General features: G+C 41.0%; 2 protein-coding genes across 10 annotated transcripts; both read left to right on the top strand.

Annotated features, from left to right (window-relative positions):
* The first annotated feature begins 3,903 nt into the window (after positions 1 to 3,903).
* LOC308406259 (myelin-associated glycoprotein-like) lies at positions 3,904 to 19,745 on the top strand. Of its 7 annotated transcripts, XM_080897164.1 has the most exons (9): positions 3,904 to 5,446; positions 14,863 to 15,219; positions 16,599 to 16,889; positions 18,315 to 18,563; positions 18,646 to 18,906; positions 18,994 to 19,081; positions 19,167 to 19,259; positions 19,393 to 19,462; positions 19,538 to 19,745. In XM_080897164.1, exons 2-9 carry the CDS (start codon positions 15,042 to 15,044, stop codon positions 19,571 to 19,573), a joined length of 1,266 nt encoding a protein of 421 aa, XP_080753290.1. In that variant the 5' UTR covers positions 3,904 to 5,446; positions 14,863 to 15,041; the 3' UTR covers positions 19,574 to 19,745. The 7 variants fall into 7 exon arrangements, 1 of the variants encoding a protein (XP_080753290.1); XR_013973493.1 differs by lacking the exons at positions 14,863 to 15,219; positions 16,599 to 16,889; positions 18,315 to 18,563; ... (3 more) ...; positions 19,393 to 19,462; positions 19,538 to 19,745 and adding exons at positions 5,922 to 5,981; positions 6,914 to 7,059; positions 7,156 to 7,248; positions 7,441 to 12,571 and having other exon boundaries at positions 3,908 to 5,446; XR_013973494.1 differs by lacking the exons at positions 14,863 to 15,219; positions 16,599 to 16,889; positions 18,315 to 18,563; ... (3 more) ...; positions 19,393 to 19,462; positions 19,538 to 19,745 and adding exons at positions 5,922 to 5,981; positions 6,914 to 7,059; positions 7,156 to 7,248; positions 7,441 to 12,571 and having other exon boundaries at positions 3,908 to 5,442.
* Positions 19,746 to 45,430: 25,685 nt separating this feature from the next.
* On the top strand, positions 45,431 to 63,101 carry LOC308405254 (sialic acid-binding Ig-like lectin 14). 3 transcript variants are annotated; one of them, XM_080895759.1, is made up of 10 exons: positions 51,652 to 51,737; positions 53,702 to 53,811; positions 54,008 to 54,370; positions 54,986 to 55,276; positions 59,020 to 59,268; positions 59,768 to 60,028; positions 60,133 to 60,223; positions 62,558 to 62,650; positions 62,756 to 62,819; positions 62,913 to 63,101. In XM_080895759.1, exons 2-10 carry the CDS (start codon positions 53,766 to 53,768, stop codon positions 62,946 to 62,948), a joined length of 1,494 nt encoding a protein of 497 aa, XP_080751885.1. In that variant the 5' UTR covers positions 51,652 to 51,737; positions 53,702 to 53,765; the 3' UTR covers positions 62,949 to 63,101. The 3 variants fall into 3 exon arrangements, with proteins under 3 accessions (XP_080751883.1, XP_080751884.1, XP_080751885.1); XM_080895757.1 differs by lacking the exons at positions 51,652 to 51,737; positions 53,702 to 53,811 and adding an exon at positions 45,431 to 45,555; XM_080895758.1 differs by lacking the exons at positions 51,652 to 51,737; positions 53,702 to 53,811 and adding an exon at positions 45,431 to 45,555 and having other exon boundaries at positions 62,561 to 62,650.
* The last annotated feature ends 8,988 nt before the right edge of the window (positions 63,102 to 72,089 follow it).

The raw sequence follows: 72,089 nt of genomic DNA on the forward strand, positions 1-72,089 counted from the left end.
ACATAGTCCATTTACGTCCACGTTTACTTCTAAGCGATGAATTTTTGTCTCCAGTACTGCAATCTTCTGCAGGAGGCTGTGGTAGTCATCTGTGGAGAGGGAAGGCATCTTGTTGCTAGTTAGCCTAGCGGTTAGCACCTTTCCAGGCTATCCGGTTGTTCAGTGATGATGTGACGAATCCTACTTCCGGGTCTAAAGTAGTCTGCGTTTAATATGGCTTTTGTGTTGTTAACATGTTTAATGTTATGTATTTTCTTCTATTTGATCTCAAAAAGCTCCTAAAACAGTCAGTGATCACTGTTGACCTCCCTCGGCTTTTATTACCGCTAATCATTTATTTAAGCTCAGTTTTTAAAACCTTAGGATGTAACTACAGCCCAGCCCATGCAGCAGTATATGAATGACTAACCTCGTATTGTGGATGGATTATCTCAGTTGTTCTCCTGGCTGAAGTTTGGTCCTTTTACAGCATCCTGCCATGCGATTACATTTGTTCCTGACCACCGAGAACACTCACGTTAACTTTTATCGAGTGGAAAAAAAGTTAGCTTGTTTATATTATGCTAACATAGCTGTGTCGCTAGCGGTCACGTAACACATCATTATATACCAGCTAGCCCAACTTCAGTAACCCTACAAACGTCACTGCTGTTTAGTTTTCTGTCTTCATTTATGCTGGAAGTGATAGCAGAGCTGTACGTTTTAATTTGTTTCCAAAACCCCGCAGTCAGGACATGCTATATTGTATTTAGATAGAAGCTAGCGAGCTAACATCCTGCTAACTTCTAACTCCGTTAAATGTCATAAATTCCGTTTTCATGGATGCCTGGATGTTAAACTCAATTGTTAGACCTGGTAGAGCAGAATGCTGATCATTTTATTAAAGATGAAAGACTTTAGACAGTTTTTCAACTCTCAGTAATGCCATAGTGATCGTTTGATATATGGACCCGCAGCGGAGTTTAGACCCAGACACTGCTAGTGACGTCAGACTGAACAACCGGATTGAGGCTGTTCGGTGCCCAGACGCTGTAATCAGGCTTCAGCTGTGTCTAGGCCACAGACACACGGAGCGCTGAGGATAAGGTAACTATAAAAATGTTGCTGTTTCTGTTAAGAACACTTTAGTCCTAATGATCTATAAGTGTCCAGAAGCTATTGCAGGTAAGCTCATACGGAAAAAAGGGAAAAAATCAGCATAAAAATCAATAAAAGAAGCAAAGCATTTAAGAGCAAAGAGATGAAGCGTCCACACCCACTTGTAGAAAGTCTGACTTTGACACAGACCTTAAACTAAACCCCCAAACCTTCTCTAAACTTTAGCTGCATTAATTAGTTAAGTATTTTCAAATTTGTAAAATGGTAAACATTAAAACTCAGTGGCACTGAACATCACACAGACTTCTTGGTTCAATCAAAATCAAACTGCATGCTGTCATCAGCTTGATAATAACTGGGATTATCTGATTTATAGAGAGCTGTGGCAGCACCACTAAAGCCACATGTAGCTTGGAAAAAAAGGGGAAAGCCAGCACTGCATTAGAGTCACCTAGAAAAAGGCTGAGGAGTGGCCGTGGACCTGCTCAGTCAGCAGTAGACACTGTGCCAATAAAGGGTGTGAAAAGAAAGGCCAGCACCTCGAGAGAGACACCAGCTAAAAAACAGGAGAGAGGCACCAGTATCAGAGAATCACATGAGGAGCACAGAACTAAGCAGCTGCCAGGAACAGAAACATGTAGACAGGCAACCAGGGAAGATGACTGTGAGCCCTCGCCAGGATGCAGCAGTCAATCAGCTCCCATTTACAACAGTGGGAACATGTCCCTCCCATTCAACAGAAACAGAGGTAAACTAAGTAAGATCAGTGGTAGATGACTATACAGGACCGAACTGTATGGTTGTGGATTTAGGATTAAAGGTATCTTAAGTTTGTTTTGTTGCTTTTAGGTTTGCAAATTCTTCATTGAGTTTTAAGCCTTTTTCCAATGTCTTTCACTAATGGTAATTATAGCAACGTCATGCAAACAGCAGTCATTTTCAGAACTCGGTGTGTTAGGTCAGTAAGTGGTGCTAGTATGCAGTCATTTCCTAGTTGTAATGTCAGTCTTCTCCACAGTGGGACACACCAACAGTGTTGTGGAGCTGGGTTTAACTTCCAGCTCTTTAGTAGCTGATGGAAACTTTTTAATCACTCTGATACAAAATACTAAACAATGTATACAATATAATCGCCGCTCAGGTCGTTTGGAGTAGAGGGCCCACTCCTGAAGACCTTCTATGACTCTGTGGTGGCCTCACCCATCTTCTATGGTGTGGTCTGCTGGGGTGGCAGCATCTCTGCCGGGGACAGGAAGAGACTGAACAGGCTGATCTGAAGGGCCAGCTCTGTTCTAGGATGCCCTCTGGACCCAATGGAGGTGGTGAGTGACAGTAGAATGGCGGCTAAGCTGTCATCCCTGTTGGACAACATCTCCCACCCCATGCAAGAGACTCTGACAGCACTGAGCAGCTCCTTCAGTGGGAGACTGCGGCACCCACGGTGTGGGATGGAGAGATTTCGCAGGTCTTTCCTCCCCACTGCTGTCAGACTCCACAACAAAGACTTTTGCAGCTGATCAAACCCTTACACGTGCAATAAGACTGCTACTGTATATGTGCAATTCTTGTACAATTCTTCTTCTGACGAAGTTGTATTTTTGTATTTTCTTACTCAGTTGTATATAGCATTTGTATTTCTATTTTATTCTATTGTATATATTATTCTATTCTATTTTATTCTATTGTATATAGTATTTTATTTTATTGCATTCCAGTGTTTTCTAATTTCTGCTACATAACTTTGCACTTTTGCTGTAACAAAACAAATTTTCCACGAGTGGGACTAATAAAGGTCATCTTATCTTAAACTGTGACTATCACCAGGTAACGTGGGCATGTTTCCTGAATCAGCAGCAGCTGTTAAACAGCTAACAGGCAAGCAGTATGTATGTAGGTAGGTAGGGTAGGGTAGGGTAGGGTAGGGTAGGTCCACCAATGGTGTCATGAGGAAAATGTTGGCTCATTATTTATATAAATACGGAGACATGACACAAGGACGATTTTTTTATTAAAATTATTTCATTGTTGTCTGAAGATAATACTGATGCATTTGTATGAGCTGGACAAGATAGAGACCTTTTTGCTGAAGTATGAGCTCATAAAGGGGAAACAATACCAATTTAAAAAAGACTGGGTCCCTTTTTGTGAAATTGGAGGAAAATTTAAAATAGTTTTGTTGCACACTTGGACAAATGACACTTCCAGGCGTGCATGAGTTCAGAATCGTTCTCTTTACTTGCTCATTTGCAACTGCAAATACAAAACACAAGCACTTCAGTTCAGCGTAGCTGCGCTCTGCAGGCTATCTGTGCAGTAGAACACACAGGACCATTTTACATATAACTACTGAACACGTGTTAACAAAGTACTCATTTACTCAGTCTTTTCCTACCAATGTTCATATTACAATATTCTGCACACTCGTATGCTCCTCCAACTCGTATCGTTGCGCATGGAGACTACCCTCTCGATCCCCTCATTACATCATTTGCGATGTGACATCCCGTTTAACACCAGTTCAGGTACATCATGTAAATCACAAACTTCGACATTAGCGTTGTGTTCCATTAATGACAGTACCTTACTCTAATACATTTCTCATACGTCAACATCATTCTGTTTATCAACACATAACTTGTGCTCACCTGCAAATACAAAACACAAGCACTTCAGTTCAGCGTAGCTGCGTGTCACTACCCGATCCGTACCGGAAACCCGATCGGTACCCCGCATGCGCAAATCTTACGTCACTTCCTCTCTTTGCCAACATTGCGACATTCAATATATTTGAATGATACGGTTAGCGCCCAGTTAGCTCCTAGCATTTCTCAGCTCTGCCTCCTTTTTGACTGCCCGGGACATTTAAACAATGGATAATCCGTATACAAAGAAATCATGCTTTTCTCCTCAACAGAGAGCGTCCCCCGATTGAGCAACAGCGCCGTAAAATAAGAAGAATGGCGCCTAATTACAGAGTTAATAACGCAGACTTTGTAATATCTCACGTGTAGATTCATCAGCCAGATTAAGCGTTTACTGACAATTGACAGTGATAGCGCACATCATCATCACTATTCCAACAATCCTCTCCTCACAGACAAGCATCAACACACTCGACTATCGCTAAATCAGATTTAACACACGTTTGTAATGACGATAATTCAGTTTATAATAGGGTTTATTCGCTCGGTCAGCAGGTGGCGGTATCCTCGTACACTGGGGAGTAAACTGCCATTAAACGAACAGAAGAAGAAGAAAACATCTGCACATGCGCGGTACGGATCGGGTAGACCCGATTTGTACGGTCAGACTTTACACATGCGCGAGGGGAGAGAAAGATGGCGGAATAAGCGGTTGTACAATCTGCGGGTCTGATTAAGAAACGGAAGTAGAACGCAAGCGAAACCCCCTGGAAGTTACTTTGACAGACCTTCAGGCAGACACAAAGATAAACTTAGAGCGATAAAAATGGCTAACCCCAAGCTAACAGGTAGCCTCTCCGACCATGATTACAACCTTGCTGCTATGCAAGAAGCATGTGAGGATGAAGATATAGAAGAGATGGAACTTCAGAAAGAGATCGGAAGACCCATAGGTGACCACACTCCGTTACCAAGTCCCAATCCCAAAAAAATGAAAAGCAAAATAACTGAGAAGCAGGTGAGCATCGAGAATGTATATGAAGTTTTACTTGGCTTCACAAAGAGATGCGAGGAAAGGTTTGATTCGCTTGAAAAGAAGTTGGAAGCCTTCGAACAACGCATTGACGTAAATACACAGGCGACCCAAAAAAACAGAGAGGAAATTGACAAGCTGACGACGAAGGTGGAGTCGCTGATGAAGGAAAACAAAGAATTAAAGGAGAGCTGTCGGGAGAGTGCACGTTACCGCAGAAGATGGGACCTCAGAATTTTGGGTCTGACAGAGAAGGACAACGAGAATACACGTGAAACAGTGATCGGCATTCTAACAAGAGTGGTTCCTGTATCAGTGGAAAAACTGCAGCTCATGGTTGATACAGTACACCGACTGGGGAAGAAAGACAATGCAGTGAGCAACAAGGTGCCAAGACCAATCATCATACAGTTCAGCATGAGGACGGCAAGGGATGAAGTATGGAGGAAATCCAAAGAGGCCAGGGTCTGCAAAGAACTGAACATAAAATTTAAAGAAGACTTCTCCAAAGAAGACCGTGAAGCTCGGATCAAGCTGTGGCCCAAGGTGCAGGAAGCGCGAAACAACGGCAAAAGAGCATTCCTAAAGGAGGGTTATGCAATAATAGACGGTAAAAGGATCGATCTGTGAGATGCACTTGAAGAAGTCACTACAAGTTAACCAAAAAATGTGGGTATGTATATGTGTATATATATATTTATATATACATATCTGTTAAAAATACACAAATAAAAAATAGGAGAGGGTCAAAAAGCAAAGTCGTAGTTAAATGTGAGCTATACAGAGCTAAAATTGCCGCATATAGAAAGGGGTAGTACTGTGATAGGGTCGGAGTACACTCTAAAAAGTAATTCATCAGGCCTTTTACCACCACTTGATTAAATCCATGGCTGCAACATAAAAATTCTAATTTATTGATTAAGATAGACCTTCTAAGTTGCAAACTTTATTTTTTTGGGTTGTGTTGAAATAATAATGTTGGTAATTACATTAAATTAATTTTATATGTAATTTGAAATTAAATCCCAATGTTAGTGGGTTTAAAATAAAATTCAAGTTGTAATTACTTAAAGAAATTGAATAGATAACTTATTTTTTTTCCACTGTAACTTCTGATTTCAAATTCCCTCCCCTACCGACTTAACTAGCCCGGCAAATTCACACATGTTGGGTTGCATGGTGCAAGCTTTTGTAAAAGACATTTCAAGGTAAGTAACATTTCATTTACAAATAACAGTTCTACCAAAGCAAAGCATTTGTGCTAGTCACCTGTAGTGGATTTGTGTATGATGTGATGCTCATACAGATAAGGAAATACTTTGCACTACCACATGTAGCTAATGCTAGCCATTCTAAACTTTAGCACAGCAGAGGATAAGACTTATAAAGTTTCATTTGACAAAAGTCTTCAACTAGAGAGTGCAACTGTGGCTAGGAAAAGTGTGGTTAAAGTTTTGCTACACAGTGCAATCTAATTTCGATCTTAGGCTGATTTTGTTTTTCTTTTTACCAAAATTAGAAGCCTTAAACTGTGAATAGTTTTGTCAGAGGGATAAGGCTTCTTTTTTCCATCTGGCTCACCTATCTTATGTCTTTATAAAACTTGCATGACCTATACGTAATATTACATTGTAAATGATTTTGGTTAGTATTGTGATACAGCTTAAATTGTTCTTGATCTTAAGAGCTGTAGCTATCTTTGTTTTGTTTTTTGGGTTTTTTTTTTTAAAATCAGATTGTGTGAAATATTGTTAATGTCATTCCAATAGCATTATTCTGGCATAGGCTATGTGAATCTACTTAATATTAAGACTTTATGTAAGCAGTTAGTATAGTGTGATAATCTAGGGTCATTAGTGCTTTGTTAAGTTGGGACACATTTTTTACAAAATGGGCTGGGAGTGAACAATGTGTAAATTCGAAACCTCTGCAAAAACAGGGTTGCTAAAACATTAGAGATTACACCACGGTTATGGTGGGGAAGTCTCCCTTGTCTTCACCAAGATTGTTTTTGTTCCCTCAAAACTTGGGGTAGCCTTAGATCACTTCTATCCTCTTTAAATAATGTATTAGAGCATTCATTAATGCAGTATAGCTAATAGTCTGCAAGGTTTAATTCTTCTGTTTGTGTGGTCTACAGATAAAGGAGGAGTTCAAGAGAATAACCACTGTAAGCCTTGAATGGCTACACTTGATAATTGCACCCCAAAACTGATGGATGTCATTTTATCAAGGGGAGGAGCTAAAGGAGTGAGAATCAGGCAGATCAAGGACATGCTTCTTGAGGTGGGACAACTATTTAGACTTTGGGTAGCTTTGAAATGCACTTTGTTGTCAGTCACCCATGTATTTTATACTCATACTTTATTTTTTCTTAAATAGCACAATACAATTGAAACACGCAGAGAAGTAGCCATCTGCTGCCTTATCACTTTCCTTGGAGAGAAGGACGAGGACCTTTTCATGGAGTTTGGTGTAAGTTATTCAGCATTGTGTGTGTGTGTGTGTGTGTGTGTGTGTGTGTGTGTGTGTGTGTGTGTGTGTGTGTGTGTGTGTGTGTGTGTGTGTGTGTGTGTTCCATTGATCATCTGAATTCATTAAGGTTCAGTAAGTATAAAAGTCTAATCTATAATTCACTAACCTATTTTTTAAAATTTGCTTTACAAGGACACCGAAGAACTTAAGGCAGGTGATGAAAACTGCCATCATCAGTGACCGGTACACCCCTGGATCTAACCATAAGACTGCAACCATTGTGGTGGAGGAAACAAAAATCATGGAGGGCCAGAATTTCCCAAGGTGCTGTGTTTTGCTCATGGGCATAATATATGCTCTCAATCTGAGCTAATGCAAGGATCTGAAATATACTTTTGAAGTTGTTCAGAAGCTGTTCCTTGACCTTGATGGAACCATCATTATGTTAAAGATGTTGACTCTGTTTCAAAAATTGTTAACTGTTTTGAATCCCGTATGTGTAAAATTGATCTTAAAGGTGTTTGCTGCATTGTGTAATAGAAAGATGCAAGATCTTGTAAAGTTTGGTAGGCATTGAAAGTTAACATTTACTGAACACTTGCATGGAAGTATTACTGCAACAAAATATTTTCTAAGTAGATTTTTTACCAATTGAACACATTTGTTTCTGTGGTGTTAAATACATAAAGGCATATTCTATAACATGGCTGTGATGGTATAAATCTAAATTTCTGGTTTATTTTCACTTTTTAAATACAAAGTGTTGAAATGCCTACAGTTAAAAAATAAAAAAGTTATTTGATAAAAAAAAAATGTTGAATGAATTCCTTTCTTAAAAGCTATTACAATAAAAAAAAGAGACAGCTAAAATGATGATAATAATGATGAAAATCAGCAACTTAATATTTTAAATAATGAACTTTAAAAAATTGTTTTTGTAATTGCTGTAATTAATTACATAACACTTAAAAATCATTTCAAATAATGTGGAAAAAGTAATTGGAGGAACATAATTTTTATGAGTAAACAACTTAAAAATATGTTTTTAAGCTACCAAATATTACGTAAATGGTAATTAAAATCACCTTTGATTATGGAGGATAATTTAATTCCCGTAACTCAATATAGTTTGTTGGTTCAATCTAATTTCAACATAAGTTATCATAACTCAAAAAGAGTAATGGAAACTGTTGCGTTAATTTTTTTTGTTGAGCTTAAACAATAGTTTTTAGAGTGTACTGTTATGATTACATAGGTAGGACACTAGGCTTATTCCCGCTTCAAGCACTTTTTTTTCTTCTAGTAAGTGCCAAGGAAGCCGTTACTGTTCTTGTTTTGTATTTTGTTCTTGCGTTTTTTGTTTTTGTTTTTTCTTTATCTTATAGATGGCTGTTCTATTAAGTTCCTTAAATGTGCGAGGCTTAAAAAACAATGTCAAACGTAAGGCCATGTTTTTATTCTGCAAGGAAATTAAGGCAAACATTTTGTTTTTACAAGAAACACATTCTGGTAAGGAAGAGGAAACATTTTGGAAACATCAATGGGGAGATAGTATTCTTTATTCACATGGTACTACTCACTCAGCAGGAGTAATGATCTTATTCAACAAATTTGCAGGGAGAGTTATTGATCATAAAAGCGATGGAATGGGGCATTGGATCATGGTGTTGGTAGAAGTCTGTGAACAGAAAATTATTCTTATTAACGTGTATGGATACAATAACAGGTCTCTAAATAGAAATATGATGTCTAACTTAAGTAAATTAATTGCAAAGTGGAGTACTACATATGGTTCTACCCAGGTAATAACTGGAGGCGATTTTAACCTGGCTCCTAACTCATGGCTTGACAGACAACCACAAAGAGGAAATCAACCAGAACACGATAGCATTATTTGTGACTTTTGTACGACAACCAATATGATCGATTATTGGAGGATGACAAACCCAAATACGAAGAAATATACTTGGTTTAGTCCATCAAATAAAAACGTATGTTCAAGATTAGATTATTGGCTTGTCTCCCAAACAGTATCATAATATGTAACGAAATGTGAGACCCAGTCAACCCCACTTACTGATCATTGTCTGATAAGTCTCTTATTATCTCTACGTAAACAACAAAGATCTGACAACATATGGAAATTTAACAATAGTTTATTACAAAACGAAGACTTCTGTAAACAAGTTAAAGAACTTAAATCAGAAATTAACAATATGAGCATGACTAATGTCAGTAAATGGGAATGGTTTAAATATAGTGTGAAACAATTAGCTATAGAAACGGGAAAGAAAGTGTCTGCCCTACGCGTATGTGAACAGAATAATCTAACTGAACAAATTCATTTATTATGTGGTAAATCCTGTATGACTGCGGAAGAGTCAGAACGCTTACAATCTTTACAAAATAAGCTAGATGAGGTGTACTTGATTAAAGCTAAAGGAGCATATGTAAGGTCTAGAGCCAAGTGGATTGAGCATGGAGAAAAAAATTCATTTTATTTCTATAGTCTAGAGAAGCGTAGACAAACAAAGAAAAAAATAACTAAATTGAGTAAGGATGGTACTATAATTGAGGAACCAAACAAAATAAGTGAGGAAATTAACATGTTCTATAGTAATCTGTATAAATCAAGAACTGAAAAAGAAAATGCAGATATCTTTTTTGATATGATTAAAGATCAGGTAAAAAAATTGGAAGAGGATGATAAAACATGGTTAGAAGAAGATCTGAAAATATCCGAATTAGATACAGCTCTAAAACAAATGAAAAATGGAAAATCGCCTGGAATTGATGGTCTAACGATTGAATTTTATAAAACCTTTTGGCAAGACATTAAAGATTTGTTATTTAATGGCTTTTTGGATTGTTTAAAAAATGAAGAACTATCCCCAACAATGAAAACAGGATTAATAACCTTATTACCCAAACCAAACAAAGATTTACAAATGCTAGACAATTGGAGACCCATAACACTTTTATGTAACGACTATAAATTATTAGCCTTAGTATATGCAAATAGGCTTAAAAGCGTCTTAACCAAATTGATTGATGAGTGCCAATCAGCATTTATTAAAGGAAGGCAGATTCATAATAACATAAGATTAATATTAGATATGATTGACTATCGATCCTTTATTAATTCAGAAAGTTTAATACTATTTATTGACTTTTTTAAAGCATTTGATTCAATAGACCATAATTTTTTATTTAGATCTTTAGAACTTTTTGGATTTGGAAACAAATTTTGCAAAGTGATCAAACTGTTCTACAAGCAAATTTATAGTTATGTTTCGCTCAATCCAGGCATAACATCTAGGATAGACATATTCTGTGGAATTCGACAGGGTTGCCCAATTTCTCCAAAATTATTTATTCTTTGCACTCAATTAATGGCTTACCTCATTGTGAACCATTCAGACATCGAAGGAATAAACATTTTTGATATTGAACTGAAAATAAGTCAGTTTGCAGATGACAGTAATATTTTTAAAGGATAAATCAATACTCGAGAAAGCATTGAATGTCATTTCAATTTTTTCTAAAGCTTCAGGCTTGTGTCTGAACCTGAAGAAGTGTGAACTTTTGCCACTTTATGATTGTATGGAAAATAGCATGAGGACGATTCCAGTGAAAAATGAAGTTAAGTATCTAGGCATCTATTTAAACAAAGACATCAACACTAGAGAATCAAAAAACCTAAAAGACAAAATTGATGGCATATCCAAAACACTAAATCATTGGTTGACGAGAGATATTACAATTTTTGGACGCAATCTATTATCCAAATCAGAGGGCGTCTCAAAGATGGTTTATCCAGCATACTCACTATACATTACCCCGAAAAGTATTAAAAAGATTAACTCTATAATCTATCAATTCATTTGGCGCAATAAAACACATTATATTAAAAAATCACAACTTGTCAAAGATTACGCTAAAGGTGGTATAAAGTCAATTGATTTTCAATCAATGGTTGGAGTATTTAAAATAAACTGGATAAAAGCCTTCCTCTTGAAACCTGACTCCATATGGTTCCATATCCCAAAAAATATTTTCAAAAAGGTGGGAGGGTTGGATTTTCTCCTGAAATGTGATTTTGATATATTGAAGTTGCCTGTGAAACTGTCAGAATATCATAAGCAGGTCTTGTCTTATTGGAAGATGGTGTTTGCCCATAACTTTTCACCACATTGCTCCACCTTGTGGAATAACAGAACAATTGCAATTAATAAGAAGTCATTGTTTATTAAAGAGTGGTTTGAAAAAAACATAATCTTTATAACAGACTTACTTGATGAAAGGGGTCAGTTTCTCTCAGTGGGTGTTTTTATTGCTAAGTTTAACATTCAGTGTTCCCTTAGAGAATATGACAAGGTTTGTAAGGCAATCCCCTTACCTCTGTTGAGTTTGATTCAAGGTTATTTGTATTACTCTAAGGCACAAATTAGTCTACCTTCTTTACATCTAAACCAGATTCCTTTGACGGATAAAAACTGTAATAATAAAACCATGAACAAGATATTTAAAAACAAATTATTTCACGACTTTAACAGTAACACAAAACTAAAAGGGAGTAATGTTAAAATAACGAACAAATATACGCACTTTTTAAAATGGCCTATCCCCCCCAAAGTCAAAGAAATGCAATTTAAAATAATTAATGGATATTACCCAGCAGCTGAAATGCTTAAAAAAAGGTTTGGGTTTGAGGTAGAGCCATGTGGATTTTGTTCACAAAATGTGGAAAGTATTGATCATTTGTTTTTTTCCTGCTCAGTAACAACTGACTTTTGGCAAGATCTAGTAGACTGGTTGAGTATAAGAATAGATGGGATGACCCCACTGACTCTAACACAAGTTTTATATAATAATGGTGATCCATCTAAGGAACTGTCCATGCTACACAAGGTGGTGATAATTATGGGCAAATACCACATACACAAATGCAAATGGCAAAGTAAAAGACCTTCCCTAACTGTATTGAAAATTGAATTAAAATCTTTTTTGTCATCTTTAGAATTACTGAGGGATTCATGTAAAGAGGCTGCTTTGATATGCGACAATGGGACTCAATCTCTATCCTTTTAATGATTGTGTTTTTGGTGTACTAAGTAAGCCACATGTATGTTAAAGTGTTCGCAGAAAGGAAACTGTTATATGTCATAAAAATGGCCTTCATATATTTATGTATATGTATATATGTGGGGTTTTTTTTTGTTTGTTTGTTTTGTTTTGGGTTTTTTTTCGTTTGGTTTCTTATTCAACCTTTTCAAGATGTTGTTGCACTAATGTTGTCTCCCAACGAGAGATTGTAATATGTGCATAAATTTAATTAAAGTATGAAAAAAAAAAAAAACTTTACACATGCACAGTAAGGATCGGAGAGTCCTGATCCGTAACTTTCTTTTTCTTTTTTGTCTACATTGTACTGAAATGCTTCATTATTGCAAACATTTTAAGATATACTTGTTATTCTTAACATCTTAACAGATACTCTGACCCATAACTATCGTAAAACGCTACGACCGGAAGTAGAAACCTTTCGCGCATGCGGGGTACAGATCGGGTTTCCGGTACGGATCGGGTAGTGACACTGCGCTCTGCAGGCTATCTGTGCAGTAGAACACACAGGACCCCAAGGCTGTCCGATTCAGTGCCTGCGTGAGCCCAAAGCTGCCCGATTCAGTGCCTGCGTGAGCACCACCCGTGGGAATCATCATTGATCAGAGTATCCTAGCTATATTGCCAGTTATCACAGTATGTGTCAGAAATAGTAATACAGTACTGAACGCATAACATAACAAAGATAAGAATGCATAAGATAATAATAATAATAATAATAATGGATACTTTATTGATCCCCATGGGGAAATTACTTGTTTTTCTCTGCATTTGACCCATTCACTCTGTGAAGCAGTGGGCAGCCCACTAAGCAGGCGCCCGGGGAGCAGTGTGTAGGGACGGTACCTTGCTCAGGGGTACCTCAGGGTAGCCGTTAAGTGGATTCGAACCGCCGACCTTCCGATCATGGGGCGACCACTTTACCTACTGAGCTATCCCTGCCCCATATGGAGGAGGGGCAATATCTATTACAATACTTCCATCTGTGCCCACCCATTACATGAGTCCCACAGTTTCTTTTTTTGACATTGTGTAACAATTTAAACAAATCTTTTTTTTTAATGCATTAGTTTGGTGTCTTAGTAATGAAGTAGGTTGTGAAGTTGTGAGATAGTAAGAGCTTAAGCATAAATCGTACAAGACAACATGTCATGTAAATGCCGAAAGGTATCAACTAAGTAAATGAAATCCTGTGTTAACAGCTCTGCACCAACAATCTCCAGGTACAACTTAAGACAATGAGGCGAATAAGTAAAAGGTACAGTCATTCTTTTCAAATTAGAAAAAAACATGAAAATGTCTTTCCTCTTTGTCAACCAAACTCCTCATTGATGCAGTTGTTGATATAACTGAGCATTTTTATTACTTTGGATCCATGTGCTAATTTTAATGTTATTTGAATGGATACTAGATGTAGTATGAGATAGTCTGTCACTCTATAACATAGATCTCATATTGTTTCACTAGAACTTCTACACATATTAGGGGAGGTGTCATAATAGTTTATAACTAAAATGTGAATGTGCTGAGGTACAATCAGCCTCCCATTGAAGACTAGGTTGTGCATCTAAAAAGCTAAACTTTTTTAAAATACTAAATGAATGACCTCACTCACATATACTACAGCATAACTGCTTTTTTCCTTCCATTTCAAATGTGTCCTCTTTTATTCAACTCAAGATGAACTTTTACAAGCTCTGTAGAAGCACTAAGAGATGAATGAGTTGTAGTTGACCTCTATTAATATCACTGCAATAAAGAGCAAAGGACATCTGGCAGAGCCAGGTTAGAATAAGCACAGATATTTGTGCTCAATGGAAGATGCGAGGCAAGATACAACATACGCTTAAAGAGATGACAAATACCTCGTACATCATTATTATTATTATTATTATCATTATTATTATTATTACGTTACATATGAAATCTGAAATTCAACTTGTGAAAAATAAAATGTGTTATTTTATAATCTTATAAATCTTCTTAACACCCCTTTGATAAAATCTTGGCAAATCATTCAAAAAAGGATAAATATTGATACGTATGACCTGCTTCCCCATTCTACACTTTATAAATTCACAGAAATTGTGGAAAAGTGGATCAAGTGAGTATTAAAAGCAGAACGGAAACTTGACATCACTTGTCCATAGAGGAAATAAAAGCACCCACACATACACACATTTGTTATTTTATTTAGATGTGGAAATAAGAAGAAGAGATGGATGTTTGGCAGTGGCTTTTGTTTTTCATATGCATTTGCGTCAAAGGTATGATACATTTTGCACAATGTGTATGAATAGAGGTAATGTTTACTTACTTATTTGCCAGTTACAGAACTGAACAGTCAGTTGTGTCTTATAATGCATCTTTTGTTGTCCAGGCAGTTTTTAGGGAATCGGCATTTTGTTTCATACATTTAAGATTCCTGTCTCTTGTTGATCAACCTGTTTCTGTGCTTCATTTCTTCACACTTTGTGCATTTTATTACAGTTACTCAAACAGAAGCGTCATCTTGGACTATTGCTGTCCCATCCTCAGTAAAAGGTCTCCTTGGGTCATGTGTGGTGATCCCTTGCTCTTATAACTACCCAAATGCAAAGGTCCAAACATTCACAGGGATTTGGACCAATGATGGGAATCAAGTCATCTATCATCCAACTGAATCTAAAATGCTGGAGCAGTATAGGAGACGAACAAAACTTCTTGGAGACATCAGCAAGAGTAACTGTTCTCTGATGATTGAAAATCTTCAACAAAATGATGGAGGGCCTTTTCACTTCAGGATTGAACTTGGAGGCTATAACAGTTTTTCCTACTTAAATAAGAAAGTCTCCATTTCAATGATTCGTAAGTAAAATGTTCATTAATATTGCCAATAATAAAATCGCATTTTCCAAGCTTAGTATTGTCTGTTTATTCAGTGTTGTTGCTAGTTTTTTGGTCTGAGCTGATTCATTTGTACTAATAACAGATACACGTTTGCTTTGTTGCCTAACTGATTCAAACCTAAGCTCTGTCAATGCATTTATGAACCAGCAAATCAACCTATAACAGCACTTTATTATTAATATTATCCAGCAGTGTGTTCAGTGTCTGTGGCTTTTGTCCTCACATTTTGCTTCTGAAAGCCCAATGTAACTAATTACTTAGAACCCTGAAAGGCAGGTTTTGCGGTTAATACAAATTGATTTGGTTTAGAGGGGTTTTTTTTCTTTAATATTTCTGTTTTCATGTTCATCATTTGTGCTATTAAATCAGGCTAATTCATTTTATCTTTCAGTTTATGTGTGATGTTGCATCCAGTTCTTTGTTTTCCTACATTCTCAAGCTTGAAATCAGACTGAAAGTACATCTTGCATCGGTTTGGAAACATGCAGACATGGAAAGATTAAATAATTCCAAATGAAGCCACCACTCTTTTCCTGTTATATTTTCCAACCAGAGCTGATTCTTTTTTTCATGAACAGCAACTCAAACAAAACAGGAAATATCTTTCTTCCTATTCTTTCCCCCCATACTTCCTTGTAATATGTGTTAGTAATATACAGTATCTGCGTTATGCATTAATAACCTCACTAGACTCTGGTGGTGATTTTCAACACTTTATTCATGTTTAACGTATTTTCTGCACTATAAGTCACACTTAAAATCCTTGAATTTTCTCAAAAATCAAGAGTGCGCCTTATAATCCGGTGCACCTTATGTGTGAATTTTGGTTGTGCTTACTGACCTCGAACTGATTTCATGTGGTACGCTCAAAAATCTGTCAAAAAGTGCTTTCGTACGAAGCATGATGGGTTGTCAGAGAATTACAGCTACCGTACTCAGGAGCCTCGCGGTGTAATCTAGGTCCAAACTCTGCTTCAGGTCCCAAAGTCAAACAATCACTGCGGCATCACTGAGAGTTAATACCTGAGTTAAAGAATTGTTTCATCTTTAATAAAATGATCTGCGTTGCTGCTTTACCAGGTGTAACAATTAAGTTTAACATTTGCTTAATGTAATGTAATATGTAATTATGTATGAAAACAGACCCGTTCATCGACAGTGCATCTTATAATCCGGTTCACATTATGGTCTGAAAAATACAGTATCAACAAATTTAATTAATATGAGGAAGGCACGTTCATAAGTCAAAGCTTTATAAAATACAGTATCAACTGCCGAGTACATTAAGTGTTCTCTCAGAAAATTTTTATTATTCATGATCTTTCTTGTTAACACAGGTGAACCAAATGCCATTGATTTTTCTGCGCATGAGGACATAAAGGAGGGTCAACCTGTGTCTGCATCCTGCTCTGTGTTTCACTCCTGCCCCACATATCCACCAGCTTTTCACTGGAGTCACTCTGGAGAGCAGCATTTTCAAGCACAGAAGCTTCATGATGGCCAGTGGAAGGCAACATCAATTTTAATGTTTCGCTCAAACCGCACTGATCACAACAAACTGTTACAATGCAGAGTAACATACCACGGAGGAAAGCACCAAGAAACATCCAAGACCCTTAAAGTAAAATGTAAGTGTGCATTTCTAAATATGTGTTGATGATAAAAGACAAATTCCTCAAGCATTTTAAAAACTAAAATTTGTGCAGTACTTTTTGATGTTTCATTTACATGTTTAAACAGACAAAAGAAAGTCCAAATAAACAGAAAGGGGATTATATGTAAAGCAGAAGCTAAGGGGGTCAAATGTCAAATGTTCCAGCATGATTGGTGACGTGATACATTTCATTTCAGCAGTGAATGTGAAGTTGTGTTACCATTTAAAAAAATTAAATTATTACAGTCTAATTTTTGCAGCTTCTGCATCTAGCTTCAGTCAGAGTCACAGGATTCGCAGTCATCATGACTCATATAGATTCCAACCACAGTCAGCAATAAGATGTCTGGTATTTTCACTGGATGGGCATGTGAGAGAAAGAAGAGCAAATTCTGTCTGTGTCTCCGTTTATCAGTTATGACTTTATAATCATTAAATTGACTCATATTTTTTTTTTAAGTCGTAATTTTATTCTTTTTTTCTTTAGCGTTTCTTAGTCAATGGTGATGTTAGTTTAGCAGTCTGTCTGGTCTCCATTGACCGAAATATATCAAATATTAGATGGACTACTTGGATATTTTGTTAGTTCATGGTAGGGTTGGGCGATATGTAAAAATTTTCCAACCGACAATCGTCAGTCCAATAATCGACAACGGGCGAGTCACCCATTTTTGATGGGTGGAGCCATGTAATCATGCACGGACTGATTTGCGCGTTTACAACATAAAAGAAGTTCAAGCATGGGCAAACTAATTTCCCAAAAAATTTAGAGCGTTAAAGCGGTCATCACGATTAACGAGGTTAAAATTTTTAATGCACTAAACCCATCTGGATGGGTTAATTGTTATTCGCTTTTATCATGATGATGGCACGTTAACGCTTACAGCACAAAGAAATATATAAAGGCTTTAAACCACATGAAGGGGGTAAACCTAAGGATGTAACCAAAGTGGTGTGCCACTTGTGCAGACATATAGTGTGAGCAAAGTACTTAAACACGACTAACCTGCATGAGCATGTACGTGTCCACCATCCGGCTGAGTATACTTGGCTGTCACCAGCTTCTGCAGCTCCATCAACAAGCATTTCGGCGCACTCTGAGGAGGGTGCATTTGCTCACTGTTAAAACAGCGCTGTTTCTTTCTGTTGACTGCTTCTATTAGCGCCATCATTCTTAGCAAACTTACTCATTGGCAAATAAATAAATTGCCTATCGCCGATGGGCTCAGCCTATCGTCGATATATTTGTCCAATCAGAACCTTGCTGACTTTGGCAACTGCTTGAAAATTTACTCTAGTACTACCATTATGTCAAAATGCTTAATGAAACTCAGCTTTTACCTCACTGTGTAAAATGATACAAAATGCTGCAGAGTAAGGGTTAAATGTTTCTATGCAGATGCTCCAGTGAATGTGAAGGTCGAGTACCAGTCAGATGTGAATGAGGGAGAGACTGCACACCTGAAGTGCTCCAGTGATGCAAACCCTGTCAGCAGCTATGAGTGGCACAGTGAAACTGGTGTTCTGCTGAATAAGGGGCAAACCTACACAATGTCAAATGTCTCCAGACACTCAGAGCCCGTGTACTGCACTGCTGTTAATGAAGAAGGACGAGTCAAGTCAAGCACCCTGAAGCTCAATGTGTTATGTAAGTAAATAATAGAACAAATATAACAACAAAAGATGAATGCATGGATATATGTTTCTAATTACATTTGCTGTTCTTACAGATGGCCCTGACATTGAGACTTACTCTAAGTGCTCCTCATATAACGGCATAGTAAAGTGTGATTGCATTGTACAGTCCAGGCCACCCAGCATGGTCCATTTTGTTCTTGGTGACAGAGTCCTGCCAAGCACCACAGTAGAGACAAATGGCTCTGTTACTACTGGGACTCTGCAGACAGACTTTAGGTCCTTTAGGTTTGTTCACTGTCTGGCAAACAACACGCTGGGAAATGCTAACCTCACACTCTCTTTACCTGTTAATGGTAAGTAAAAATGTCAAAAATAGAACATAAATTCTTTTTATTCAACATTTCCATGACAAAAAACACAGTATGTTTTTCTTTCTTCAGACAACATGCAATATATCTTTATTGCCTCTGGAACAGGTGTCATTTTGCTCATTATTTTGATAGCTACTGCTGTCGGAGTTAAAAAATGGTGAGTCATTAAACAAATTATTGTAATATCATTAAAGGTAATGCCAAAAAACTCAAACAAAAACACCCAAACATATTTCTGCTAGCACGCGGAGATCAGGAGAGACACCACCATCTGACCTGAGCACAATGAAGTCAGAGAGACCTGTAGAGATCCCTCATTATGCCCCAGCAAGGAGGTATACATTCTTCACCTTAATTAGCAAACAAACAAAACTTTTGATTAAATGTAACCTAAGAAGGAGTGACTGAACTTCATTTTCATGTAGATAAGAAAAAAATCTTGTGTGCTTTTCTTTATTGTTTCTGCAGGAAAGAGAACTATGAGGATGCCCATTGCAATGACATTTACACCAATTTTCATGTATATGGCAACGTAGGGGTGAGTTAGGTTTTCTTCATTTGTTATGTGCCTGCATCAAACAATGGAATGAATTAAACTTATTTTTCTATGCAGACCGACTTGGATGAATCAGTATACGCCAATGTGTAACATCTGTGAAAGACCAGCTGCAGTCCATGTTTGTGTCTTCAGATGGAAGTCAAGGAAAATGTTAAAAAAAATCCTTATGCTATTTTCATCTTATATCACATATGTTATTCCAGTTGTTCATTAAGTGTTTTATCATCAGTCTCCCCGCAAAGGGAAGAGAGTATGTAGTCGATTCTGTCTATTTGTCTGTCTGTCTCATTTCCACTCTCTTTTTAAATAGGGAGTGTTTAGTGGTTGTGAAATTAAAGCAATTTGTCTTTCTGGGATTGTGTACCAACTTCAACACAGAATGCAGAAAAGCACACTGTAGTGTATGAGTGTGATTGGTATTCTTGGTGTCTAATATCTTTAGGCATCAACTAAATACAGGAAACCCTGTATTGACTATAACTTGAGGTACAGTCATTCTGCTTAAAAAAATAAAACAACAAAAAAACAAACAAACAGAAAAAGTATTTAAAATGTGTTTAAAATGTTACATCTTTTTTAAATCAAACTCATAATTTACAGCGGTTCGAAAACATCTTTGCTCCCTTCCCGATTTCCTATTTTTTGTGAGTTTTCCACACTTAGATGTTTCAGATCAAACAAATGTAAATATTAAACAAAGGTAACATATGTGCTAGCAGCACAGATGGAGCACTTGGCGAGACACAGGAGGCAGCTGACCACAGGCAGTTTTTGTGACACGAAAGAGTCCACCCAGACCGATTCTATGAGTTTTGTACAGGTGACTCGTGTCATTCAGAGCAGAGACTTGCAATGATTCAGCCAAGGTGATTAGAAGAATGCTGGGCTCTTTTGCTAATGATTGATCAAGGAACCTTTGTTCAGCTCCAGAGCAATCAGGGCATGACAAAAGTGAGTGTGAGTGTTAAAGGTGAGTTCGACCAGGCACCTAGGTTGTGGTAGGGAAGCTTCATTTATTTTGCCCGCTAGTATCTCTACAATTACTGGTAAGCAAAATCTTCTGGCCACAAGGGACAGGTGGTAATGACGTGCCCCTTTCTGCCACCATAAATACTCACTGACCATCAGCCACCTTCTCCTTACTGAGGGTCAGAGGCAAGCCCACCAAGCTGCATGGGCTGCGCTTCGGCATTTGTAGGCTCGCTTCTCCCTGGGCTGTGCTCCTCCAAGTCAGGTCCTCCAAACTCCCGAGGAGAACCCGCTAACTAGTTGCTGGAACAGGACAGGAATCTGCTGGGTCCATTAATGACTGGATTTCTTCATCAGTTTTGCTGACTGGTGGAAAAACAGGACCCAAAACCATGACTTCCACAACAGGGACCGTGAGTTTATTTACAGTGTAAAACCAAAGTGAAAACAGTCCAGCAAAACGTGATTCCCTCCATAATGATCGTGCCGGCTTCTTTCACACGTGCTCTCCACAGTCCCCTCAGAAATATTTACAAAAACTAAGAGTTCTCTCCAAAATTCCACAGTTTTCATGGGCACACAAGGAGACAGAAGTTAGTTTTCTTTACCAAGACAAGACATGATAAGATCACCTTTTGCTAAAGCAAAGGTTTCATTAACTATTGTCAATCAATGTTCCAACAACAACTGAAGATCAGCCACTTTGTTAAATAGTGCCCAGGGATGAGTTCATCAGCTGCAGGTGAGTGTGATTATCAGTAGGTTCAAGGAAACAGAAACAGAAATGGCAGGTCAAGCCAGCAAGAACAGAGGGGCCATGACAACTGCTCAAGTTTAATTTGTGAATCTGCGAATTCAGTCAAAACTAAGGGCAGTGGAGATCTGTGTACAGCGAGAAAAGAGAATTTCATTAATCTCATGTTAATCTGATCAAATTAACAACATTTTTCATTGATAAAACTTTTAAAGTTCTCCAATTTGACTGGAACACAACATGAAGGTTAAGGTACTGTCATGATCCTTCATAAGACACAACAAAAACTATAACTGCACATTTTCATTCTCATTGAGTTCTATAGATATTGCATATTGTTGCTTTCAGTGTTAGGAGAGATAGTACATTCTCCTGTAACATCAACCTAATATTGCTTGATTGATTCCTCTTGACAAAACAATATCACATAAATGATTAACAAAACTATCAATTTCTTGATGCATGCTCAATCATCCAGGAAAGTAAATCTCCAAAAGTTGATTCTGTTCATCTGGGTGTAACATTTTCAGTGGGAGAAACGTTTCATCACTCATCCAAGTGACTCCCCGATTTATACATCGGGCAAACCAAACAGCCTCTGGCAAAGCGGATGGCACAACACAGAAGAGCTACCTCGTCAGGCCAGGACTCTGGAATCTATTCACACCTACAGGCCAGTGGACACTCTTTCAATGATGAGGATGTACACATCCTGGGCAGGGAGGAAAGCTGGTTTGAGCGCGGAGTCAAGGTGGCCACTTATGTGAAAAGAGAAAGACCATCTTTGAATCAAGGAGGGGGCCTAAGGGTCCATTTTTTATTTACCGAAAAAAAGACGATTTATTCATAACACACATGAAAAGACCCAGGAAAACAGAGTTAATGATAAAAATAAGGTTTTGTATTGTTGATTGTCATTTATGCTTAGAAATATTTAACCATATATGCTTAGAGGTGTATAATTAATTGTGTAGTGATAGGATGTGTGATCTTTAGCAGGCTACAAAGGCTTGGTGTGCATTCCATCCTGGGAGCATGGGAAGAGGTCGTACCTGGTTTTATTGTTTTATGGTAGGATAAACGTAGCTATATCTGTTTTAGTCTAAGTGACTTTTGTTTAGATGAACTGCTGGACTTCCAGACGAGCAGGTTTAGGGAAGTCTTTATGGGGTCACACTCTGACCCCCCCCCCCCCCCCACACACCCCACACACACACACACACAGTATTCTCATACACATGTATACCTATGTAAGATGTTATATGTTAATGACCCTATGCATATTCATGTAACCACAATAAAAGGAGTGCTATGGGGAATCTGGCTGAAAGTCTGACGGAGGTCAAGTGGTGGAACGACACTTGGCTCCAGGCAGGTCTCCCTCATGCATGAGTAACAAGAAGAACTTTGCCTACTTGGTGTTCAATGCTTTAGCTGTGTTTTTTAATTGTCTCGTTCCAGCGGTGGTCCTGTGCTAGACAGACCCAACAGAGGCATTCATAGGACTCCTGAGAGATATAATCTCCCTTGCATGTCCTGGGTCTATCACTGGGGTTCCCTCCTGGTAGGGCATGGCTGGCAAGAACACCTTACCTCAGCTGGCTTCTTTCGATTTGGAGGAATAGTGGCTCTACTCTGAGGACTTTCCAAATGACTCCACTCCTCACCCTGTGCTAGGGGAGAGCCGAAAACATCAGTTTCACATTCAGTGAACGGTCATTTGCACTGTGATCTTATTCTTTACCTTGAAAAAAAAAACAACTAACAATAATATTCTCAACAATAATGATGCTCCTCAAAAGCTGCATTTCTTCCACCATTTATTTCTCCCACACCTGGACTGAAACCAGCTGATTGTAGCAGTGTCATGGTCCTGGGTCGTTGATCCAGTGCTTGATGTTTATGGACTTCTTGACAAATCATTATGGTGTTTCTAGACTGACTCATACTTCCTAGTTTAGTTTTCTTGTTGTTTATCTCTAGTGGTTCTGGTTTAGTTCCCATAGTGTTTTCCTTGTGTGTTGTCCACAGTATTTCCTTTGTTTGTCAGTCGTGTTGTCATGTCCTGTCCATTATAGTCTTGCTCTCTGTGTTCTGTCTTTAGCACACTCCTTAGTGTCTATCTCACTTTCTGTGTCACTCTTCTATTTTAAGTTTGCTTGTCTTTGTGTGGGTCTCATGGTGGGTATCACCTCACAGTTCTGCAGCAATGGAGGTTGTGAAGCCTTGAAAGCTGGTACTACTAATTGCTACAGGTGTTCCAACATTTTTGAATTACTTACAACCTGCTCTGTCTGCATAAGAGCAGTGTTGGAACACACTGTGGTACCATGACCTCGTGAGCATCAGTTGAGCACTGTTGCACTGCAGAAAGTAGTGTGTTGCTACAAAAATGTCAAGAAAAAGGGTCCTGCGCAGTATCTTAGCTGTTCCTAGGACTGCACTCTTCTGGACAGAGATCTCCGATGTTGTTCCCAGGATCTGCTGGTTGAATTACCACTGGGACCACCGTCACCTTCACCCTCCACATCCTCTCGAGCTCTTCTCTGAGCCCTTGGTATTTCTCCAGCTTCTCGTGTTCCTTCTTCCTGATATTGCTGTCATTCGGAACCACTACATCGATCACTACGGCCGTCTTCTTCTGTTTGTCTACCACCACTATGTCCGGTTGGTTAGCCACCACCGTTTTGTCCGTCTGTATCTGGAAGTCCCACAGGATCTTAGCTTGGTCATTCTCCATCAGCCTTGGGGGCATCTCCAATTTTGACCTTGGGACTTCTAGGTTATACTCGGCACAGATGTTCCTGTACACTATGCCGGCCACTTGGTTATGGCGTTCCATGTATGCCCTGCCTGCTAGCATCTTACACCCTGCTGTTATGTGCTGGATTGTCTCTGGAGCATCTTTACACAGCCTGCACCTGGGGTCTTGCCTGGTGTGATAGACCCCAGCCTCAATGGATCTTGTGCTTAGTGCTTGTTCCTGTGCTGCCATGATTAGTGCTTCCGTGCTGTCTTTCAGTCCAGCTTTGTCCAGCCACTGGTAGGATTTCTGGATATCAGCCACCCCCTCTATCTGCCGGTGGTACATACCGTGCAGGGGCCTGTCCTTCCATGATGGTTCCTCGCCTTCCTCCACTTTCTTGGGTTTCTGCTGCCTGAGGTATTCACTGAGCACGCTGTCAGTTGGGGCCATCTTTGTGATGTATTCGTGGATGTTCCTTGTCTCATCCTGGATTGTGGTGCTGACACTCACCAGTCCCCAGCCCCCTTCCTTCCGCTTAGCATACAGCCTCAGGGTGCTGGACTTGGGGTGAAACCCTCCATGCATGGTAAGGAGCTTTCTTGTCTTGATGTCAGTGGCTTCTATCTCCTCCTTTGGCCAGCCTATTACCCCAGCAGGGTACCTGATCACGGGCAGGGCGTAGGTGTTGATAGCCCGGATCTTGTTCTTACCGTTCAGCTGACTCCTCAGGACTTGCCTGACCCTCTGCAGGTACTTGTTTATTGCAGCTTTCCTAGCGGCCTCTTCATGGTTCCTATTCGCCTGTGGGATCCCCAGGTACTTGTAACTGTCCTCTATGTCTGCAATGTTGCCTTCTGGTAGTTTGATCACCTCAGTTCTGGCTACCTTCCCTCTCTTTGTTATCATCCAACTACACTTCTCCAGCCCGAACGACATTCCGATGTCATTGCTGTATATCCTGGTGGATTGGATCAGTGAATCCACACCACCAGGATACACAGCAATATATATATATATATATATATATATATATATATATATATATTACAATCTACACAAATTAGACACAAAGATGGCCAAAAAAAAAACCCACATGTGCAACTGTACCCAACTGTATACACGTCTAACTGTATCTCTTTGTTATCATACTACAGCGGGATAAGATTCATCTCTTATATTACATTTAATATTCAGCTCTTAATCCCAGAGGTAAAGATGCTCATGTATATCTTATACACATAACATCAGTTAATTTAAAGTGTAGAGATAGAAGTTATTTATTGGTCATGTCATGCACTGGGATCACTGGGCTGTCATATTAGGACAGTTATGGTGCCTCATTGGCATTTCATAAACCTGAAAGTAGACGTAAAGTAGAAACACCTTTAACCTCAGACAATGCTGTCATAAAGCACCTGTCAATTAATATGTGCATGTAGCCTTGACATTGCTGTCATCTTGTGGCCGCAGTTTGCTATTGTCGCTGAAAGTTGCACTTCTTTCAGTCTGCAGCTCTCTCAGTTTTACAAGCTGACTGGCCAGCAGCTTTTTTCTGATGGCATGGGCATGCACATTGTAGATAAGTTGCTGCTCTTTGACAGTAAACAGATGGGAGACCAGAGTGCAAGGCAAGCTGCTATTGGCTCTGATTTCACTGCTCTGACATCCATTGTAACATGTGATTCCTCTGAAAACACTGCACGTAGTTGATCTTTAGTGATTTAGCATTCTAAAAGATGAGTTTTCTCTTGCAAACCACCCTTTGTGAACCTGATGGCTTTTTTCCTGAGACCTGAGGATGTCCTAAAATGTACACCGTATATGTCGGATCTCGAGGAGATTGAGTTTGAGAAAGTTGTTAATAATAAGGAAAGCTGTGACAATGATAGAGAGGGCCCAGCAGTTCTGACCATGTCCCATCTAATAAAATAGGTAAGTTGAGGAGCTCCAGACAAATTAGCATATCTGAAAATGTTTAAATGAAATTTTTTTAACCAGCCGTTTTGACAACACTCCACCTTTCATTAATATTTTTACTCAGTGTAGATATTGACAGTTAACCATGTCACACACTGCTCAAGCTTCTCCCCCCCCCCCATTGGTATTCTAATATAGTTTTTGAAAAATGAGGCCACTTGTTACAAAGATTTCTACACTGTGTTGAGAAGAGTGCTCTGAAATATGCATGATATGACCTTGGCCAATCTTCTTTAGTGAATCTTTTGTGAAAAAGTTTCATTTGTGACAAAGACTATAGAACTTTAATTTTTACAGAAAGGTAAACGGAGAGATTATATCTCTCGGCTGGCCTGGGAACGCCTTGGTATTCCCCCGGATAAGCTGGAGGAGGTGGCTGGGGAGAGGGAGGTCTGGGCCTTTTTGCTGCTGCCCCCGCGACCCGGCCCCGGATAAAGCGGATGAAGATGGATGGATGGATGGAGGTAAACGGAGACCGTTAACCCTCGGAAAAACAGGCTTATACCTTGATTTTAAAAAGTAAATTAACTATATTTGATCACAGCATCTTATTGTCAACTGTATATATCCACAGTGGGATTGGGTGTATTAGTAAAACACCTATTTAAATGTTGTACACTCAGTTGGTAACAGAAAATGTATCTGCTAAAATGATGAATCACAGAATGTTCTGTTCCCACAAATGTGTAGATGGTGACTGATCTCTAAGCAGAGAAAGCAGAACTTTGTAATGTAATGACCCCAACACTGATCAGAATAAAGACAGGAAATGCCTCGATAATTGTTAGATTTGTATTGTTGATTGTCATTTATGCTTAGAAATATTTACTTATATATGCTTAGAGTTTTGTAATTAGTTGTAGATTGGTAGAGGTTTTGATCCTTGATAGTCTGCAAACTTTGTGTGTATTAGACAGCACTTTGGGAGCATGAGAGGTCATACCGTGTCTTATTGTTTTATGGTAGGATTAACGTAGTTGCGTCTGTTCTAGTCTAAGTGCTCTTTGTTTAGATGAACTGCAGGACTTCCTCACCGTGTTATCTAGGATGAACCATCTAGGGTGAGGGGGAGGCTACCCTCTTCCTGACCAAGGATGTTTGACCCTTTGATCATGATCAGCAGTCCACACACACACACACACACACACACACACACACACACACACACACACACACACACACACACACACACACACACAGGCAAGGTACTCTTTGTGTGTATGTAGACGTCATATGTTAATGAACTTATGCATATTCATGTAACCTCAATAAAAGAACAGTGGTACGGGAGAACGGACGAGAGCAACTGGGGTCAAGCGAAGGAACGGTGCCTGTCCGGTTCTCTCCCGTGCACGAGAAACATGAAGAAGCTTGCCTACTTGTGTCTTGCTTTGCAGTGTAATTATATTGTCTTCAACGTTCCAGCGGATGGGTTCAAGCTACAAACCTATCATTAATTGGTCCTTCGAGCCGGATCCCTGGAATCGCATTCACCGAGGGGAGGAGGGACACGCTGAAAGACTGACGTCAGCCAGGAAGTTCCTGTGGATTCGCGGTCTATCTTTCTCCTCGATGAATGGCGATCGGCGGGATTCGAAGCTGATATTACACGCTAAGCAACGCCAAGTAAGTTTGAAGAGGCCGACTCTATAACCGTGTCGTTGTGCAGTCTCCGCCATTTTGTGAGGCGTTGAGAAGTTCGCTGCTTTGTGGAGCGATAACTGGGTTTGTGTCCCGAAAAAGAGGTTTTGGTTAAATCGCCCAAGGGTCCCAAGCGTCCGGTGAGTGTCCGGTTTTGAAATCGCCCTGGGTGTGTGTCCCGAGCGTCCCTTCATTGGGTTTTGTCGCGCGAGTGGGTGAGCGTCCCACAACTGGGTCAGGGTCCCGAGCGGTCCGGTGTGAGTCCAGAGTAGGCCTATTTTGTGTTGTTGTCATTGTTGTCGTCGTCGTTTTTGTTGTTGTTGTTGTGTGAGTGTGTGCGGAGCAGAACACGTGGTCTGTGACACCGACTGTTGTTGTTATCATGGGTTTCTAAGCAACCAAGAGTGAGTTGGAGGGAGACAGACGTTTGTGCTGGACTTTGCTCCTGGCAGCTGACACAAAATGTTAACTCTTTAGCTTGCCCTGATCGACAACAGCCTGTGTGCCAGACCATAGACGTAATTGAGGTGGATAGTTGTTAAAAGTAATCTACATTAAGCTTGTGGTTGCTTAAATTCAGTACAATGACATGTGAGGTGAAGTGATATAGGTAAATATTTAAACTAATGAAGTGCATAGAGGCACTTGACCTGTGTGAAAGACTGTCGTCTTGTTATGAGCCATTGTTGAGATATGGAGCACACCTGTGAAAACAACTAATATGCTGAACCCTGTATGAAACATCTAAAAGTACATGATGGAGAAGCTGTATTGAATATGAAAGTGTAAGACTTTGCCGCTGTGGGCAGAGCATGCAACTACTGTGTGATGTTGCGTTGCAGTTTTTTTTCTGAGCTGATGAGCAAGCTACACATTATCAGATCAAGAGCTGTCTGGGAACTACTCAAAGAGGGGGAAACAGAGAGTGTGCAGCGTTCCCGTGAGCAGTTTTCCTGCACCTTGACTCGTGTGTGTGTGTGTGTGTGTGTGTGTGTGTGTGTGTGTGTGTGTGTGTGTGTGTGTGTGTGTGTGTAGCATCAGCATCATGTTTTTGTTTATTTGTTTTGTTGGGTTAAAAATAATTAAATAAACTGGTGATTATATTTATGGATCACCATGGTATCATCGGCCATGTGATTTATTTATGCAGATGAAAAAGAGGAAGAATTTATATTGTAGATGAAAAATAAATCATAGGGAAAAGGTTTTGTGTTGATCAGCCAAAAACAACCACGATTTTATTTTTTGCTTTTAAGAAAGGATTGTTCACAAAAACAGAGAGAGAGATGTGTGTTGATTAAGCAGTGATGATAATAATGAAATGTCTTAGTTTGTCACTTTCAGGTGAAAAGCAGACCTGAATCAATTTTCCACATGCAGCAGTCGGAAGAAAGTTATATTTCAACATCATTGGAAGCATGCAGGCCAAGTTTCTGGCTGACTTATTTACAGCGCCATGTGTCTCTCAACCTCACAAGCAAGCAAGCTCTCACCCCTCCCTGAAGACAAGGAATGCAGCTCCAAAGCAATAACATGATAAAGAGACAGCAGCAAGTCCTGAGCAAAGAGTCCCAGCAAAGCAGCAGCAATGTGGACAAACAGCATCAGAGAAGAAGAGCAAACCCATCATCCTGACTGATCGGATGGATGGCACTGTGTTTACAACAGGCTGTGACTTCACTGTGCATGTGAAGAAAACGTTTGAGGAGAACTGAACAGTTGGAGTTTGACATTTGCCACCTGTGGAGTAAAATGGCAAGAAGAGACAGTGGAACACAGGACAAAGCTGAAGGAGAACTGCCGGCTGTTGGACTGTTGAAGTGGGAGAGGACAACAGAGTGAGAGGACAACAGAGTGAGAAGACTAGGTGAGAACACATAGGAATTATTTAATGTGGGAAATCAAAATTTGGGTTAGCAAACCTGGGAAAAACAAAACTGACTGCTTAAGTTGGAAAATTGTGAAGGAGTCTGAAACACTGCAAAAATAGAAACATATACAAAATCACACACACAAGCACAACATGCATTAACCCTACTAACACAAACACAAGAGAGCTTATGAAGATTAGACAACATCTTAAGCGTGTGAGTCTGTTTATCATCTTGTCCAAGTCAACTCGTGTGATGCAAAAACCAGTGGACTCATAGCACATTAATTAAGACGTGATCAAATAATAGCAGAGAAATGTGTAGGAAAGGCAGAGAACATGCTCTGTTGGATATGCAGCTCCACAGACATGCATTAAACCTGCCTAATAACAAACACACATGCAATGAAAATTAGCTTGTTATCTTTCATCAGTGCTAAAATAGTGTCAATTTAGCAGACACTTGTTATCAAATGCTGAATTTATCCAATGCAAAAAATTGACTCTCTAGGTTGCAGGACAACAATTTAAACTTTTGTGGGAAAAAAGATTCTGGTTTGACCAACCAGTGATCAGATAATAAATTTAGTGTTAATATAGTAAATTGGGAGAAGCTTCCTGCTTGATTGATGCAGCACAAGTTTACTACTAAATTTACTGTATGAGGGAAATTCTCTTTTAGTGATAACATTTTGAACATGCATTTCTGTTGTCCTGTCAACTTAGTGGGTTAATAGCCGATATGCAAATTATTTGATTGGTTTTTAGATTAATGAAAGGTGACTGAATTCTAGCACGAGTGAATGGGATGTGTTGGAGTTTGTTAGAGTGGAGACTCTAAAACACTGAGTTTCCTGTTTTGATGTGCGAGTGAATCCTGTATTTAGATACACAACTCTGAATACGTCAGAACAAACTTCTTTTGTGAAGTGCATGACAGCATGTCACATGTTTTATGATGAAGGGAAAAGGAAAATTGAATAAAATAGATCTGTGGCCTAAATGAGTGAAGAGCACAGACCTGGTGATTAAACTCATAGTTATGTGGTGTGGTGTGTTGTGCGGCTGATGGTTGGTTTGGAGTGAATCTAGCTGATGATTCTTCTACTGTTGTGAAGTTGATGAGGAGTTTGTGTCATGACTTAACAAGGCCTTTTTATTTTGATACTTTCACAGTGCACTGAAAGTTTGGTTTGATAATCTCTGTTATTTTTTATTTTTCATTTTTGAACAAGCACTGATTTTTGCTTGTGAATTTCTTTTCTTTGAGCAGATCTGCAAGTCGGGAATTAAAAGCGTTACACGTCGTCAAGACAATTGTTGCAAGTGAGTTTCTCCACATTTAAAATGGGTTCAGGAGAAAGCCACTTATTTGGGACAATTAGGAAATGAGAGTCCCCCCCAAAAAGGATTCAACGAGGAAATCCAGTCTAAATTATTTTTCTTTTTGAAATAACGTTGTTTTGCTGAGCGTGGAAACGAATGCGATGATAATTTCCACAATTAGCAAAAGAAGGAACCACTGAGTGAATGAGTAAGAATTTTAAAATAACTGACTGACTGAACATGATTGTGTGAAGTTAACCCCCACCTGACAAAGGTGCAGATGAACCCATGTGTTTCCTTTTACAGGAGCAGAAAGATGACAGCAACACTCGAGGTTGCATGATGATTTAACCTTTTAAATGCCATTTTCTGTGTCTGTGCATTTATCAGGTGTGTTATTCATAGGCTTGTGTTGCTCACAGAGATAACTGTGACAAAGTATGCATACGCCTGCGCAAGCGCTAATATTTGCATTTTCTTTTCTTACAGCATGCCAGTTCTTCATGTGAATTGATGATGCGATTTATACCAGGACAACTGGTTGATGTTTTTTCCTACTACAGGATTTCTGGGTTTATGTGTGAGGAAAACTGTGTTTACAGGTTATGAGTGGTGATGCTGTTGCATTGTGTTGATGGGAAAATGTGAAGGTTACTTTGATAATGTGAATAACATGTGTGAAATTTCCTGTGTTGAGAACTGGTGTTACTTCTTTCCACAGCTATAGATGGCTAACTTTATGGTGTTTTTATGGCACCTCTGGAACCTGTCGACCTGCGTCTGACCACCAATGGTCACTGTGTTGCTAATGTTTGTTTTTCTATGACTGCGTGTAGAGGATTCGGCAGAAGCGGACAAGTGACATGAGAAGAACAAATAAGAGATACAGTGTTTCTGGGATAGTTTGATATGGGCTCATTAGCTGGCCACTTTTGAGCCCATAGTAATATATAAGTGGAGTGACTTTGCTTAAGAGCAGTCACCGATTACATTAATGTTGCCTGAGTACATGGGATGATCCATGTCTGAGGCGACTTATGAAAATAATTGTAGTTTACTGATTTGAGAAAACCTGCACATGACACTTGTCTTGCTGATGTTGAATGCTTATTGTTCTTATGATACAATTGTTTACAGGTATGAAGTTTGATTTTACTTCCAGATTTTGCTTTCCAGGCCATGATGGTGTGTATGCAGGCTCCTGGGAGAGCCAGGTGTTAAGCATACTTAATATGCAAAACACACTAACATTTTTATTGCAGGATTATAGGTCCAGGGTGGTGCTGCTCCAGGGGAGGAGATGCCCTGATGTTGCCTGGGATATGATCTAGCTAATCTTTTTCTTTAAGACAGGAATCCAGGTTTGGTGAGTTGGCGCATGGGTGTGTCCATGCGTCAAGAGGTGGGGTCCAAGGAGTAACATTAAGCAATGTTTACTATTATTGTTGCAGTGATTTGTGTGATTAGCCGTTTTATTTACAAATATTAAACCTATGCAAGTGGTGCACCCATGTTCAGATGAGGCTTTGATGGCCTATAAGTGAAGTTCACTGAACTAAAGAATGTGGTTTGATGACTGTTGACATGCTCTCCAAATAGTTTGTCTTCCTAGCAAGGAAATACAGGTGCAGCAGTAATCTCCTGAGAAATCTTCAGAGGCCCAGTGAGAAGCGCATAGCTGACAGGACCAGGCAGTGGTTGAGGTCAAAGGTCAAGCTGGTTGGGGCCCATCATGAGATCAGACCTTGGAGCCACAGCAAGGACCATTTTAACTGCCTGCAAAATAGTGAGAGACCCTCCTGGATTTATCAGAGCCACTGCAAGAGGTCGAGGTCCCAGGAAACCCCGGCACCCTCAAGACGGCACAATAGAGAAATCTCACACTTGGTTGTTTCAGTGGTAAGGGGGGAGTGCTGATTGAGCCCCCGTAGGGTAAGCTCGCACTTCAACCTCCAGCCTCTGATCAACTCTAGGGCAACCAAGTGCGAGGCGTGACGGACCTGTGTGCGACCAGGACCCTCTTGGTTACCTTGACTACGACGCTCATCCTTATAGGACCCCAGCTGGTGCCGGAAACAGCTGAACCAGGAGGAAGGCAGAGGAGATGGACACATGACAACTCTCACCTAAGAGAGACAGATCCAGCAGGCCCAAAATCAGGACTATGCATGACGAGAAGGAGTGCCTGAGAGGATCGTCCACAGGATGGGAGCTGAGGCCAGGAGAGAGGCTTCAGGAGGATCAGAGATCATCTTCAGCACAGCAGACATCACACAGAGAGCTGTGCTACTGAGCTTCCAGGAGATCAAGAGGAGACTTCCCACAGCAAGATGTTAAATAAAATGAAACATTCAATATTGACGCTGAGAAAGACAATTAAGGTGTACGACGTGCTCTGCCTTAAATCTTCAGCAGCGTTGGGATATGAAAACTCGAGGGATGAGGGCTCCATCGACAGCGCAGAAGGAGTTCGAGGATGACGTCATGATTCTGTGAAAAGCACAGGAACCAGAAGCTATGGTGGTGATAACAGCAATTTCCTATGAACATCACCTAACGCTGTGCCACTGTACTGTGCATACGATGACACTCTGAAGGCTGCTGGGATCATAACAGCAGTAAGATGACGGAACCCAGCACCCTTTCCACAGAGAGCTTTTTCTGCAGAGCGTGGACAATTAAGGAGTCATAAATATCCCCCTCACAAGACGAAGGTCTGAAGTCAGGTGATGGGGGCTGGTAAGAGGCCATAAAACTAGAGTGCTGAGAAGTCTGCAGCTTGGAAATAGCTGAGACCCATGTTGACGAACAACAAAACCAACTGGTATGTTTGAATGTCTATTCTACATACATTTGGACTCTGGTCCTATGGACAGTGATGGAAACAACTGGAAGAGACATTCATGACGCCCTGCAGAGCTTAAACCACTCTGCAGAGAGACATGTGATGTGCACACCCGGAGGAAGCACCACCAAGCTGAGATGTTTTTGGAAATGTTATCTTCTTATTTTCACTATTAAATTAACAATTTGTTTGTTTGTGGGATGCAGTTTGCCATGAGATGAGATCAATGAGGAATGGGATAACTGCTAATACATTTGTTAAACTGTGTACCTTTTCAGTAATTTAGGGTGATTTGACATATGCTGAGTATAAAAAGGTTTGCATTGAAACTGTCAGACATGAGGTATTCATACCTGGGAACTTTTCAAGCATAAAGGTCAAAAAGGGGGGAAATGTTAGATTTGTATTGTTGATTGTCATTTATGCTTAGAAATATTTACTTATATATGCTTAGAGTTTTGTAATTAGTTGTAGATTGGTAGAGGTTTTGATCCTTGATAGTCTGCAAACTTTGTGTGTATTAGACAGCACTTTGGGAGCATGAGAGGTCATACCGTGTCTTATTGTTTTATGGTAGGATTAACGTAGTTGCGTCTGTTCTAGTCTAAGTGCTCTTTGTTTAGATGAACTGCAGGACTTCCTCACCGTGTTATCTAGGATGAACCATCTAGGGTGAGGGGGAGGCTACCCTCTTCCTGACCAAGGATGTTTGACCCTTTGATCAGCAGTCCACACACACACACACACACACACACATATATACATATATATACACACACACACATACACACACACACACACATATACATATACACACACACACACACACATACATATACACACACACATATACACACACACACACACATATACATATACACACACACATATACATATACACACACACATATACATATACACACACACATATACATATACACACACACACACACACACACACACACACATACATATATATTAGGGGTGCAACGATATTCGTATCGATATTGAACCGTTCAATACAGTGCTTTCGGTTCGGTACGCATATGTATCGAACAATACAACATTTGTAATTTATTTTATCAATTTTCCTTCTGACGATGCTGTCTGTGTTGAGCGCTCAGTGAATCTGCGTTCGACTACTTCGCCTAGGCTGCACTGTCGAGCGCAGATCCACTGAGCACTCAACACAGACAGCATAGTCAGAAGGAAGAGCGCAGGGCAAGCTAGCGAAACAGAAGTTAAGCTCTCCTTGCAAGACACATGGACCTCCCCCACCCTCATTCAACTGCGGTAAAGTGAGCCGTCATTTGTGAGCCGCGGTCAAGCCAGCCGCCTCCTATCCGCCGCATAAATTTCCTTGCGCTTTTACACCAGTCTTTACGGTAGCGCCTTTTCGCTTTATATCCTGATTGAAAGCCTAGACTCGCGCACACATGCACGCGCGTGAACAGTCACACGCACACGCGCACACAAATTACAATGGAACAGCCCAATACAGCCATCGTGACAGTCTGGTTGCATATTCAAAAATTCATTAAAAATCATTCTTAAAAGTTGATGCCAAGCTTTCAACACAATCCTCTTCTCGGACACCTACTTTACCTCTGGGCCAGTTTTTACCCAGATTTATTGTAATATTACTCAGAAATCACAGTAAACTCATATTCAGTGCAATACAGTCAATGCACTACAATTATGTTTATTTCAAAAATTCATTAAAAGTCATCCTGAATAGTTGAGGTCCAACTTTCAACACATCCCCCCTCTGGGACACCTACTGTACCTGTGTGCCAATTTTCATCCAGATTTACTGTAGAATTCCTCAGAAATTAAAGGGTACTTGTATTCAATGCAATACAGTCAATACAATAGAATTATGTCAATTTTCAGAAATTCATTAAAAATCATCCTGAGTAGTTGATGTCCAACTTTCAACACATCCCCCCTCTGGGACACCTACTGTACCTGTGTGCCAGGTTTCAGCCAGATTTACTGTAGAATTCCTCAGAAATTAATGGGTACTTGTATCCAATGCAGTCGGCCAATACAGTAGAATTATGTCAATTTTCAAAAATTCATTAAAACTCATCCTGAGTAGTTGATGTACAACTTTCAACACATCCCCCCTCTGGGACACCTACTGTACCTGTGTGCCAGGTTTCAGCCAGATTTACTGTAGAATTCCTCAGAAATTAAAGGGTACTTGTATCCAATGCAGTCGGCCAATACAATAGAATTATGTCAATTTTCAGAAATTCATTAAAAATCATCCTGAGTAGTTGATGTACAACTTTCAACACATCCCTCCTCTGGGACACCTACTGTACCTGTGTGCCAATTTTCATCCAGATTTACTGTAGAATTCCTCAGAAATTAAAGGAAACTTATATTCAATTCAATACAGTCAATACAATAGAATTATGTCAATTTTCAAAAATTCATTAAAAATCATCCTGAGTAGTTGATGTACAACTTTCAACACATCCCTCCTCTAGGACACCTACTGTACCTGTGTGCCAGGTTTCAGCCAGATTTACTGTAGAATTCCTCAGAAATTAATGGGTACTTGTATCCAATGCAGTCGGCCAATACAGTAGAATTATGTCAATTTTCAAAAATTCATTAAAAATCATCCTGAGTAGTTGATGTACAACTTTCAACACCCCCCCCCCCTCTGGGACACCTACTGTACCTGTGTGCCAGGTTTCAGCCAGATTTACTGTAGAATTCCTCAGAAATTAAAGGGTACTTGTATCCAATGCAGTCGGCCAATACAATAGAATTATGTCAATTTTCAGAAATTCATTAAAAATCATCCTGAGTAGTTGATGTACAACTTTCAACACATCCCTCCTCTGGGACACCTACTGTACCTGTGTGCGAATTTTCATCCAGATTTACTGTAGAATTCATCAGAAATTAAAGGAAACATATTCAATTCAATACAGTCAATACAATAGAATTATGTCAATTTTCAAAAATTCATTAAAAATCATCCTGAGTAGTTGATGTACAACTTTCAACACATCCCCCCTCTGGGACACCTACTGTACCTGTGTGCCAGGTTTCAGCCAGATTTACTGTAGAATTCCTCAGAAATTAAAGGGTACTTGTATCCAATGCAGTCGGCCAATACAGTAGAATTATGTCAATTTTCAAAAATTCATTAAAAATCATCCTGAGTAGTTGATGTACAACTTTCAACACATCCCCCCTCTGGGACACCTACTGTACCTGTGTGCCAGGTTTCAGCCAGATTTACTGTAGAATTCCTCAGAAATTAAAGGGTACTTGTATCCAATGCAGTCGGCCAATACAGTAGAATTATGTCAATTTTCAGAAATTCATTAAAAATCATCCTGAGTAGTTGATGTACAACTTTCAACACATCCCCCCTCTGGGACACCTACTGTACCTGTGTGCCAAGTTTCATCCAGATTTACTGTAGAACTCCTCAGAAATTAATGGAAACATTTATTCAATTCAATACAGTCAATACACTACAATTATGGAAATTTCAAAAATTCATTAAAAATCACCCATAATAGTTGAGGTCCAACTTTCAACACTTTCTTACTCTGGGCGTCCTACCGTACCTCTGGGCCAAGTTACATCTCAATTCACTGTAATCTTTATCAAAAATTGAAAGAACAATTCTATGTAAATGCTGGCTGTGTGTCCTTTCAAAGTGACACTAAATAACAGAACTCAGGCACATCAGGGAATAATCCAAAAGGCGGATTTATTAAACAAAAACAACATACAAAATATCTCTAACCCATACTACATAACCTAAAAAGAAACAAAGGGACACTTAGAAGCACAAGGAAACAATACTGAAAGGGCAAGAGACACAGTCCAAACACAATCCACAACTAAAATGCCAAAAGAACAAGTCATCCCACATAGCAGACGGGTCTTGCCTGGATCTGGTGTCAAGCCGGCACTGCTGGCTGACTTCTGGCATGGTAAGATGGCACTGTTTATGTGATGGCATGCCACATTTGGCCTGATTGGGTGAATGTGACATGTTGTATAGAGCACTTTGAGTAATATGGGTGAGTAAAAAAGTGCTGTATAAGAATCAGTCCATTCACTGTCTGAACAGAGTTTCGTCATGTTACTTTTGCACTATTATGTTCCAGCACATGTTGTTATTACATGGCTTACATGGCTAAGGTACACATTAGGCTGACATCTGGGGCCAGAGCTGAAACTGTTCTGGGCCAGCACAGGGCCAGCAGTGTGTCTGCAACTGGCCTTGTGCTGGCTCATGTGTGGGCCACCTCTGGTAAACCAGATCTGGACCACCATAGGGCCGTCATTCTTTGCGGTACGCAGGCCATGTGTAAGCACATTGTGTGGGACAGATCCAGGCCATACCAATTTTGCTATGTGGGAGGAATTATGTAAAAATAGAAACATCATAAAAATGAAAATGAACATAAAGTAAAATGTACTGAAAAGAACATCAGTATGGCCATCATTATTTGCTTGGAAAGTCTAAAGTTCCATGGCTTTGAACAGCCAGAGAACGCAATGCCCAGCTTAGAATGACTAAAAGTAACTTCTTTTAACATTCTGTCATTCTGCTTCTATATCAAAAATCCACTAAAAATAGTCATTTGAAAAAAAATATTCGCCACTTTTCATCAGTTTGGGTTCCTCTGTTTATAGCAATTTTTAGAAAAGAATCGAATACCTTTGTCACTATACAGTTGTACAGTGAGATACAGAGCATCTCCTACTCATTGCAAACATGCTGGGAGGGTGGCTCTATCCGCCTTAGTGCAGCTGCTGTACCATACTGTGATGCAGTAAGTTAGTAGGCTCTCAATGGGCGAGTGGTGGAAGGGTGAGCTGTAGTCCACAAAGAGCATTCTGGCGTAGCTCTGCCGCTGTTCTAGGTGACTCAGCACCGAGTGGAGGGTGATGGCATCTTCTGTGAATCTGTTTGCACGGTATGCAAACTGGTGGGGGTCGAATTCTGGGGGGAGGTAATCCTTGGTGTGCTGAAGGACTAGTTTCATGATTACCGGTGTGAGGGCCACAGGGCAATAATAGTTCAGGCTGGTGATGGGAGACTTCTTTGGTACTGGGATGATTGTGGCTGATTTTAGACAGGATGGGATGGCTGCTTCATCCAGTGAGAGGTTGAAGATTCTGGTGGAGATGAGGGTGAGCTGGTGGGCACATGGTCTTAGCACTTTACCACGTATTCCGTCTGGACGCCTTCCTGGGGTTCACTGCTAGGAACACTCATCTGACATCGTGCTCCGTTACAGTGAATGGAGCGGTGCAGGAACCAGGTGAGGATGAGGATGGGAGCAGGGCTGAGGCAGATGAATGCTGCTGTTGTGGTGTTTCAAAGCGGGCAAAGAAGCTGTTTATGTCCTCTGCTAGCTGCACACTCAGGTTTTCTGTTTTCACAGTTCTGCCTCTGTGGTTTATGTCTATTATTCCATGCCATGTGTTGTTGCTGGACAGGTGGGACCCCTTTTCAGGTCAGCTCGAGCAGACCTGTACAGAGCTCTGTCAACAGACCTACAGGGAGTGCAGAATTATTAGGCAAGTTGTATTTTTGAGGAATAATTTTATTATTGAACAACAACCATGTTCTCAATGAACCCAAAAGACTCATTAATATCAAAGCTGAATGTTTTTGGAAGTAGTTTTTTTTTTTTGTTTTTTTTTTTTTTAGTTATTTTAGGGGGATATCTGTGTGTGCAGGTGACTATTACTGTGCATAATTATTAGGCAACTTCACAAAAAACAAATATATACCCATTTCAATTATTTATTTTTACCAGTGAAACCAATATAACATCTCCACATTCACAAATATACATCTCAGAATCAGAATCAGAATCGTGTTTATTGGCCAAGTACAGTGGGGCAAAAAAGTATTTAGTCAGCCACCGATTGTGCAAGTTCCCCCACCTAAAATGATGACAGAGGTCAGTAATTTGCACCAGAGGTACACTTCAACTGTGAGAGACAGAATGTGAAAAAAAAAATCCATGAATCCACATGGTAGGATTTGTAAAGAATTTATTCGTAAATCAGGGTGGAAAATAAGTATTTGGTCAATAACAAAAATACAACTCAATACTTTGTAACATAACCTTTGTTGGCAATAACAGAGGTCAAATGTTTACTATAGGTCTTTACCAGGTTTGCACACACAGTAGCTGGTATTTTGGCCCATTCCTCCATGCAGATCTTCTCGAGAGCAGTGATGTTTTGGGGCTGTCGCCGAGCAACACGGACTTTCAACTCCCGCCACAGATTTTCTATGGGGTTGAGGTCTGGAGACTGGCTAGGCCACTCCAGGACTTTCAAATGCTTCTTACGGAGCCACGCCTTTGTTGCCTGGGCGGTGTGTTTTGGATCATTGTCATGTTGGAAGACCCAGCCTCGTTTCATCTTCAAAGTTCTCACTGATGGAAGGAGGTTTTGGCTCTAAATCTCACGATACATGGCCCCATTCATTCTGTCCTTAACACGATCAGTCGTCCTGTCCCCTTGGCAGAAAAACAGCCCCATAGCATGATGTTTCCACCCCCATGCTTCACAGTAGGTATGGTGTTCTTGGGATGCAACTCAGTATTCTTCTTCCTCCAAACACGACGAGTTGAGTTTATACCAAAAAGTTCTACTTTGGTTTCATCTGACCACATGACATTCTCCCAATCCTCTGCTGTATCATCCATGTGCTCTCTGGCAAACTTCAGACGGGCCTGGACATGCACTGGCTTCAGCAGCGGAACACGTCTGGCACTGCGGGATTTGATTCCCTGCCGTTGTAGTGTGTTACTGATGGTGACCTTTGTTACTTTGGTCCCAGCTCTCTGCAGGTCATTCACCAAGTCCCCCCGTGTGGTTCTGGGATCTTTGCTCACCGTTCTCATGATCATTTTGACCCCACGGGATGAGATCTTGCGTGGAGCCCCAGATCGAGGGAGATTATCAGTGGTCTTGTATGTCTTCCATTTTCTGATGATTGCTCCCACAGTTGATTTTTTCACACCAAGTTGCTTGCCTATTGTAGATTCACTCTTCCCAGTCTGGTGCAGGTCTACAATACTTTTCCTGGTGTCCTTCGAAAGCTCTTTGGTCTTGGCCATGGCGGAGTTTGGAGTCTGACTGTTTGAGGCTGTGGACAGGTGTCTTTTATACAGATGAGTTCAAACAGGTGCCATTCATACAGGTAACGAGTGGGGGACAGAAAAGCTTCTTACAGAAGACGTTACAGGTCTGTGAGAGCCAGAGATTTTCCTTGTTTGAGGTGACCAAATACTTATTTTCCACCCTGATTTACGAATAAATTCTTTACAAATCCTACCATGTGAATTCATGGATTTTTTTTTCACATTCTGTCTCTCACAGTTGAAGTGTACCTCTGGTGCAAATTACTGACCTCTGTCATCATTTTAAGTGGGGGAACTTGCACAATCGGTGGCTGACTAAATACTTTTTTGCCCCACTGTATATGTGCAGACACATACAGGGAATTTGGTTCCGGTAGATGGTGGCTCTCAAGCACAGCAATGTAAATCTCACACACACACACACACACACACACACACACACACACACACACACACACACACACACACACACACACACACACACACACACACACACACACACGTCTATATATACACATTACACATACATACATAAAGCTATGTAAACCAACTATAAATAACGAATCTAACCTTATATACATAAAATACAGAAATGAATGAGGTGGAATGAATACTACAAAATGTACATAAGGTGCAGTTGCAGTCTGGCAGTGGGAGCAGTGTGACAGGTCAACTGTTAAGAAGGGAGATGGCGAGGGGAAAGAAACTGTTCCTGTGTCGGGTGGTCCTGGTCTGCAGGCTTCTGTACCGTCTGCCAGAGGGCAGCAGATCAAAAAGTCTGTGTGCAGGGTGTGAGGGGTCTGTGATGATTTTCCCTGCCCGTTTCCTGGTTCTTGAGAGGTACAGATCCTGGATGGAGGGCAGGGGGGGTGCTGATGATCCTTTCTGCTGCCCGTACAGTCCGCTGCAGTCTGCTCCTGTCCTGTTTAGTGGCTGCTCCATACCAGACTGTGATGGAGGAGCACAGGACAGACTCAATGACCGCAGTGTAGAACTGGATCAGCAGCTCCTGTGGAAGACTGTACTTCCCCAGTTGTCTCAGGAAGTACATCCTCTGCTGGGTCTTTTTGAGGATGGAGTTGATGTTGGTCTCCCACTTCAGGTCCTGGGAGATGGTTGTACCCAGGAACTTGAAGATCTTCACAGTCGACACAGGGCTGTCTGATATGGTGAGGGGGAGCAGAGTTGAGGGATGTCTCCTGAAGTCCACTGTCATCTCTACAGTCTTAAGAGTGTTCAGCTCCAGATTGTGCTGACTGCACCAGAGTACCAGCCGCTCAACTTCCTGCCGGTATGCAGACTCATCACCATCTTGAATGAGGCCAATGACAGTGGTGTCATCTGCAAACTTTAGGAGTTTGACAGCAGAGTTATTGGAGGTGCAGTCGTTAGTGTAGAGGGAGAACAGTAGTGGTGAGAGGACACATCCTTGAGGGCACCAATACTGAGGGACCGGGTTTCAGAGGTGATCTCCCCCAGCCTCACTTGTTGCTTTCTGTCTGTCAGGAAGCTGGTGATCCACTGACAGGTAGCTGGTGACACGCTGAGCTGGGAGAGTTTGGAGGAAAGAAGTTCAGGCACAATGGTGTTAAAAGCCGAACTAAAGTCCACAAACAGGACCCTGGCATAAGTTCCCGGGCAGTCAAGGTGTTGCAGGATGTAATGCAGCCCCATGTTCACTGCATCATCCACTGACCTGTTTGCCCGGTAGGCAAACTGCAGAGGGTCCAGCTGGTGGCCTGTAATGTCTTTCAGATGGGCTAACACCAGTCGTTCGAAGGATTTCATGACCACAGACGTCAAGGCGACAGGTCTGTAGTCATCCAGTCCTGTGATGGTGGGTTTCTTGGGAACAGGGATGATGGTGGAGCGTTTGAAGCAGGAGGGAACTTCACACAGCTCCAGGGATCTGTTGAAGATGCGAGTAAAGATGGGAGCCAGCTGTTCAGCACAGGTTTTGAGGCAGGAGGGTGAGACGCCATCTGGTCCGGGGGCTTTCCTGGGCTTCTGTTTCTGGAATAGTCGGCTCACATCCTGAGTGTGTATTCTTAGTTTCAGGGAGGAGGAAAGGGGGGTGAGAGGTGTGGTGGAGGTCGTTGAGTCTGGGTTGGAGAGGGTGGTGGTGGTCGTTGAGTCTGGATTGGGGAGGGTGGGGGTGGTCGTTGAGTCTTGATTGGGGAGGGGCAGGGTGAAGGGGGGAGAGGTGGAAGGTGTGTTGGGGGTCAATGTCTGAAGCAATGTCCCTGGGGAGGGGAGGGTGGGGCGTGGGAGTCTGTCCGTCTCAAACCTGCAATAGAAAGTGTTTAACTCGTTGGCCAGGTCTTTGTTTGCTTCAATAGTGGGTGGGGGGCGTCTGTAGCTGGTGATTTCCTGCAGGCCCCTCCACACTGACGCAGGGTCGTTGGCTGAGAGCCGTTCTTCCAGCTTCTGGGAGTAGATCCTTTTAGCTGCTTTGATCTCCTTGGTCAGTGTGTTCCTGGCTTGCTTGTACAGGACCCTGTCACCACTTCTGTAAGCGTCCTCCTTGGCCTTGCGAAGATGTTGGAGTTTAGGAGTGAACCATGGTTTATTGTTGTTGTATGTGCAAAAGGTCTTTGTTGGCACACACACGTCTTCACAGAAACTGATGTATGATGTCACAGTGTCCGTGAGCTCATCTAGGTTCTCAGATGCAGCTTCAAAAACAGTCCAATCAGTGGAGTCAAAACAGTCCTGCAGTTCCTGCTTTGCTGCGTTAGTCCACTTCTTCACAGTTTTGACTACAGGCTTGGCACGTTTGAGTTTTTGCCTATAAACTGGAATAAGATGGACCATGCAGTGATCAGAATGTCCCAAAGCTGCCCGGGGCACAGAGCGATAGGCATCTTTTAGAGTGGTGTAGCAGTGATCCAGTATGATGTTGTCCCTGGTGGGGCAGTCTATATGCTGTCTGTATTTAGGGAGTTCGTAGTTTAGGTTTGCTCTGTTAAAATCCCCAAGAATAATTGTAAAGGAATCCGGGAATTTCCTCTCCAGGGTAGTAATCTGGTCAGCCAGCTCGCACAGTGCGTTGTTCGCGTTGGCCTGTGGAGGGATGTAAACTCCGACCAGCATGAAGGAAGAAAACTCCCGCGGTGAATAAAAAGGTTTACAGTTGATGAGAAAACTTTCCAAGTGTGGGCTGCAGTGTTTCTGTAACACTGTGACATCAGTACACCAACCTTCATTAATGTAGAAGCAGACTCCACCACCCTTTGTTTTCCCTGAGAGCTCTGTTTCGCGGTCCGCCCGGTGAAGTTGGAAGCCCGGCAGATTTAAGACAGCGTCTGGGACTCGCTCACTGAGCCAGGTTTCAGTGAAGCAGAGGGCAGCAGAGCGTGCAAAGTCCTTGTTAGTCCGGTTTAAGAGCAGTAATTCGTCGACTTTGTTTGGAAGAGAGCGGAGATTCGCGAGGTGAATGGAGGGGAGTGCCGTGCGGAATCCTCGCCGACATTCAAAAACAAAACAACAACAAATCAGCGACCAATATAGCCACCTTTCTTTGCAAGGACACTCAAAAGCCTGCCATCCATGGATTCTGTCAGTGTTTTGATCTGTTCACCATCAACATTGCGTGCAGCAGCAACCACAGCCTCCCAGACACTGTTTAGAGAGGTGTACTGTTTTCCCTCCTTGTAAATCTCACATTTGATGATGGACCACAGGTTCTCAATGGGGTTCAGATCAGGTGAACAAGGAGGCCATGTCATTAGTTTTTCTTCTTTTATACCCTTTCTTGCCAGCCACGCTGTGGAGTACTTGGACGCGTGTGATGGAGCATTGTCCTGCATGAAAATCATGTTTTTCTTGAAGGATGCAGACTTCTTCCTGTACCACTGCTTGAAGAAGGTGTCTTCCAGAAACTGGCAGTAGGACTGGGAGTTGAGCTTGACTCCATCCTCAACCCGAAAAGGCCCCACAAGCTCATCTTTAATGATACCAGCCCAAACCAGTACTCCACCTCCACCTTGCTGGCGTCTGAGTCAGACTGGAGCTATCTGCCCTTTACCAATCCAGCCACGGGCCCATCCATCTGGCCCATCAAGACTCACTCTCATTTCATCAGTCCATAAAACCTTAGAAAAATCAGTCTTGAGATATTTCTTGGCCCAGTCTTGACGTTTCAGCTTGTGTGTCTTGTTCAGTGGTGGTCGTCTTTCAGCCTTTCTTGCACTGAACATAAGTTCCCTGCAATTTCTGAAGAATATTACAGTAAATCTGGCTGAAACTTGGCCCAGACGTACAGCAGGTTTCCCGGAGGAGGGATGTGTTGAAAGTTGTACATCAACTACTCAGGATGATTTTTCATGAATTTTTGAAAATTGACATAATTCTATTGTATTGACTGTATTGAATTGAATATAAGTTTCCTTTAATTTCTGAGGAATTCTACAGTAAATTTGGATGAAACGTGGCACACAGGTACAGTAGGTGTCCCAGAGGGGAGATGTGTTGAAAGTTGGACATCAACTACCCAGGATGATTTTTAATGAATTTCTGACATTTCCATAATTGTATTGACTGTATCGGGCCGTTACATTGTAATTTGTGCGCGCGCGTGCACGTGCGCGCGGGTATAGGCTTTCAATCGGCACATAAAGCGAAAAGGCGCTACCGTAAAGACTGGTGTAAAAGCGCAAGGAAATTTATGCGGCGGATAGGAGGCGGCTGGCTTGACCGCGGCTCACAAATGACGGCTCACTTTACCGCGGTCTCATTCAGATCTGGCGTTTGGAATTATTTTAGTTTTCATGTGACGTATGACCCTGAAGGTAAGCGAGTCATGGACTAAAGTAAAACAGTATGTTGGATGTGCCATGCAATGCTCAATTACATTGGTGTGAACTAGTGTGTTAGCGCAGTTAGCTCGTTAACGTGTTGGCCGTCTAGCCCCATGCACGGGGCGATCGGCGGTAGCTCGTTAACGGAGATTTGCCGTGTTGTGGCGTTAAGGTCATTTCAACGAGATTAACCTGAAAGCACTAGTGGGAACACAACGAATATGACTGCACATTTACGCCGACATCATCCTAGTGCAAAGACAAAAACAACAAGCATGCTACTAACTTTAGCCGAGTCATTTAGACAGCTGTTAGCACATGATTCTCCTTATGCTGCTGAGAATATAGCCCAGAAGAAGCGGATAGTATAGCTTTTATTTTGGAAAGAGACATTTCTCTGTAATAAACTCTTTTCCAAAGATGAGTGATTCCTCAATCAGATACAGGGCTTGCAATATCGCTAGCCCGACGTCCCGGAGCTAGCGATTTTTTCAGTCGGGCTACCAAAATCTATCTCTTCCCTGCCCGTCGGGCTATTGTAGGAAAAATATATGTCAATGCTTTTGCATTCTTTCGGAAATGTAGCTGGGTAATTATGTCATTGGCATCGGTGAGCCACTGTCAATATGTGACATATTGAAGTCGCGTTTGAATTTGCGCTTGTTTTTTTGCTTTCACTTTGCAATCGTGCGAACAGCACGACAGAGCGACAGCACTGATCTGTGAGTGATGATAATTTGTGCACCAATTCCTCTGACATCGTCTTATTAATCGTTAGCTTACTATGCAAACATGACAAGTGAAATCTCCCGCAGCAAGCTTAAACATGTGAGAGGTTGATCGTGCAGAGAATCGCTGAGCTTATGTGAGTGAGTGTGTAAAAGCATTTCAGTTCTGCTGAGCCAAATAAGACAGGTCAGGGTGAAGAAGTGACAGCCAAAGAAAAGCTTACCACAAAACGGAGAAGTTATGACAAATCAGACTATGAGGCAAAAAGAAAGTGCAGCTTTATGGTTTCATGGACAAAAGAATTTCTGTGGCTGCAATATGATGAGCTAAATAACCAGGGCTGCACATAAGTGGTCCGCAGGTGCGCATTCGCTGTCAAAATAAAAAACACGCACAAGGGTTAGGGTTAAATTCAAAAACTGTACTTTTGAGTTAAAATATATATTTATAATTTTAATAAATGACAAATTAAAAATGCATGAACTTTTTTTTGTATCGAAAAAATATCGAACCGAACCGTGAATTTTGTGTATCGTTGCACCCCTAATAAATATATATATATATATACACATATACACACACGTATATGTATGTAATATTCCGCAACTCTGAAAGTCTGTAGGTTCTCAGTCATTCAGGTCATCGTAGTCAAAGGAGCTTGCAAAGAAAAGCGTCTGGACTTTAAGTTGCTTGAAGACGTTTCACCTCTCATCCGAGAAGCTTCTTCAGTTCTAAGGTTTATGTCTAGGGGCAGTGGCCCCTAGAGACAAAGCACGTACAAACTCCAAAACACATTTCTAGCATTAACTAAACTTCCAAAACAGAGCTACCTAGATCACTTAAGTTACACAATTGAAAACATATCTGTATTGTTTGTGTATTTATACACGCAAATCCAGCATGTCCAAATTAACACTGTCGGATTTGATTTCAACACTATTAAAGTGTCTATATGGGTCCACACCAGAGAGTGTTAATTTAACTCTTTTTGGAGAGTTGGTACGTTAACTCTGATTTAGTGTTAAACACCAAATCTGTCTGGAGTTGATAATTTAACACTTGGTGTTAAGAGTTTATATATTAACTCTCAAAGAGTATTTTAGTTTAACTACGTAAGAGTTATCTTCTAATTCATTCTAAAAAGCGGGAATTTTACTGTTCTGAACTTCTAGAAATTTCTTTTGGAAATAAACATTTACTAAAAAGATGCAATGGTTTTTGAAAAACATTTATTCTGAACTGTGCACCACAATTTCAAAACATTTTCTGAAAGATGTAACAGTGTACATGTTCTCACTTTCATTAGAATTTTGTTTATCAAAAGGTCTGACATGGTAAATTCAAATAACAGCATTCTCAACACTTCTTCAATACAATATGCATGTCCTTCATTCATCCCTTTGTGGAACTTCAACGCACTTCTGCTCTCCCCCATATTCCATCTTCACAAGCATATCCTGCGGAGATTGAATAAAAATTAGTTGACACTAATGGCACAAATAATCCAGTAAACAATTGCAGCACAGTAAAAAAAAAAAAAAAGGAATCCTCTTTGAGCCGTTACTTGTGTAAAGTATTTTCCCAAAAGACAAAGACACAGGCAACAGGTAATACTGAACTAAATGTAAAACCTCAACCTTTTTCATTTTTACCTAAACCGTGTGCACAAAACTCTGGAGGGATCTATGCTAATGTAGAATCGAGTCAGGACGTCTGCTACTGCTGTTTGCTCGTTTTTGTTTTTTTTTTTTATGGGCGATCGTTTTCAGGCTTCAAGTAGCACCATCATACCAACATTTCACATTCTAGACATTGTTTTAGGTGTATTTGACCAAAAGTTTGACTGAAAATTCACATGCAAGCTTTTTTCAAGGCTGTGGTATTTGCCCGCAAACAATACCTTTCAGCTAGCTAAAACAGAATATTATGCTATCAGCGAGCAACATGGCTAATGCCTTTCACACAGCTTTGTCTCAACTCCAAAGAGCCACAGAAGTAAAAGCTCATAATAATAATTGAAACAATCTTTGAAAAAATGACTTACCAAGCAGGGCAAACAACTCAAATATGTAGAGCAAAATGTTCTGAAACGGCTTCACTTCAGCTTCGATTGGAGCCGTGCTGGGGGCGGAGTCTGTGAATTCACTCTATTGGTGTCATACCCCCTGTAGGAGTTCAGAGTTAAGAGGTCAAGAGTTAATGTTTCCATTGTAACACCTCCAGATTTGACAGAGAAACACTCATTTTTAACACTCGATTTTAACTACTATCATTTTACACCTCAGAGTTACATTAAAAGAATGTGACTCTGCTTAGAGTAAAATTAACTCTACTTTTGCAAGAAGACTATTAACACCAAAACATTTAACACTTTTGAATTTGCTGTGTGCACAAGCACTCATATGTACGTACGCACAAACACGCACGCACAAACACACACGCACAAACAATTAAAAACAATTTTCATTTACCTGTTACTACCACCAAATCCAGTCGTTGGTACTTCCTGGCTTGTGTAGCCACTAGGTAACAAAAGCTCAACACTGCGCCTGGCATCCTGGAGCACTTCTGTTGTCTTTTGGAGTTTGTATGGGCGGAGTTTTTACGTGCTTCAGAGTTCGTACATGTTTTGAAGTTTGCACGTGCTTCGTCTCTAGGGGCCACCGTAAATATACTTTTATTTATTCACTCCACATAAAATGTAATAAATAAATCATATAATACAAAAAACTAACTAGTCACAGTTCAACTTTTAACTATTTAAATTTTCAGCTTTTTCCTTTTAAACAAATTTAAAATGAAACACAAAACACAACACAATTAAATATAAATTAAAATATGAAAACAAAAAGAACATGCATATTCTCTGTCATATGGGCCTGCATGAATAAACTTTCTGAATCCTTTATCATCCGCAACTGAAAATAGTTGTGAATATTATATGGGCAGAAATCTGTGCCATCAGAAACTGAATTTGAATAAGTTAAATTTGAATTGCTCAGATTGAATTGGAATTGTAACTTGAATAAATGCTTTTACAAACTGAATATGAATTTGCCTAATTTGAAATTCAATTTATTGGTTTATAAATGATCACTAAATTGAAATTGAATTTTATAGTTTGAAAATGAATCCATTTCCTTTGAAACCGTATTTTATCCTTTAAAAATTTAGCTCTCGAATAATTGCAGATTCATTTCTCACCATTCAGTTTCAGTTCTACAATTCAATTTCAGTTCCAAAATTAAGTTTTTTGGGACTTACATCCGGTTCCAGTTCAAGAGTAATCAAGCGCAGATTAATAGAACTACGTTTTACTAGCGGACCGAAAGTGTTACTGACGGGAATCTACAACGTCTTGAGCTGAATTTGTCACGGCTGGGGCAGCAGTCGTGTTGTAGATGAATGAGGACCCAAAATGCAAGCAAGCGACTGATAAAGAGTGTGACGCTTATTTACAAGTGGCAGTGGCAGAAACAGACAACGAAGCATGAGAAATACTAACGGAAATCTAAACTGGGAAAAACTAAATAACAAACCTGAGAGCATATGAAAAGGGCTGCAGGGCAGAGACACAGAGACGGGACCGACGCATCATGCAACGCAGAGATACACAGATGAACTCAGACGAGCCAACAACAAACACAGACCGACACCCACTAAATATACACACACACGGTAATCGGGTAATCACACACAGGAGGGGAGAACAGCTGATCCTAATACACATGATGACTGGAGGATACAAGCTGAACACAATGACAACAGACACAGACCTTCAGAATAGAACAGGAAATCCAGAACACGAGCCTTCAAAGTAAAGCAGGAAACACACAGACTGATTTACAACACAACACGGGGACATGAACAGAGCACCGAGGACAGACACAGGTAGTGCTGATAAAACACTAAACTTCAGGTTCAACCCTAAACTAATACAAAATCAGAATAAACACAAGGCACAAAAATGAACTTCAAAGAAACACAAAACGCTGGGTCAAAATGCCCCAGGACCATGACAGAATTAAGACTTCAGAAGTCATTCATCATGTCGAATGACCAGCGGATAAACTCTCAGGTTGGTAATAAATGTATTACATGTATAAGAACAAGCGTCATGTTAACAAATGATAGCCGTACAGTAACTTTTATGCTTATTGTAGCTGTTAGCTAAAAACGCTAATTTAGCGTACTTTGCCCTGAATTCAGCTTTGACAAATAAATATGATCGACTGTTGTCATCTTGTACCCTCTCAGAGCCCTGTATGCCTGCAGAGACCCCTACAGAAGGGAAACAAATTGGGCTTCTTTTTCAGAAGCCCAATTTGTTTCATAGTTAGATGCCTGACTGACAACTGTATAAACAAAAGCTACACACATTATTCGAAGCACATAGCGCACAGTCGTAAATTCCCCCTAATTTTGGTATGATCCGAGCTCAGGCACTAGGCAACTGAGCACAGAACTTACACATGTGAGCGAGGGGGGAGAAGCTGCTGCCTGCGAGGTACCGGTACTAGTTTTATTTTGTTGTATTTATCCGCAACACCTTAAAGGCCGGTCCGTGAAAATATTGTCGTGCACAAACCGGTCTGTGGCCCAAAAAAGGTTGGGGACCGCTGAATTAAAACACCAGGAAAAGAATTGTGGACCTCCATAAGTGTGGCTCAATTTTGAATATAATTTGGGTGCCATTTTAAATTAAGAAATACATATGATTTATCTCGGTACTCTTAAATTTAACAAATAAAATTTTTATATTTATCAATCTAAAAAAATCGAAATCTAAAAAATAGGGAGGGCGGTGTGCATTGTCAGGGCGATGGCATCCTCTGTGGCTCTGTTTGTCCGACACCCGAACTGAAGAGGGTCCAGTGTGTCAGGAAGGGAGGAGCAGATGTGACCTTTGACCAGCCGCTCAAGGCACTTCATGATGAGGGATGTCAGTGCAACAGGGCGGTATTCATTCAGACAGAGAGTTTATTTATTTTGTCTTTTGATATTGTCATATTCTAGCTTTACTCTCAGTTGTCTGTATTTTATTTTAATTGTATTTTTAATTATTTTTATTTATTACATACCACGTGTTTACATTCAGAATACAAAAAAGACAAAACATTGCCAATGTGATCAGTTGTCCACTATTAAAAACTTTCTAATTAGTCTTCCCAGACAAACACAGAAATTCCTGAAACAAGCGGTTAAAAAACTTGTTTTTCTTTGTAGTGGGTTAGATTTGGTAGATGTTTGGTTAATGCATGGTGTTTGTGAACGCAGCATGAACATTCACGCCTAATGTAAGCAGCTGTAGCCTACTCCCATTTCCTGGCAACTTGCACTCATTCCTGTAGAGGGTGGCGAAGATCACAAGTTGTCTTTAAGTATTGCAGATCACATTCTTTTGTCCTGCCAATTGCTTAAAGCTTTGTAACTGTAAAAGGGTGGTAAGTAGGATCCTGACTGTCTGCAGTTTGGCTTAAAGTAGCGTGAACCCTGGCTGACTACTTTCTTTCTCTTGTTAAAGGCCTACACACTGCTGCTGTCTTGTTGTAGCCTGGTTTTTGCTTTGTTGCTGTCGTGTTGATTGGCATTTGTTCATTGTTTTATAGCGTTTCAGTGTTAACTGTTTGTTATATTTTAATCAAGCTTTTAAAAGGACCTGTATCTTAAAGGTTGTGTGTGTGTGTTTACTCCTTTTTCTTTTGTATCTTATTTACTGGGTTGTTTTTATATTGCTTTATTTATAATTTAAATCTTTTCTTGAGTGGAGACACCGCCAATGCTGGGGCAGAGGCTAGGCACGTGTGGTGGAATTCCCTTTTATGCCTGTGAATGTACACACCGGGAACCAAGTATAACGCACCATTTAAGTTGCAGTGAAAGTGGCAGTGAGGATTGCAGAGAGACTGCAACCTTGGGAACTCCTCAGTGTAGGTTGCCTCCCCAAGTGGTGGTCTCCTCTTCTTTTAAGTAATGTTTGTTAATAAAGTGTCTTAATTAACCCTGTTACTTAAGTTGCTGTCTTTTCTGCAGCTCTTTATTTATATTTGTTTTGTCCAATAATCGGTGAAATGGACTCTGTTTGTTAATAACGAGCCTGTGTGCCACTTGTAATTGTTACGATGCTTACACTGGCTATTGTAATCTCTCCTGGGGTGTAACTCCCTCCCTAGGTGGCGTTGTCAACACCATTTAGTTACCTTCACCAGTTTTCCTTCTTCACAGCGCCACAAGTCCGAAACATTTGGTGTGGATTGGCTCTGCTTCCCATAGCAAGTACACAAACACATCAACCAGTGTAGCCAAATAAAAGATGAACTCGTGTTTACCTGCACACGTGTGTACCCATATAAACACTTTTTTTACAAGAAAGCACAGAGTAAAGGTAGTGTACTTTTGCACGTTAGCTAAAATGTTATATTCACCGGTTGTTGCCCACATTACTTTAGAAAAGCCACAAAATGAAGAGTGAGGTCTTGCTGCACTGTCATGTGACATCGCATTTGACTAAAACAGAGCTGGACAGTGAAACAGTGCTGTCAAATTAAAAATAATCCATTACTATTTTGGTAGTCATTCTATATACCAAAGAAGCCGGGTCCCTGTTAATTTAATGAGAAATATAATAGAGCTGAAATCCAAACAAATTGCAAATTTCTTCCTTTAGATACACAAAAATATTTTTTTTCATAGATAGAATCATGGGTGCAGAGTTGTTTCATAGGGGTGGCCATAGCGAGGCCACTAAAAATATTGGAGTGGCGCACCATAAACAGAATTTCAGTTTTATTATGCTCTTGTCAAATATAGGTCACTTAAAATATGTCGAGAAAGAAAAGAATTATAAGTTTATAAGTTGATTTCACTAAAAATAGATACATATAAAAACAAAATAAAAATTCCTTTACAATAATTTGTTTAAAGGAGGAATAAATATCAAGTTAATGTTTCGATGAACTTCGAGGGTGTCTTCCTCTCTCGTGCTCACATATGTGGCGACCAGCGATTTTTTTATTTATTTATTTTTTTCTTCAGGGGCCGGGGTCAGTGTAAGAAATGCAAAGGCTAAAATGCATATCTACAATAACTCATACTCTTAAACATGTAGAGCCATCAAAATGGACTTTCTGCTGTGCGTGTGTCTGTGTGCACGTGAGAGGGTAACCACATTTCACTCTGAACATGTCAAACTGATGTGTAAATAAGGAGGCAAAACCAGCAGGAAACCACACGCTGTGATCAAGCACAAACCATTTACAAAACCTAACAAAGAAAAAAATAGATATGATGAAGTTAATTTTCTTCTCTATTTTGCAGAACATGCAGAAAAAAGTAAGATGAGTGTGATAAAGTGGTTGCAAAATGTGTGAAAAGTAAAGAGGCAACTTCATGTCACATGTTTCTGAAGGAAATTTAAAAAAACACAGACATCCTTGTCACCGTATTTGTTGGCGTGACAGTGAGAAGAAAAGATGGTCTTACAATGGTCTTTGTTCTTCATGTACATTTGCATTAAAGGTATGGATAGTATAGACCTTTAAAGTATAGCTGAAAAATTTAATTCTCACATTTTCATACATCTTTGTGTAACACATAATGTCGGTATTACATGATCTTTTCTTTATTTTCACACACATTTACATTGTCCTTCTTATGTTGGTAGTCTTATTTATTTGTTTTGTTTCATCATAATTTACTCTCAAATTTATTACAGTTACTCCAACAGAAGCTTCATCTTGGACCGCTGCTGTGCCATCCTCAGTGAAAGGTCTCCTTGGCTCATGTGTGGTGATCCCCTGCTCTTATAACTACCCAGAACCACAAAAAAGCCCCCAGACCTTCACGGGGATTTGGTATAATAATGATAATCAAGTCATCTGTCATTCTGATGCATCTCAAACTCCAGCTCAGTTTTGGAGTCGGACAAAGCTGCTGGGAGACCTCAGCAAGAAGAATTGTTCTCTGATGATTGATAAACTTACAAGAAGAGATGAAGGGACCTTTCATTTCAGGATTATAATGGAAGCTTATACCGTATTTTCCTACTCAAAGAACAAAATCTCTGTTTCAGTGATCGGTAAGTTAACTGAATGAATGCTATACAGTTACACTCAAATTATCCACTCATGTGGAAAGTGTTATGGTACTGGTTCGTTATTTCTATGTTTCCGGACTAAATAGTGTTATTGGAATATTCCTCGTTGATTCCTAATTAGTGTCAGCTGTATTTCCACCTGCTACCCATCCTCTCGTTACCCTGTTGTGTATATTTATGTCCTCAGTTTCCCATTTCCCACTGTTGTATGCATCTCTCTGTGTTTTAGAGTTCTGTGTTTTGTTCCTTAGCTTAGTGTTAGAATTTTTGAGTTTTTTTTCCGTACAGCAATAAAGCTGCTTCTTTAGTTTACTATTTGGTCTTTCATTGCTGGGTCCTGGCTTACCTGCCACACAGCATAAAGTCAAATCATAGTAAAGTGAAGTCCACATTATCATATTGTTAGATTTTTATAAGAATGGTGTTTTGCTTTGTTTTTTCTCTTATTCCCTTCTCCTCACCTTAATCTGTTTCCTATATTAGTTCTACGCATTATGGTATTTGGAAATTCAACAATTGGATTAGTCTTTGGATTTGCAAAAAAAATCACAGTTAGTTTGGGTCTTAAAATCATCTTGATCTTTCTTGTTAACACAGATGAACCAAATCCCACTGATTTCTCTGTGCAAGAGGAGGTAAAGGAGGGTCAAACTGTGTCTGCATCCTGCTCTGTGTTTCACTCCTGCCCCACATATCCACCTTCTTTCCACTGGAGTCACTCTGGAGAGCAGCATGATCAAACACAGAAGCTTCAAAATGGCCAGTGGAATGCAACATCTACTTTGACCTTTCGCTCAAACCACTCTGATCACAACAAACCTTTACAATGCAGTGTTACATACCACGGTGGAAAGCAGCGGGTAACATCCAAGACCCTTAAAGTAAAATGTAAGTGTGCACTGACAAATACATGTAGATGAAAGAAAATCTTATAAATATTGTAAAAATGATCACTTTTAAAAAATCTAGAATACAATGGTCTTTATAGTTATAAAGAGAAGACTATAGAAATCGTAAAACCCACGAGTGAAATTGCAACAAACCAGGCTAAGAAAGCACAAACCAACATAATGAAAATTAAGGGTGTTCCGACACTAGGCATGGTTGCTTTGTTACATGTGTTTGCAGTTGTTAGAATTAGAAAGAAATTAGGGAAAAGAAACATAAATATTGAGAATTACATTCAAAACAAAAACTAAGCAGAACAAGTTAAAACTTTTACAGTTTAATTTGTTACTCATATTTTATTTTTTATTTTTTTATTTTATTTTATTTTTTTACACAGAATGTGAAACTGTTTATCTTTAAATATATATTTATTACAAGCTGGCATAGAACAAAGTGCCAATTGATTTGTGTATGTCAATTACTTCATATGACTAACAGTAAAAAAAAGCACAGAGTGCTCATTTTTAGGAGAAAAATGTTGTACAGTGGGATGCAAAAGTTTGGGCAACCTTGTTAGTAGTCATTTTCCTGTATAAATCGTTGGTTGTTACAATAAAAAAAAATGTCAGTTAAATGTATCATATAGGAGACACACACAGTGGTACTTGAGAAGTGAAATGAAGTTTATTGGATTTACAGAAAGTGTGCAGTAATTGTTTAAACAAAATCAGGAAGGTGCATAAATTTGGGCACCACAAAAAAAAAAGAAATGAAATCAATATTTAGTAGATCTGCCTTTTGCAGAAATTACAGCCTCTAAACGCTTCCTGTAGGATCCAACAAGAGTCTGGATTGTGTTTGAAGGTATTTTGGACCACTCCTCTTTACAAAACGTCTCTAGTTCATTCATGTTTGATGGCTTCCGAGCATGGACAGCTCTCTCTAACTCACACCACAGATTTTCAATAATATACAGGTCTGGGGACTGAGATGGCCATTCCAGAACGTTGTACTTGTTCCTCTGCATGAATGTCTTAGTGGATTTTGAGCAGTGTTTCGGGTTGTTGTCTTGTTGAAAGATCCAGCCCCGGCGCAGCTTCAGTTTTGTCACTGATTCCTGGACATTGGTCTCCAGAATCTGCTGATACTGAGTGGAATCCATGTGTCCCTCAACTTTGACAAGATTCCCAGTCCCTGCACTGGCCACACAGCCCCACAGCATGATGGAACCACCACCATATTTTACTGTAGGTAGAAGGTGTTTTTCTTGGAATGCTGTGTTCTTTTTCCTCCATGCATAACGCCCCTTGGTATGCCCAAATAACTACATTTTAGTTTCTTCAGTCCACAGCACCTTATTCCAGAATGAATAATGAAGTCCGAATGTGCTTTAGCATACCTCAAGCGGCTCTGTTTGTGCTGTGGGCAGGGAAAAGGCTTCCTCTGCATCACTCTCGCATACAGCATCTTCTTGTGTAAAGTGTGGCAAATGGTTGAACGATGCACAGTGACTCCATCTGCTGCATGATGATGTTGTAGGTCTTTGGTGCTGGTCTTTGGGTTGACTCTGACTGTTCTCACCATTCGTCGTTTCTGTCTTTCTGAGATTTGTCTTGGTCTGCCACTTCGAGCCTTAACTTGAACTGAGCCTGTGGTCTTCCATTTTCTCAATATGTTCCTAACTGTGGAAACAGACAGCTTAAATCTCTGAGACAGCTTTCTGTATCCTTCCCCTAAACCATGATGGTGAACAATCTTTGTCTTCAGATCATTTGAGAGTTGTTTTGAGACCCCATGTTGCTACTCTTCAATGAAAATTGAAAGAGGAGGGAAGCTTACAATTGACCCCCTTAAATACTCTTTCTCATTAATGGATTCACCTGTGTATGTAGGGTCGGGGGTCACTGAGCTTACCAAGCCAATTTGAGTTCCAATAATTAGTTCTAAAGGTTTTGGAATCAATAACATGACAACAGTGCCCACATTTATGCAACTGCCTGATTTTGTTTAAACAATTATTGCACAATTTCTGTAAATCCAATAAACTTCATTTCACTTCTGAAATATCACTGTGTGTGTCTCCTATATGATATATTTAACTGACATTTTTTTTTATTGTAACAACCAACGATTAATACAGGGAAATATTGACTATTAACAAGGTTGCACAAACTTTTGCATGCCACTGTATGTGCAATCATGTTAAAGAACACTTACACAAAACTCCAAAGTAATTTGAAAACTAAGCAAAACCCAGTAGCATGTACAACCACCTTTGGCTACAATGACTTGTAAAGTAAGTAGCCGTTTCTCACATCATTTTGAAATCTTTCACATCTTTAGAAGGTTGCTTCATTTCATTGAGGTTTGTGGACACTTCTTTATGCACAGCTCTCTTTTAAATTGTCACCACACAATTTAAATCTGAGATCTAAATTTTGACGAGGCAACTGTAAAACCTTGATTCTTTTCTTTGTCAGTCATTCTTTGGTAGGTAATGTCCTTGGGATTATTAACTAGTTAAGACCAAGCTGCAAACAAGCTGTAGCCTCATGTTTGACTCTAGAATACTTTGATATACTGAGGAGTTCATGGTTGAGTGAATGACTGCAGTCATGCTGCCCAGATTTTTGGTGGGTTTTTTGATTTATTCATTTTTTTTTTAACACTGCATTTTTATTACTAGTTTGTTTTTTTTAGCATTGTAGTTTGACTTTGGGGTGAATTTGTTGGGACATCAACTCCTGGAAAGACTGCAAACTTTCTTGAATGTTTCCTACAGTGAGAATAAGCTTTCACACTGCAGAATGAGAAACTTATTTGGAAATGGCCTTATGATCCATTTCAGAATGATGGGCAAAAACAACCACTTATCTAATTTAGCTGCTAATGTATTTCTTCCTTTGTGTTGTGGTTAACACAGCGGTCCCCAACCTTTTTTGCGCCACGGACCGGTTTATGCCTGACAATATTTTCATGGACCGGCCTTTAAGGTGTCGCGCATAAATACAACAAAATAAAACTAGTACCGGTACCGAAAAAAAGAAAATTTATTCATAACACACGTGAAAAGACCCAGGAAAACCGAGTTAACGATAAAAACGATAACAAAATAATACTGAAAACCGATAAAAACCCTGAAAACTATACATTTCACACCTGAGCCTCAACTCTCGCGGCCCGGTACCAAACAACTCACAGACCGGTACCGGTCCGAGGCCCAGGGGTTGGGGACCGCTGGGTTAACACACACCCAAAATGCTACAGACCTGCAAACTGCCAAAACCTCTGCTTGCTGACACGATAAGTCATCTTTCAGTTGCCTGATAATTGCACTGAATGAGCTTGTGCCAAAAAGAACTGTAAATTCTATGCCTTTCTATATGCATCCTTTTTAAAATGTTTTTATGAATTATTTATAAATTCGTTTTTCTCTCTTATTTATTTATTTTTTGTTTTGTTTGTTTGTTTAATGAACAGCGACGTCAGTCTAGTGGTATGACAATGACTCACTGACTGAAAGTCGATTTAGTCTTAACAACTACTGGATTGACTGCTTTGATATTTTGTCAGTATATTCATCATCTCCAAAATATTGGTGACTTTCATCGACTTCCTGAACTTTTTCATTTGGTGCCACCGTCATGTCAGAATGTTGAAATAAGCTCAACCTTGACCTGACAGTATGTAAAATAAGATAACATGCTGCACAGTAACATAATAGGATTAATATTTCTATGCAGATGCTCCAGTGAATGTGAAGGTTGAGTACCAGTCAGTGAATGAGGGAGAGACTGCACACCTGAAGTGCTCCAGTGATGCTAACCCTGTCAGCAGCTATGAGTGGCACAGTGAAACTGGTGCTCTGCTGAATAAGGGACAAACCTACACAATGTCAAATGTCTCCAGACATTCAATAGAGTCCGTGTACTGCACTGCTGTCAATGAGGAAGGACAAGACAGATCAAGCACCATGAAGCTCAATGTGTTATGTGAGTACAAAATGGAAGAAATATAACAACAAAATAGATTTTCATGTGAGTCAAAGATAAACTTTATTGACACCTATTAATCCTTAAATTCAGGTGTTTTCAGTCCCGTTGCCACTGGTGCATAAAATCAGTCACCCAGCCGTACAGTCTGTCTTTACAAGCATTTGTGAAAGAATGGGTCGTTCTCGAGAGATCGTTTAACTTGAGTGTGGTACTGTAATAGGATGTTACTGTTTTGAGAAGCCAGTTTTTGGAATATCTAGGAGGAAGAAATTTCAAAATTAACATAAAGTTACAAAGCAGTGTCACCAAGTACTGAGGCGCATAGTGTTATTGAGTCATCTGACTCAATAACTCCAAAGTTCAAAACTTCTGCTTACATCATGGCAACATGGCATAAATTTAGATTGCTGAGCAGCTACTTTTATCCATATAATGTATATAATAAATGCACAACTATCTTTTATCTCCTAATTATAGCTCTCTATTGTCCTTACAGATCCCCCTGATATTAGGACTTCCTCTAAGTGTTTCTCAGAGGATGATGTGGTAAAGTGTGAGTGCATCGTGGAGTCCAGGCCTCCCAGCATGGTCCATTTTGTTCTTGGTGACAGAGTCCTGCAAAGCACCAGCATAGAGACAGTTGGCTCTGTTACTACTGGAACTCTGCAGACATACTTTGGGTCCTTTAAGTTTGTTCACTGCCTGGCAAACAACACACTGGGAAATGCTAACCTCACATTCTTGTTACCTGCTACTGGTAAGAAAAAAATTTCAATCTCAAGAATCTCAAGCATTAATTATTATCACTTTATATTTACATGGCAAAACAAAAAATATTCAATATGCCTTCTTTTTGAACAGACAACATGCAGAATATTTTCATAGCCTCTGGAGCAGGTGTGATTTTTCTGATTATTCTGATAGCCACTGGAGTGGGAGTTGTTAGAAAATGGTGAGTTTTAGAAAATATTTGTATTTGTATTTGCAGTTCCCCCTCCAGGGGCAAGGGTACCTAGACCCGGTTCGTAGAGTACGCTTGGGGAGTGTGATTGTGTGTACAGCGTCTCTTTATGTATGTCTCCACGTTGGTGTGTGGAGTAAGTGCATATGAGAGCATGAGGGTGGGAATGGATGTTTGTATCTGTGTGTGCCTGTATGTCTGTGTCTATATGTCAGGTTGGGTGTCAGGCGCCACCTCTCTGGGGACATCTCAGGCCCTCCAAGGTTTGGAGGCCTATCTCCCCCTACCACCACTTCCCCTGCCAGTGGCGGACTCCCTCAGACATCGGTGCGTTGGTGGTTCTTTGTGTCCGGGGATGGGCGTCCAGGTACACACCGGCTCACTCCTTGGCGGCCGCTTATCGGGGCCTGGAGCCTGGGGCTCGCTCGGGCCACTTCGGAGGTGGGGTGCCCCCGGCCTCTCAGGCACGGCTGGCTGCCGACGGAGCTCACAGGCACGTCACTGCAACTCCCCCTGGCTTCTGCTCCGCGGCTGCTGAGTGAGCCCTCATCTGGGACTCTCCTCAGCTCTTTCTGGGACAGTGGCGCGGCTGCCCCTATGTTGGTCTTCCTTGGTCTCTTGTGTTCTGGGGGCCTCTGGATGTCTGGAGTTTTGATCTCCTCCATACCTGCTTCATACCCTGGAGGACGGGGCTGTGGCACCCCCACACCCTCTAGCAGATGATTACATGAAGGAACCTTTAAAAAAAACAAAAAAAAAACAAGCGCGTCCATGCTCACAGGTGTACACACGGGTGATCACACCCACAAACTACACCCTTTTTGGCTCCTACCTCAAAGCACACTGTGTTCTGTTGATCTTATGTGCTGCACAATAATGTTTAATATTTAGTATTTACTGTCATATTCCCATATATCATTGTGATGTTGTTTATTCTATTACTCTTGTTCTCTTCTGCTTGTTTTCTTTTTTCTTTCTCAGCAGGTGATCCAGGTGATTGATATATGCATTTTTTTTCTCTGCCCGTTCTGTTGGTTTATGTCTTTTGCCCTTCTCCCCCGTCCCTCTTCTCAGCTGTTTCTCTTTCCCTCTTTCTTTCTCCCCTTCTTTCCCCCAGTCAAGTCTGTCCCGTATTCAGTAAGTGAAAATAAAATAAACAATAAAAGGTGAATCAAATGGACCATTACGGCAAGGCTGGGATGGTCAATTTGGTAAAGTAAATCCATTGGGCATCTTTAGACAATAATTCTGATGGCAAAAGAGCCAAACGGGACAGGCAAAAAAAATAAAAAATATTTGTATTTCTGAAATGGTGGTTGGAAAAAAATCTACACAATAACAGACATTTTTTTGAGGCTTTGACAGCCAGACCACCTAAACAAGGTATATTGCCTATGTCCTTTGTTATTCAGTTAATAGAAAAAGCAGCACATAACACAGGAGTTAAAAAAAAGTATTCAGAGTAAGAAGCAGAGCACCATGTCTCTTGGAAAGTACAGAGCTGATTAACTATGAAGTCAGAGCTACAAATAAAACACAGACACAATCCTGTAGCTTGAAAGAAGTCACACACATTCATTTCTTACTTCTACTTTGGTGAGTTATAACAGTCGATACTTTAGTGAAATCTATCTCAGATGTTATTTGCATCTTTTCTGAGTATCAGCACAGAGAGAAGCTGCTGCTGTGAGGATCAACTTTTCCTTTAGATGTGTGTTATGGTGTTGAATTCTTTGTTATTTTCATTTATAGAAAGACTGTTAAATGAGCAGCATAGCAACATTAACAACTAGTATCAAAGACAACTGTGGTATTTAAAAATGTTCCTTTAAAAACAGATTATCCTAAATCACAAACACACACCCCTCTTCCTCTCTCTTCATGTTTAGTTGGGGAAGAGAGAAAAAAAAACAGGCTAATTGTGTTCTTCTTCTTTTTAATAAAAACAAAATCCACTGATTCATTGTGCTTTTACTTCAGTAGCATTACTCATGAGAGGTATGTTGACAAAAATAAAAAATAAAAATGTTCAAAATATAATCTCTCTATAAATGAAACATGCACACATTGACTCCTGAAACTGCTGCTGCTGCTCTTTCAGTTCAGACCATCATAGGCTGCTATGTTCCATGAGATCATTGTAATGATGCTTATTTTTGTCACCCAACATGTACAAAAAAACTTATCTCAGAGCTTGCATCTGAAATTCATTTATTTTTGTTTGCCCATCCAAATATAGCAGCCAAATGTGGCTCTACTTAAGAGGTTACCAAAACTGACAGCTGTCTTTCTCATGTTCTTATTTATTTTATTGTTTTCTGCCAGCAGGGGGCGATCAGGGGAGACGCCAACATCAGACTTGGGCACCATGAAAGCAGAGAGACCTGTGGAGCTCCCTCGTTATGCCCCAACAAAAAGGTTTTGATTCTTCATCTTAAGTTTAAACAAACAATCTCACTTGTGATTAAATATGATTTAAGAAGATGTGTAACTTGATTTAATGTTTTTGCATTCTTTCTGCAGGAAAGAGGACAGGAAGGATATGTCTTGTTCTGACATTTATGCCAATGATCATCTCTATGGCAATGTAGGGACAAGTAATGATTTTTTTTTTCAATAATTCATTCATAATGTGCATGCATAAACAAAGTGAGTGAATTAATCTTGTTTCTCTGTCTAGACTGACTGCGATGAGTCAATATACAACAATGTGTAGCGTGTGGAAGATCAGCTTCAGTCCATGTTGTTATATGAGTCAAGAAAAAAGAAAAACCTTAAACAATTTGAAATATTAATTGTTTATTTCTGTCATCTGTCATTTTCTTTCTAAAACACAATTAAGTAAATACTAATCTTTGTGCTTGTTGCTCTCAGAGGATTTCTTTACTGGTTATTAAATGATGTGCTTTGAATTATTACCAATAAAGTACTCTAATAATACCAAAGTTGTCTGGTTACTAAACATATTTAAGCTTTGATTTTTATTTAACTCATTATATAAATGAGTGTAATTTTTTTAAAAAAGGGGGGGGGGGCCTAACACATAGAGTCAGGCAACCATTCGTACTCACATTCACGGGTAATTTAGACCAACCCCACTAACTGCATGTCTTTGGACTGTGAGAGGAAGCCAAAGTACCCAGAGAGAACCCATGCAAACACAGGGAGAACATGCAACCTCCACATAGAAAGGCCCGGTCAGGTGGTGGAGACTCAGGACCTTCTTGCTGTGAGGCAACAGCGCCAGCCACTCCACCACAGTGCTGCCCTAAATAATTTCTTATGTAACAAAATATAAGAAATAGATCATTTTTAATAATAACTAATAATAATAATTCTGAGTTATTATTGCAGCATAGTGTCTGACAGTAATGTGCTATGAATTATTTACCCTTAAGATGAATTATTAAGTTAGCTAAGTCAATAACTATTTTGTTCATTATTTGAGTTCAATCATGTCTTTTATTATTTGTGTCATGGGTTATCAAAAACCAGTTAAGGTGGATAATGCTGGTCTGTCAGCACAGGTTCCGCTAAAGGATGTGGGGCCTTCATGCCACCGTTTTGGAGCCTGTTTCTAATAACTTAATCATAAATATGCCCAAGTGGAATAGAAAGGAAGAGATGCCAGTCCTGCTGGTATTACTTTTATGGCCTGCCTAGCTTTCTTTGTGTAACAGCCTGTCTTCTGGTATCTCCTCCTTCATTCTTGAGGCTGTCTTGGGAAAGGCAGCCGTGTATTCAGAGATTTGCCTGAACTATATCATTTGCCTGATTTATATTATTTGAGTGAGACCAGTGGAGAGTGTAGCAGTTTGGAGTCATGATGTTGATACATGACTTTGTATTTTCAGAACCGTGTGCCTAATTTCAATGTTTGTGTATAAAATGGGGCACATTTGATAATAGACTTGAAACATTTGGCTACTTTGAAGATAGCCTGATTGGAACTAAAAGTAATGGTTCCTGGGTCTCCTGGGTCTTGGACCCAGGATTTTGAGTTTCTTGTTAATTTGCTTTTGTTCTTGTTCTTTTTTGGTTTTGAAACACAATTTCTTTTTTTCTTTTCTTTTCACTTTTTTATTTTTTTTTATTTTTTTATTTTGTTCATGCAAATTTCAAAACAGCGAGTGAACCAAAAAACCAAAATGTTTAGTTTTTTTCCCTCAAAACCTTTCAGACTTTGAAAACTGTTCTGCAAAAGTGCAGGCCTAATATAAATTGTTGTGCGATATGGGGTCATGCTTGAAGTCGCCCCACCCATGTATAAAAGTTGATCTGAAGGCTGAAACAGAACCATTCTCATTTATTATTTTTCCATATATCCTAATGGTAGATTAAGATCTTTAATCTTAGTCAAAAACCACAAGAAAAATCTAAAATATGAGCCTGATCAATATTTTTACTGAGAAATGTGGTTGGAGTAGTGAACATGTCTGGTCTAATGTCTGGATTTTGTGTGTAGACACGATCCAGCTTTTATATTCACACCTGGGACTGAGAAGAGGCTGTGTCACAAATTCATTCATGCCCATCATTATAGATGATTTTGAATGAGAGAAATAGCATTAAGTGTTGTAATGCTCAAACAAAGAATCAAATTTTGCTGATAGTTAATTATGCTTCTACTGATCAGAATATAACTAAGTAAATATGAATCTGTTTAACCTGACCAGTAGATTCAGGCAGTCCTTCTCAAATAGTGGGGCGCGCCATCTGTGACCCCGCGGAACATGCTTCTTTTCCCCTAGAATAAACTGTAATTGCAGGTCTACTACAGTAGGTGGCAGGGTTTTTGGCACCAAGCATGCACGAACACACACACAGAGCAGGAGATATGAAGTGTCGTAAACAAACCTGCAAGAAAAATGGAAAAAATATTTAACGGTGACGAAAAGAAAGGTGGAGAGAGACGGAGATAATGAGCCAAACGAAAGTCTCCTGAAAGCTAAGACGGGAAATATGACGAAGCGTATGTACTGTGTGTGGCACTCTGATCTCTGAATGTCTACTTTAAAAATGTCTATGATTTAATAAACGTATTGAGTAAAGTCTGATAGACAAACAGTTTTAAAGACAAAATGTTACTACAACTGGTTTAAAAGGGAGTACAATAAATAACAAATGGTAAAATAAATATTCTTGTGAAAATGTGCTAAGGACAAATCTAAGTAAAGTAACATAAAATGAAGACATGAAATAACCTTTGAGATGAGCAGTTAAGAAGATTGGATCTCAGAAGTCCACCATTGGAAATTTCAGCAGAGACACAAGAGATATACAGTAGATACATAGTTATACATACATATTCATCTACATATCTATATATCTATCGGGAGGATGGTCACAACCAATCACATGCTTAGTGAATATTTCAGGCAGCAGAAACCAAAGAAAGAGGAGCAAGAGGAGGAACCACTACGGAAGGACAGGCCCTTGCATGGTATGTACTACAGACAGATATAAGAATTGGCTGACATCCAGAAGTCCTGCCGGTTCCTGGACTGAAAGACAGCACAGACATACCAGTCATGGCAGCACAGGAACAATCTCTAAGCACAAGAAATAGAGGAGTTGGGGTCTACCACACCAGGTGCAGGCTGTGTAAAGATGCCCCTGAGACAATCCAGCACATAACAGCAGTGTGCAAGATGCTGGCAGGCGAGTCATACATGGAACGCCATAAACAAGTGGCCAGCATAGTATACAGACACATCTGTGCTGAGTATGACCTGGAAGTCCCTAAGGCAAAACAAGAAAAGCCCCCTAGGGTGGTTGAAAATGAACGAGCTAATATCCTGTGGCCAGATACAAACAGACCAACTGGTGTTGGCTAACCAACCGGACATAGTGGTGGTGGACAAGCAGAGGAAGATGGCTGCAGTGACAGATGTGGCTACAATTAGCCGTAGCACCATATTAACACATATTCACAATATCACTTGGAAAGGAAAGTCAGGATGTGGTGAGGGGAAAAAGGTCTGGAAAGGGCTAACAAGGTATAGCTAAATGTTAATGCAGAAGTTTGTGACTGAGGCAAAAAGCTGCAACTGGCTGACCCACACTAAAGGTCAGGTGCACTGAAAAAGAACAAGAGATTTGATTTTGATTCACTGATATTTTAACTTTCAAGAACAATAGATATTGAGCCTGAACACAAATTTTTGTCACTTTAATTATCTGACAAAAAGTCAAGGGATGGCTCAATAAGTAGAGAGACATTTAGGAGGCCCATGTGAACCAGGACAGAGCTCATACACGAACTGTTTCTCTCACTATAAACACTGGAGAGGAACTGAGACTGTGAGCTGTGTCACTTTTTTCTATTCTGAAATGAATGTGCAAATTTCTTTCGCAGTTGTGTATGGTCTAGTGAATAACACATAATTTTAATTGGTTTAACATCGTCTTGGTAATTTAAAACTCAGACAAAAGGAGAAATGGGACTACAAGACATGTGAGGGTTTTTTACGCATCCACAGCAGCTACTTCTGCTGTTTAAGAAACAAATGAGCTGAAGACAAATTTAGTACTCAAATAAAAGTAAACAACGAACAGGGCTTAAACAAGAATCTAAACATTTTAACAGAACAGTTAAAAGTGCCATTGACTTGAAGCTGAATTCCAATCAGCTCTACAGAAACGTTTTACTCAGATTCCTGTAGTTTATAATTACATGGCAAAACAAAAAATATTCAATATGCCTTCTTTTTGAACAGACAACATGCAGAATATTTTCATAGCCTCTGGAGCAGGTGTGATTTTTCTGATTATTCTGATAGCCACTGGAGTGGGAGTTGTTAGAAAATGGTGAGTTTTAGAAAATATTTGTATTTCTGAAATGGTGGTTGGAAAAAAATCTACACAATAACAGACATTTTTTTGAGGTTTTGACAGCCAGACCACCTAAACAAGGTATATTGCCTATGTCCTTTGTTATTCAGTTAAAAGAAAAAGCAGCACATAACACAGGAGTTAAAAAAGTATTCAGAGTAAGAAGCAGAGCACCATGTCTCTTGGAAAGTACAGAGCTGATTAACTATGAAGTCAGAGCTACAAATAAAACACAGACACAATCCTGTAGCTTGAAAGAAGAAGTCACACACATTCATTTCTTACTTCTGCTTTGGTGAGTTATAACAGTCAATACTTTTGTGAAATCTATCTCAGATCTTATTTGCATCTTTTCTGAGTATCAGCACAGAGAGAAGCTGCTGCTGTGAGGATCAACTTTTCCTTTAGATGTGTGTTATGGTGTTGAATTCTTTGTTATTTTCATTTATAGAAAGACTGTTAAATGAGCAGCATAGCAACATTAACAACTAGTATCAAAGACAACTGTGGTATTTAAAAATGTTCCTTTAAAAACAGATTATCCTAAATCACAAACACACACCCCTCTTCCTCTCTCTTCAGGTTTAATTGGGGAAGAGAGAAAAAAAAACAGGCTAATTGTGTTCTTCTTCTTTTTAATAAAAACAAAATCCACTGATTCTATTCATTGTGCTTTTACTTCAGTAGCATTACTCATGAGAGGTATGTTGACAAAAATAAAAAATAAAAATGTTCAAAATATAATCTCTCTATAAATGAAACATGCACACATTGACTCCTGAAACTGCTGCTGCTGCTCTTTCAGTTCAGACCATCATAGGCTGCTATGTTCCATGAGATCATTGTAATGATGCTTATTTTTGTCACCCAACATGTACAAAAAAACTTATCTCAGAGCTTGCATCTGAAATTCATTTATTTTTGTTTGCCCATCCAAATATAGCAGCCAAATGTGGCTCTACTTAAGAGGTTACCAAAACTGACAGCTGTCTTTCTCATGTTCTTATTTATTTTATTGTTTTCTGCCAGCAGGGGGCGATCAGGGGAGACGCCAACATCAGACTTGGGCACCATGAAAGCAGAGAGACCTGTGGAGCTCCCTCGTTATGCCCCAACAAAAAGGTTTTGATTCTTCATCTTAAGTTTAAACAAACAATTTCACTCGTGATTAAATACTGTCTGTACAAAACTCGTGAGCTGTGTCACTTTTTCCTATTCTGAAATGAATGTGCAAATTTCTTTTGCAGTTGTGTATGGTCTAGTGAATAACACATAAATGTAATTGGTTTAACATCGTCTTGGTAATTTAAAACTCAGACAAAAGGAGAAATGGGACTACAAGACGTGTGAGGGTTTTTTACGCATCCACAGCAGCTACTTCTGCTGTTTAAGAAACAAATGAGCTGAAGACAAATTTAGTACTCAAATAAAAATAAGTAAACAACGAACAGGGCTTAAACAAGAATCTAAACATTTTAACAGAACAGTTGAAAGTACCATTGACTTGAAGCTGAATTCTAATCAGCTCTACAGAAAGGTTTTACTCAGATTCCTGTAGTTAAGGACCTCCTCCAGGGTTCTTGTCTGCACTTTACCTGTCACGGACCCAGCTCTGGAGGACTCGGGGGTCCGTGACCAGTTTTGACTGTTGTTATTGTTGTTAGTATTATTATTATTTGGTGATGTGTGTTTTCTCCACAATGCTGTGTTAGTCTGTGTCCCACTCGTATGTATAGGCAGGGTGTGGGTGTATACGTGTGTATGTCTGCGGGTGTGGCTGGAGGATGGAGCACAGCCACCTGCAGGCCTGATGGGTGTGGCCCTGCGAAGGACTGGCCACACCTGAAGTTCCTGCCACACCTGTTGGTGATCAGGGCTCGTCGGGGGAGCTACTTAGGAGAGTGTTGGAGCTCCCACCGGCGCGGGATCATTGAGTTATCGTACCAAGTTAGTGTGTCAGCATATGTCTGTGTTGTTCGTATATGCCCGCCGAGGGTTAGTGTTGATGGCTGCCTCTATGGTTTCCCTGCAGGAGGAAGAGTGGTCCAGAAAGGCAGCACGCACGGGGTGTGCGGAAACACAACAGCGGGGAGCACGAGCACAGATGTCGGAGGGAAGCACGCACACGGGGTTCAAGGGAGCAACGGGGAGTTATTGTGTTTACAGTTTTTCACTGTGAATAAAGAGCACTGTTTGCATCGCAGAGTCTGCGTTTTGGGTCCTCCTTTCCCCACATCCCCACGGTCTGCCAGCCAGACCGTGACAGAATGATCCCGCCAACCACCATGGACCCAGCAAACTCAGGAGTTGCCACGGAGGAGAGATCGCTCACGCAGCTATGGGATTACTGCCGGAGCGTAATCCAGGCTGTAGACCCACACAAGAGACATATACAGGTAGTGTTCTTTGACAATTATCTCTCATCCACTACCTTCACCATGAACTTTTTGGACATTAACAACCTTAGGCTATTGGTCACTATTTTACGAGAGAGCTCTAGTTTTGATTTATTCGGCTTGGGCAGTCCGAGCAAGGAAGGTTCGGCTGCTCACCTAGAAACTCTAGCCGCTTGGTTTTTTGCGCATCGGCGGAGGACTTTCCCGTCGATGCTTGTGGCACAATTGTTTGATCCTCCATTACAGAAGGGATGTCGCACTCGCCATCATCACCCCATTACACCTCAACCCACTCCTGCGGTTTCAGTCCGGTCAGCTGGCGACGGACCGACAGCACTCATTACCGCAGTGAGTAAACCCGACTCATTTGTTTCTATTACTCCTGTCATTGAAAATCAAAACACAGATGAATAGCAGAGGACTGTTTCCGTACACCCGGCCCCGCCTTCACGGAGGAGAAGGCGTCCTCGCAAGCAGCGTTCAGCCACCTCTACACTCACTCCTGTGCTGGTCGAAGGCTCAGGACCAGCGGCTCTGGACGCCACAGTGAGTAAAATGGACTCTGCCGGTGTCGTAAATTCCCTTCCTGTGAACATGGACATAGAGACTATAGCCACTACGGCAATTAACAATGGAGAAACTGTAAGAGGTGTAACTGAACTCCCAGTGGGGATTTTTGGACCACCGACGGACGAATGTGGCCTGAGTGCTAATGCTGGGGCAGAATTTTGCATAGACAGCCCTGAGGTAGTTAGCTCAGAGTCGGTGGGGTCAGAAACTGTTTGCTTTACCTCCAAAAACTCAGAAGATGTTCACTCTGAGACTGTGAGCTGGGAGCTAGGGAGTTCACAGCATACAGACCCAGATGACTTTTTGGCTCAGTCTGGCCATATGGAGACAGAGGTTCTCCCCAGGGCTTCCCCAGAGGCCGAACTGGAGGCCTCAGTTGCCTCTGGACCCCTGGAATTTGTTGAGCCAGCTGTAACATTCTCATCCTCTCCACCCTTCATAATAGCCATATCACCCTCAACTCAGTCCGCTGCCCAGCTAGTAACGGAGTCTGCTGCCCAGCTGGTGACTGAGTCTTCAGTCCGGTCAGCCTCTCACCTTCATCCTCAGTTGGTCGATATGCCTGCTGGACCACCTCTGCCATCATTTCACCCGTCTGTCCCTGCATCGTTGGCCAGTCCACCGGGAGCAGCGGCCGCACCATCATCACCTCCTCCCTCTGCAGCTACTTCTCCACCAGAGTCCCATCAGACTGCAGCGACCGCAGCACTCTCGGCTTCGCCATCTGCATCACCTACTCTACCTTCACCTTCCCCACCTGCAGACACCGCATCACCATCTTCACCTCCAGATCGACCGTCAGTAGCTGTAGCGCAGCCGGAGGTGCTCAGGGTGCTCGGAGAGCGGGAGGAGCCCGCACCGCCAGCTGTGGAGCCCTGCGAGCCGGAGCAGGAGCCCGGTGAGCCGGAGGAGCGGCTCACCGTGGCGGAGCAGGAGCCCTGCGAGCCGGAGCAGGAGCCCGGCGAGCCGGAGGAGCGGCTCAGCGTGGCGGAGCAGGAGCCCGGCGAGCCGGAGGAGCGGCTCAGCGTGGCGGAGCAGGAGCCCGGCGAGCGGGAGGAGCGGCTCAGCGTGGCGGAGCAGGAGCCCGGCGAGCGGGAGGAGCTCGATCTGCCCGAGCCGGAGCTCAGCGAGCGGGAGCCGGAGCTCGATCTGCCCGAGCCGGAGCTCAGCGAGCGGGAGCCGGAGCTCAGCGAGCGGGAGCCGGAGCTCAGCGAGCGGGAGCCGGAGCTCAGCGAGCGGGAGCCGGAGCTCAGCGAGCGGGAGCCGGAGCTCAGCGAGCGGGAGCCGGAGCTCAGCGAGCGGGAGCCGGAGCTCAGCGAGCGGGAGCCGGAGCTCAGCGAGCGGGAGCCGGAGCTCAGCGAGCGGGAGCCGGAGCTCGCTCTGCCCGAGCCGGAGCTCAGCGAGCGGGAGCCGGAGCTCAGCGAGCGGGAGGAGCTCGCTCTGCCCGAGCCGGAGCTCAGCGAGCGGGAGCCGGAGCTCAGCGAGCGGGAGCCGGAGCTCAGCGAGCGGGAGCCGGAGCTCAGCGAGCGGGAGCCGGAGCTCGCTCTGCCCGAGCCGGAGCTCAGCGAGCGGGAGCCGGAGCTCAGCGAGCGGGAGGAGCTCGCTCTGCCCGAGCCGGAGCTCAGCGAGCGGGAGGAGCTCGCTCTGCCCGAGCCGGAGCTCAGCGAGCGGGAGCCGGAGCTCAGCGAGCGGGAGCCGGAGCTCAGCGAGCGGGAGCCGGAGCTCAGCGAGCGGGAGCCGGAGCTCAGCGAGCGGGAGCCGGAGCTCAGCGAGCGGGAGCCGGAGCTCAGCGAGCGGGAGGAGCTCGCTCTGCCCGAGCCGGAGCTCAGCGAGCAGGAGCAGCTCAGCGAGCAGGAGCAGCTCAGCGAACCACCAGCAGAGGAGCTCGGCGAGCGGAAGGAACAACCGGCGCTGCCAGCCGAGGAGGAGCTCGGCGAGCCGAGGGAGCCCTCGCTGCCAGCCGCCGAGGAGGGGCCCTCGCTGCCAGCCGCCGAGGAGGGGCCCTCGCTGCCAGCCGCCGAGGAGGGGCCCTCGCTGCCAGCCGCCGAGGAGGGGCC

This window comes from Rhamphochromis sp. 'chilingali', assembly GCF_963969265.1.
Source record: "Rhamphochromis sp. 'chilingali' genome assembly, chromosome: 11".
In the NCBI taxonomy this organism is placed as follows: Eukaryota; Metazoa; Chordata; class Actinopteri; order Cichliformes; family Cichlidae; genus Rhamphochromis; species Rhamphochromis sp. 'chilingali'.

Coding starts and splice junctions, on each gene's coding strand:
- LOC308405254 (XM_080895757.1), top strand. CDS start 45,432: ATGCGGCGGATAGGAGGCGGCTGGCTTGACCGCGGCTCACAAATGACG. Junction 60,224..62,557: donor GTGGGAGTTGTTAGAAAATG/GTGAGTTTTAGA, acceptor GTTTTCTGCCAG/CAGGGGGCGATCAGGGGAGA. Junction 62,820..62,912: donor ATGATCATCTCTATGGCAAT/GTAGGGACAAGT, acceptor TTCTCTGTCTAG/ACTGACTGCGATGAGTCAAT.
- LOC308406259 (XM_080897164.1), top strand. CDS start 15,042: ATGCTGGAGCAGTATAGGAGACGAACAAAACTTCTTGGAGACATCAGC. Junction 19,082..19,166: donor GCTGTCGGAGTTAAAAAATG/GTGAGTCATTAA, acceptor TATTTCTGCTAG/CACGCGGAGATCAGGAGAGA. Junction 19,463..19,537: donor ATGTATATGGCAACGTAGGG/GTGAGTTAGGTT, acceptor TTTTCTATGCAG/ACCGACTTGGATGAATCAGT.